We start from the raw sequence: 72089 nt of genomic DNA on the forward strand, positions 1-72089 counted from the left end.
ACTACTTTAAGCAATTTTTCTAAGATGCAAATATGTGTGACTTCCTGGCTTAAAATGCCTGTTTCTCTTTGTCCCTGGGATGAACCCTAAGAAGTTTAACATCTTTATTTTGACCTATGAGATGTACCTCTTCCCAGGTGGGATTATTCCAAACCCTCTTCAAGCAAATCTGCTCTTTTCTCCTATGTATATCACTCTATTTTCAGGCCAGACCGAGTGCCTAGCACACTGCCAAATATGTAGCAGGTTTTAATTAATATTTGCCAAAACAAAATGTCCTTAAGGTTGAAAACAGACTTGGACATGGCTTTCACATGGCAAGTAGGAAGAAAAAACAACAGAGCCAGGAAACGAGTGAAAATGGGTGATGAAGATAAAGAACGGTTACTGAATTTAGAGGAGGTAAGAATAGACCTTGGAATTAGAGAAGGTCAAGAGTAATAAAATCAGCTTGCCTTTGATTTCTAAAGAAGAAGGAGGAGGTCAAAACTGTCAAACATAGCAGGAGGGTCAAACAAGAAGAATGAGAAAAGATGTTTTAATTGGGCTATTAGGAAGTCATTGGTGACTTGGGAGATGAGTTTTAAGGAATCAGTGGGTGGAAGGTAGAAGCCACATGGTAAATACTAAGGAATGTGTGACAAGGAGGTTGAGGCAAGAAGTGCCCTTGAGAATTTTAATCATAAAATGGAGAATGTTATCATGGAGTTCACGTTATAAGCAGCCATCCCCCTTTTTCCCCAAAGAATGCATATTACAAATATCCTTCCAATTAATTTGGGAAAGTTTAAAAATGTAATGTAGTTAGGTTTTACACATTCCTCTCTCCACACCAACTACTTCTAAATCTTGGAGAGATTAGTAGGATAAACATTGTACATGTAAGGAACTGGGTTTGGTTGGAGAGAAAGAAAGAAAAATACCTTTTTATATGTTACTTACCCACTTTTTCAGTTTTTCAAGGCATTTGTGCAGATTTTAAAAGTAATGCATATTTATTACCATTGTAATATTGTCATATGAAATCATACATAATTCCTCTGCCCTGAGAATACTATTAACATATTCATATTATATGTGTGTTAAAGTATAAATATACCTATTGCATAACTTAATTTTAGCATCCTGGCTCAAAGTTTCAATGATTAGATAGCAGTGAGGTGGGTTTATTCATTGTTTGGAAATTATTGGAGCTGCATATAACTATTTTTTCCCCTCAGTGGAAGCTCCCACTGCATTTTTACACTTAACACTTGTGCTGTTTGAGTGTAGTCTAACAGCACTGAGGAATTTATGACAAAGGTTTGTGAGTAGCAGGCTAAGGGGCAGAGTTTCTAGGCTTAGCGACCCAAAGAGAGACGGTCAATCAATAGCATGTTGTAAAAATTCTACAGAATAAATAATTCAGGCTTTCCTCTTCCTCCAAAATAAACTCACCATCTCAGTGGTTCTTGACAGACTTTTCATTCCCTGACTGCTACCCTCCATGACGTCATAGTTCCTTTGTGACCAGGCCAATGATCACCCAGGGATTATAACCAGGGGTGTCCTAAGACTCTTCAAGGATAAGCAGTTCTTACAATTTTCTGAGCTGTCAAAGGACACGGAACTATGGACATGAAAGCTCTTGTCATTTCTTACCATATTTCTAGCTGGCAGCTATGGGACCTAGGATTGGACTCTCTATTGAAGCTTTGGGAGAAACTCAAGTTCTCCCCTTAAAAAGTTCCACCAGGTTTGAAGAAGAGAGCGAGCAACGCAGTTACATTGTTTTGGTCCTTTATGGACTCTGTAGCCTCCAGGCACCGCTTTTTAGTGTTATTTGAAGCCTGCCCTGTCAACTACAGAGGACATGAAACTAGCCTGACTTCTAATGCCAGCCGCACTCTAGTATTGCTGTCTTCCCTGCCTTTTACAGTATTCTTTACATGTCATGCCAGAAAATAAAATAATAATTCGTGAACCTTTTTACCCCGATAAGTGCTCACACAATGAATTTAATTAAAATCCCCTTTATCTATTATACTGAAAACAAGGGATTAACAATATCCATTAAAATGACTATTACATTCACATCAACTGGATTTCAATACCTGACTAAAATGATATGAAGGAAGCCATAATCATGTGAGGCCCAATATGGTGTATAAATTTTAAACCTTTCGAAACCCTAAATTATTCTAATCTGCAAATGTAATTATCATAAATGTCAGTCAAACTTTCTCATGGCCTCTTTCTGTTGAACAAAAAGAAACAAATGAAACTCTGAAGCTTTTAAGTTTTACAAACTCACAATTAACTCCTCTGTGACCAGTGGACTGTCAAGTTGAGAAGAAAGAAGAAATTTTTAGGTAGTTTAGGACCTGAAATATAGTTTGCGGAAGAGATAATCAGGAGATTATGGTCAATGATTTACAGTATTCCTTTGAATTCGAGTTGGTTGGATGATAATGCCAATAACTCTTTAACAGTAGCTATAGAGTCAGCTTTTTGCTATAAATTTGTAATATGACTAAGAATCTCTATATAATATTCAACTTTATATAGTAGGTAAGGTTGTTGCTTTCCTTGACACCTTTAACAAGTAGTGTTCCAGAGCCACATTTAAGGTTGAGACATGAAGTAAATAAAGGTAGCTATCATCTCTCTTATGATATCAAAGGGCATATTTATCAAAACCCAATGCTATTGCTCCAGGAAAGGGAAGAAAACATATTATTTCTTGAGAAGAGAGAACCTAGTTTTAATTGAAGCACTGTATTAAAAAATGATGACCACAGAAGAGATATACACTTATTTTAGTTCATTCTTTACCATCATTTCCAGTTATGCATTGTATCTAAGCTACGCATTCTAACTCACTACAGGGATAAAAGTTTTTTATCTATGGGATATTTCCTTCTGGAGGACAAAAACGCCAATTCTTTGCATGTTCCAGCTCCCTTCTGACATCAATCATTATACAGTCAAAATTCCAAACTTCAGTTAAAAAGAAGACAAAGAACTTCGTAAACAGCCCTCTAATTACACACAGATTGTAAAATCGCCTGAAAGTTATCTGTTAACCTGTTAGATATTTAAAATGAACTCCACAAACCAGGGAAGTAGCCTTGTTAAGACCTTCCTCACATCATTCCCACTTTAAATCACATCAACCCAGGGCTCAATCTATATTCCTTTTTCCTTTGTGATTCTGTTTTTAACCCTATTTGGTATTTGTCCCTTCTCCATTGTTGGGAAGGTCTGAAAGTCTGTCATATTGAGGCTGCTGCTTCTCCATTATTTGCTTTGAACAAATGCTATTATGTTGCCCTAATAACCACAGTCGTGTAAGCATCTATCAGTCTCTTTTATCGTGGCATTATTTCTGTATATGAAAGTGATTTGCCCTCCCTGTGTGCTGATGACTTCCATTGCTAGTATTGACACATGGCTCAACTCTCAACCCTTAACTCTTGTCTGCTCTTTCTTTCCCTCTCTCCCACTGGAGCAATTTTAGCCTTTATCCTAAAACATTACTCTAAAATTAATGAAACTAGAGTGGCCGTAGATCTTCAGCGACCAAAAAGGCAGCAGAAAGACTGAATTGCCAAATCTTGGGGAAAAAAAAAAAAATCTCAGCTCGATGCCTCATTTCTGAGGCATGATTATCATCTCTACTAATGGATTGCTATGCTGACAGCATTATTACCCTCAAGAGTGCCAAGGATTTTAATGAAACTTGAGACTGGATGCTGTCTTTGGAAGCTGTTACAGGGACAGCCAGAAGTCCTAGCGATGCCGCTCTAGACTGCAATTGTTTCAAACTAAAGGTCTTTCGGGGGTTTCCCAGGTGGAGCCGTGGTAAAGAACCCACCTGCCAGTGCAGGAGGCACAAGAGAGGTTGGGATGATCCCCTGGAGGAGGAAATGGTAACTCACTGCAGTATTCTAGCCTAGATAATTCCTTGGACAGAGGAGCCTGGTGGGCCACAGTCCATGTGGTTGCAAAGAGTTGGACATGACTGAGCGGCTGAGCACACACGTACACACAGAGGTCTTTGGAGCAGGCCAGATTCTGACCTTGTGAATTCTGACACGCCTGTAAATGTTGACTATGCCGTGGATGTTCCTGTTGGTGATTTTACCATGAGGCCATACTTATGAGGTCCAGAAGCACAGGAAGCAGGATTAGGAAGAATTTCTATTGCATCTCTTCAAATTGGTTGACTACATGTCGCAAATGAGTAAACTGAGGTTCAGAGAGATTAAATACATTGTCAAAGGTTCCTCAACAATGAAGTGGTAGAGTCAAGATTCAAACTCCAGCCCTCTCCTCATTTTATCATGCCTCTGAAGTAGAGTTTGGAGTCCCTAGTCTCTGTGGTGGACACTGACCCAGAGTTTTGTGATGATAGAACAGGTGGAAGCAATTCTTCATGGCGCCCTAACAACATTCAGACTCAGAGCAACGTGGAGCAATGAAGAGAATGCTGACAAACATTGTGAGCTCACTTGGGGCAATTATTCAGCAGTTGTGAGGTGAATCCTAAAGCACCTACCGAATGTAAAAACAGTATCTGCAGCCTCAGATCAGGCCAAATCACAGGTTTTATGTATTGGATTGACCAAAAATTTCATTCGGCTTTTCTCAACGGTTTTAAGAATTGGATTGGCCAAAAACTTCATTCAGCTTTTTTCTGCAACATGTTTCAAACTTTCGGATCTGCCCAATATTTTGTGTTATTGGCTTTAGCTGTTTGGTGTGTGCATGTTATGCATAGGCATATGTGTGTGTTGTTAGTGTTGTGACTAGTCATGAGATTAGTCTGATCCTTATTTACTTTGTAATAAACATAAAGCATACCTTTTCTGGAGGCTCAGACGGTAAACCATCTGCCTAAAATGCGGGAGACCCGGGTTCGATCCCTGGGTTGGGAAGATCCCCTGGAGAAGGAGATGGCAACCCACTCCAGTACTCTTGCCTGGGAAATCCCATGAACGGAGGATCCTGGTGGGCTACAGTCCATGGGGTTGCAAAGAGTCAGACACGACTGAGCGACTTCACTTTCACTTTCTGTAGTAATCAAATCCTATTGGCCCCGCCTTCAAAACTAATCTGAAATCTGACTATTTCCCACCACCTCCTCTATTACCATTTTAGCTTAAAGCCACCATCATCATTTGCCCGAATCACTCTAAAACCTTCCTAACAATTGTCTGTGTCCTCCTACATTCTGTTTTTACCTCGCAGTCTAGTCAGAGTGCTCCCTTTACAACTTGTATCAGTGTCCTCGGAGGCCTCCTTCACAGTTGTATTATATGCATCCCTGAAAAGTCCTTAAGAGCCTACGAGCCTCTGCATGGTCAGAATTCTGCTCATCTTTGGATCCATTTCTTACATGCTGCCCTCTCTCTGCCCTCGCCACTGCCTCCTTGCTGTTCTCGTCCATCAAACATGCTTATGTGTCAGAATCTTGGCACTTTCTGTTCCCCTAACTGGAGGCTCTGCCTTCCACGGTGCGCTCTCATTCACTCACGCATCTTACATCAAAAAAGTCTTCCTTAAGCCCTGCTCCTGCTCCCCGCCCGCTGCCCACACATATTCACTTTCTTTAAAAAAAAAATAAAAATGTGTTTTTGGTCTTTTTTTTAAATGAATATATTCACTTTTAATTGGAGAATAATTGTTTTACAGTATTGTGTTAGTTTCTGCCGTATGTCAACATGAATCAGCCATAGGTACACACATGTCCCTCCCCTCTGGAAACTCCCTCCCACTTCCCACCACATTGCACACCTCTAGGTGGTCACAGAGCACTGGGTCTGAGCTCCCTGCATCATACAGCAAATTCCCACTGGCAATCTATCTATGTTGATCATATAATATATATGTCTCAATGTTACTCTCTTAATCGGTACCTTCCTCTCCTTCACTTTCCACAAGTCTGTTTTCTATGCCTGCATCTCCATTGCAGCCCTACAGATAGATTCTTTGCTGCCATCTTTCTAGGTTCCCTATACCTGTGTTAGTATACGATATTTGTTTCTGTCTTCCTGACTGACTTACTCTGTATAATAGGTTCTAGGTTCATCCACCTCATTAGAACTGATTCAAATGTGTTCCTTTTATGGCTGAGTAATATTCCACAAACAATGGGATATTACTTTGCACAATATTCTATTGTTTACGAAATATTACTTTGTTATGGATAAAGAACACATTTTCTTTATCCATTCATCCGTTGACGGACATTTGCTTCCAGGTCCTAGCCATTGTAAATAGTGCTGCAATGAACACTGGGCTCCATGAGTCTTTTTCAATGACTATTTCCTCAGGGTATACACCCAGTAGTGGGGTTGGTGGGTCATGCGTAGTTGTATTCCTAGTTTTTAAAGGAATCTCCATACTGTTCTCCCTAGTGGCTGTATCAATTTACTTTCCTACCAACAGTGCAAGAAGATTCCCTTTTCTCCACACCCTTTCTGGCATTTATTGTTTGTAGATCTTTAAATGATGGCTACCTGCCTCTTGAGAAATCTGTATACAGGTCAAGAAGCAACATTAGAACTGGACATGGAACAACAGGCTGGTTCCAAATAGGAAAAGGAGTAGGTCAAGGCTGTATATTGTCACCCTGCTTATTTAACTTATATGTAGAGTACATCATCAGAAATGCTGGGCTGGATGAAGCACAAGCTGGAATCAAGATTGCTGGGAGAAATATCAATAACCTCAGATATGCAGATGACACCATCCTTATGGCAGAAAGCAAAGAGGAATTAAAGAGCCTTTTGATGAAAGTGAAAGAGGAGAGTGAAAAAATTGGCTTAAAACTCAGCATTCAGAAAACTATGAACATGGCATCCGGTCCCATCACTTCATGACAAATAGATGGGGAAACAGTGGAAACAATGAGAGGCTTTATTTGGTGGGGGGGGGTGGGATTCCAAAATCACTGCAGATGGTGATCGCATCCATGAAATTAAAAGACGTTTACTCCTTGGAAGAAAAGTTATGACCAACCTAGACAACATATTAAAAAGCAGAGACATTACTTTACCAACAAAGGTCTGTCTAGTTAAAGCTATGGTGTTTCCAGTAGTCGTGTATGGATGTGAGAGTTGGACTGTGAAGAAGGCTGAGCGTCGAAGAATTGATATTTTTGAACTGTGGTGTTGGAGAAGACTCTTTAGAGTCCTTTAGACTGCAAGGAGATCAAACCAGTCCATCCTAAAGGAGATCGGTCCTGAATATTCATTGGAAAGACTGATGCTGATGCTGAAACTCCAATACTTTGGCCACCTGATGCGAAGAGTTGCCTCATTGGAAAAGACTCTGATGCTGGGAGGGATTGAGGGCAGGAGGAGAAGGGGACAACAGAGGATGAGATGGTTGGATGGCATCACCGACTCAATGGACATGGGTTTGAGTGGACTCTGGGAGTTGGTAATGGATAGGGAGGCCTGGCGTGCTGCAGTCCATGGGGTCACAAAGAGTTGGACACGACTGAGCGACTGAACTGAACTGATTCTGACTGGTGTGAGGTGAGGCCTCATTGTAATTTTGATTTGCATTTTCTAATACTGAGTGCCGTTGAGCATCTTTTCATATGATTATTAGCCATCAGTTTCTCTTCTCTGGAGATATGTCTGTTTAGGTCTTCTGTCCACTTTTTGATGGGGTTGTTTGTTTTTCTGGTATTGAGCTACATTAGCTGCTTGTGTATTTTGGTGATTAGCACTTTGTCAGTTGTTTCATTTGCTATTATTTTCTCCCATTCTGAAGGTTGTCTTTTCACTGTGCTGCAACATGAGGGATCTTCATCCTGTTGTGCGGGATCTTTCCTTGTGGCGCATACACTCTCCGGTTGTGTCTTGCAGCCTCAGTTGTTGGGAGGTGAGGACTCTGTATTTGTGGGGTGTGGGCTCTGGAGCAAGTGGGCTTAGTTGCTCCATAGCATGTGGGATCTTAGTTCTCTGACCAAGGATTCAACCTATATTCCCTACATTGCAGGGTGAACTCTTGGCCACTGGACCAAGGGAATTTTCCACATTTACTTTCTATTCTTGGCTCTGAATGACTTTTCTTCATAGCATATAACACTGACTGACATCATATTGTAGATCAACTTTTTCTTTTGCTTTGGTTTGCTTTATTTTATGTCTCTCCCACTAGAATATAAGCTCCAGAGAAGTGGGACAATTTGGGGCTTATTCATCACTCTGTCTTCAGTGCCTAAAGTGTCAGACATATAAGTTTTACAATAAATATCTTCAATGGATTAATGAATGAAAGTAATTATTTAACAACTTCAAAAGAAGAGATGCACATTTGCTTTGTATCTCTGACAATGAGTGAAAAATTTGTTAATAAGTGCATAATGGAGCTCTGATAAACTAACATTTATTAAACTTAGACTAGGTTCTGGGAATACAAATAAGAAACAATTAATGCAGTCTAGATTTGAAGAACTACTGCTGGAAGAAGAGGCGTATAGATAAGAGTTATGACACACAGAAGCAAAAGTTACTGTGAAACTTAAGAAGGTTCAAACCTGGTCAAAGCAGAGGAGAAATTAGACTCAGAGAAAGACAATTAGAATTTCCAGAGGTTTCTTAAGGAGGTGATTGCTCAGTTCAGTTCAGTTCAGTCAGTCACTCAGTCATGTCCGACTCTTTGTGACCCCATGAATCGCAACACACCAGGCCTCCCTGTCCATCACCAATTCCCGGAGTTCACTCAGACTCATGTCCATGGAGTCAGTGATGCCATCCAGCCATCTCATCCTCTGTCGTCCGCTTCTCCTCCTGCCCCCAATCCCTCACAGCATCAGAGTCTTTTCCAATGAGTCAACTCTTCCCATGAGGTGGCCAAAGTACTGGAGTTTCAGCTTTAGCATCATTCCTTCCAAAGAACACCCAGAGCTAATCTCCTTCAGAATGGACTGGTTGGATCTCCTTGCAGTCCAAGGGACTCTCACGAGTCTTCTCCAACACCACAGTTCAAAAGCATCAATTCTTCGGCGCTCAGCCTTCTTCACAGTCCAACACTCACATCCATACATGACCACTGGAAAAACCATAGCCTTGACTAGACGGACCTTTGTTGGCAAAGTAACGTCTCAGCTTTTGAATATGCTATCCAGGTTGGTCATAACTTTCCTTCCAAGCTCAACTGAGGGCTAAAGGATCCTTAGGATTTATCTAACAGAGAATGTGGGAAAGGCTGATCTAAGAAGCAGGAGTAGGTACATATGAAAGTGCAGAGACAGAGACTGAGAGAGTGAGAAGGAGAGTGAGACAGACAGAACGATTGACTTTAAAGACCTTCAGTGGATCTCATTCATGCCCCATTTATTCGTGAATGAAAACGGAGAGAGAGGCAGGAGATTGTGCCTTAAGACAGACAGGTAGCAGGTTTCTTGGTAAAATGAACAACAAAAAAATCTTTTTTTCCAAGAAGCTTCAGAGAACCTTATATTGACTGAAACTTGGAAATTTTTAGAACTGCTTTATGGTTCTACTACTTGAAGTTTGAAGGTGAAAACTTTGCCAACATAGATTCTTCTAGTTCTAATGTAGGGTGACACTTTTCAAAGCACTTTATTTACTCTAGATATATAATATGTTTCGAGATTTCATATAAAAAATGTCTCTTATTATTAATCCGAAATTACATATTTGTAGCCAAGTTCTCAATGACTCAAAAATTTCAGCTGAGTCCCAGAAATTTTGGCTGCAAACACTAAGGCCAGCCTCTCCTGATATCAAAAGTAGCATGGGATCTGTAAAACCAAAGTTCTCTGTGCTGTTGTTATTGTTCCATTGCTAAGTTGTGTCCAACTCTTTGTGACCCCATGGACTGCAGCATACTAGGCTTTCCTGTCCTTCACCACCTCCCGGAGTTTGCTCAAATTCGTGTCCATTGAGTCAGTGATGCCATCCAGCCGTCTCATCCTCTGTTGCCCGCCTTGTCCTGGGTGTACTGTATTGATATAAAAGTCTTATGGCTCAAGCCTCCGACTGCAGACAGCGTTATATTCCACGAATAAACCTTGTAGTGCGAGGACTAAGTGGGCCTTATGGGGATTTGAATTTGAGATTTCAGAGCTTCTAAGTATTTTAGCTGATGCTCAGACAACCACCTGATTCCTTCAGGGCTTTTTTGTTCTACCAGTGGAGGAACTCAACATAAATAATCTATGGACAAATTCTGGCTCTTGTGGTGGATTTGTTAGAATCTTTTGGAACTTACACACTTCCAGAGTTGAACTCATGCCTCCTGAACTGGCCTAGAACACTAGTGTTGACCCTTTCACAAAGATCATATTATGTGGCAACATCTCAGACATTTTTATTATATCCAGTTGGAGAAACAAAAGACAAAACCAAACTCGCTGAAAAAATTCACTGGATTGAGTACAGTTTCTCTCTCTCTCTCTTTTTTTTACTTTGGAGAGAAAGCTCTCATAGGCTTTCCAGCTGCGTATTCCTTCAGAGTTCACTGTGACCAAATTCACAAAGCTGTTTTCTGGCATTACTGATAATTATGCAAGCAGATGTACCACTGAATGCTTTGATCTTAACGGTTGTGAATTAAATCAGCTTGAGCTTTGTCAATACTTTTAAGGGGAAGTCTACAAGAAATGGTAAAGGTCTGAAGCAGTAAACCTTGCTTTTTAACACAGTTGAGTTCGAAAGTGACCTGGAGTACAGTAGTTGTCCAAGAAGGCTTTCTGTGTTGTCCAGAAGTTTATTCATGATGTCATTATCCTTGATATTAATTTTTAAAAGATGGCAGTAATAAATTACAGCAATTTTTAATTTAAAAATTTTGGCAATAAGTGATACTTGGTATTTAAGAAACAGATAGGCTTGAGGAGGCCCAGAATCTAATCCAAAGATTCAGCTATTATTTTATATATTAATAAGTATTTCCCTTAATCATCAGCATCACCAAAAAATGTATTCATATCTGGATCTGTTTTAAGTCCTATATTTCCAGCTGTTTATGGAAATACCAGAATTACAGCATGGGGAGAAAACTCATTATTTCCTCTCCTTTTCTAGGGCAACTACTGTTTCTCAACTCTGTGGTTTCTAAGCAAAGGAATAATAAAGTTGTCAGGACACTACAGATATAAATGAGGTAGCATCTTTTCCTTTTATTTCCAAATTCATTAAGTCACTTTGGTGTGTTAATTCTTTCATACAGTGGCTCTTAAATCTGTCTTTTCCTCTTTATTCCCATGATCTTGATTCATGTTCTTACTACATTATTTGGAATTTGTGGAGGACAAAGACACTCTCAAAGAGTCTTAGACTCTTCCTAAACAGTTTAATTTCTTACTCTCTCTCTCTCAATCTCCTGTATATCCCTAAAATTTTAGGCTTCCTTAAATCCTATTTTGTCATGATGACCTTTACAAAAAGTTCAAGCTTTGTGTCTGACTTTATTTGTCCCCCAGTGATCCTTTATAGCTGTGACTGTTATTCCCCATTACTCTGTGGCACATATCATTCATTCCATTTTGACTTTCTCCTGCACTCTGTGCCATATCATGGCCATTCTACTCGGACACATAGAAAGAGTCCTGGACTGGGAGTCAGAAAGTGTAGGTCTTGGTTCTACTGCTGTGAATTATCTATGTGGACTCGGGCTTGCCATGCACCCTCCTTGGATTTCAAGTCAAATATAACTCCAAAAAAGTTGCTATATTGATATCAATAACATGCAAAGTAAAGACAAAGGAAAAAGATTACTTGTGATTTTGAGAAGCACTGAAAATGATGAAAGGCTAAGTTCGTAAAAATGAAAACATTCTCAAGTCTTGTGGCTCAGCTGGTAAAGAAACTGCCTGTAATGTGGGGACCTGGGTTTGATCCCTGGGTTGGGAAGATCCTCTGGAGAAGGGAAAGGCTACCCACTCCAGTATCCTGGCCTAGAGAATTCCATGGACTGTATAGTCCTTGAGGTCACAAAGAGTCGGGCACGACTGAGCAACTTTCACTTTCATACTTTCAAGTTGTATGTATACATCATTACCTCAAAAATTTAAATCAAAGGTTAATAAAATTGCAGGAAATATACTACAAAATACCATCAACGCTGGTGATATATCTTTTAGTCTTTGATAGCACATGTCAACTCAGATACTTTTATATCTACATGCATAGAAAATTTAAACCAGAAAATCAGAAAGCCTGTTCTAACTTACCTATATGGAACATTGTATCCATCAACTGGATAAAAAGTATTCGTTTCAAGCACATACAAAACATATGAGAACTGACCCTGTGCTGTAACATAAAATTAGTCACAACAAATTTCAAAGGATTGGCAGCATAAATGCCATGTCATCTGATCACATGCATTCTAAGTCACTTCAGTCCTGTCCCACTCTTTGTGACCCTATGGACCATAGCCTGCCAGGCTCCTCTGTCCATGAGATTCTCCAGGCAGGTAATACTGGAGTGGGTTGCCATGCCCTTCTCCACGGGATCTTCCTGACCTAGGGATCGATCCCGTGTTTCTTAGTCTTCTGCATTGGCAGGTGGGATCTTTACCACTAGTACCACCTGGGAAGCCCGAAAATGAGGAAAGATGGTAAAAATCAACAAAACCAGAAGTTCGTTTTTTTGAAAAATACTAATGAATTAGATGAAATTCTGACAATGTTAATTAAGAAAAAAATGGTGAAAATTACAAATAAACATTATTAGGAATGAAAAAGGGACAGATGTTATGCAAATTAAGAGATATTATAAATAACCTATGGCAAAATATTTGAAATCCTAGGAGAAGTAAATAAACTATAGAAAAATGCAACTTCTGAAACTGACCCCAGGAATTCAGTGTACAACTAATTATATAATCATTAAAAAAGTTTCATTAGAGTTTAAAATTTTTCTCACAAAGGAAAAATCATGATCAGATGATGTTATGGATAACTTATACTAAATTTTTAATAAAAAGATAATTCTAAACATTATAAACTCTTCAAGACAAAAAGATCATTCTCCAGCTAATCTAAAGAGACTAATATTACCTTGATACTGAATACCAGGCAAAACTATTAAAAAGTACTAGGGCAATCTCATTATTAAACACAGACATAAAATAATAGCAAATGAAATCAAGTGATGTATAAAAGATATAATCATGACCAAAATAGGTTTACCTTAATGATAGTCTAATATCAGTTAAATAAATGATCACATTAACAGAGTAGGGAAAGTCAAATGTCACATCACTAAATAGGTTTAAAACAGCATTTGGTGAAACTTAATATCCATTTTAAATAAGAACTCTTAACAAACTGGCAATAAAAGAAACTTTCCTTATTCTTATGCAAGAAGCTACAAAATCCTATAGGAAGCATCATTTTAACTGTGAAATATTTGAAAGCATTCCCTTTCATATCAAGATAAAGTCAAAAATTGTTTACACAGAAAATTCTGAAGATTCTATAGAAATTGTGTTACAGTTAACGTGAATTTAGCATCATTGCTAGGTATAAAAGCCACATACTAAAGTTCATTGTTAGATATAATAACTATGTAATAGTCTGTGAGCGCCGAAGAACTGATGCTTTTGAACTGTGGTGTTGGAGAAGACTCTTGAGAGTCCCTTGGACTGCAAGGAGATTCCACCAGTCCATGCTAAAGGAAATCAGTCCTGAGTGTTCATTGGCATGACTGATGTTGAAGGTGAAACTCCAATACTTTGGCCACCTGATGTGAAGAGCTGACTCATTTAAAAAGACCCTGATGCTGGGAAAGACTGAGGGCAGGAGGAGAAGGGGATGACAGAGGATGAGATGGTTGGATGGCATCACCCACTCAATGGACATTGGTTTGGGTAAACTCCGGGAGTTGGTGATGGACAGGGAGGCCTGGCATGCTGCAGCCATGGGGTTGCAAAGAGTCGGACATGACTGAGCGACTGAATAGTCTGTGAGGATTAAAATGAATAATGTGTATACAGCACTTATCATTTAAAACTCAAATGACAAAATTGCTATTAATATTTTAAAAGTTGTATCCCTATACATTGGTGAGAAGCAGAAAATATAATTTCAAAATACTATGTTAGTCTGGGTTTCTTCAGAATCAGAGCCTAAAACAAGGGTTTTTGTGCAGTTAGGTAAACTCCAGGAGATAGTGAAAGACAGGGAAGCCTGGCATGCTGCAGTCCATGGGGTGGCAAAGAGACAGACGTGACTTAACGACTGAACAAGGACAACAAGGTAAGTTGAGAACCTGATTCCACGTGGCAGTTGTGACACATGTGGGGATGACTAAGAAAGGAATGAAAGCCCAAGATATAAGTCGGTGTTATTGATCTGGCCATGTGGGTTCTGGAGAGCTTGTGAAATCCATCTCAGAACTGTCCTCCCAGGGTAGGACAGGGAGAAGCATTTATCCACAAACTTCTGTCTACCAGTGTTCAAGGATGGACTCAACAAGGACTAACTCTCTTGCACTTTCTGATGCCTACAGAGGAACATGATGAGTTAAGCATGTTCTTAGTAGGGTTGTGCATTAAAAAAAAGTACATCAATGGGTTAATACATTCTCATGTATCCCAAGGGCTTTCCTGGTGGCTCAGTGGTGAAGAATCTGCCTGGAGATTCCTTAGATGTGGGTCAATCTCTGGATCAGGAAGATCTACTGGAGAAGGAAACAGCAACCCACTCCAGTATTCTTGCCTGAGAAATCCCGTGGACAGAGGAACCTAGAGGGCTATAGTCCATGCGGTGGCAAAGAGTGGGACATGATTAGCGACTAAACAGTGTATCCATACAAACAGAGTGCTACTCAGTAGTGAAAATACATGACCCATCCCTATGTATATGTATAAGCATCAGCATCAGTGTGGATAAACAGCAAAACTTCATGTTAGGGAGAAAAACATGTTAAGGAGAAAAAAAAGAGTAATATACACAGCATGATTAATTCCTATAAAGTTAAACCCTAAAAATATGTTATTTAAGAAAAACCTACATAAGTGATAAAACTATAAGAAAAACAAAGATATGATATATATGAATTCAAGGTATTTCTATTCCATAAGGGCTTTTAAACTAATGTCATTTTTTCTCCCCTTACTCTTTAGTGCTAAATACATGGGATTTTATATTATCATTGTTTAAATTGTTGAGATTTGTTTAATGTACCATTTTATGAAACGTTTCAACATGATAATAAAAAAAATAAAAGTTTCAGTGACAGTGTTCTCATAAATAATTCTAGACATGTCTACTTTATAAACTATTTCTTTACATGAAGCTGAAGTATTCAGCACTTATTCTTTATTTGGTCTATAAAATTTCATTGAAAATCAAATCCTTCTTATACATGACAGCTTTTTAAGTACTCCAAGACGGTTGTCTCTCTTTAGGTTTCTTCTGTTCCAAAAATCAACCATCCTTAAATCATGTTTCTAGCACATCACCATTTTGGCTACCTTCCCCTAGACACGCAGCCAGAACTGAGTACAACATTCCAATTTGTTCTGGCCAGTGAAACGTCTGATGGGACTATTAACTTGTTTGGGACACCACGTTTATTGACGTAGCCTAAAATTGACCTAGGTTTTTGAAGCCCTGTACACCTCATTTATTTAAATTGGACTCCTCATTATTTCAAACCTTTAAGTCTTTTTCATACAAAGTATATGTAATAAGATTTTCTCATCCTATACTTGTGAGGTTAATTAAAAAAAAACAACAACTATGTTTAGGACTTCACATTTACCTCTGCTGTTACCCTGGAACTTGGTTACGTTGTTGTAACTTGTTGAGATCTTTTCAGTCCTCATTCTGACATCCATGTGCTTTTCTTTGTAGTTGTGTATCATCAGATTTGATAAGCAGTCATTTGATTAAACAAATATTATTTAAAGTTGCCGTGTATGCGGCAATGTGCTAGGTAATGGAGATTCACCCCAGAAGTTAATAAAAACATTCAAATGGAGATATCCAGAAGTAAAGACTTCTCTCTAAGTAGTCAGTCTACTCAGGATCAAAACCTCTTGATGTCTGATAAAAATTGGCATGTAGATTTACAATCCATATTTCCCTATCACTTTCCCTTAAAATTTTTCTCTGTTCTCAGAGTGAACTCTCATGTCTTTGGTGACAAGACCTAAATCTATACCTTCAGCCTTGATTGAATTTTCATCTGTGATTGACTTGTCTGTTTTGCTACTTCAACTTCCTCAAAGCAAAGCTATATGCAGGATTTTCTTTATGTGCAAACCTGTCCCTTTCCATTGGTTATTATCCATATTTATTCATGGCTTTTACATCCTCTCGATGTTCATTCCTGATCAACTTGAAGTCATTGTTTTTTAATTTTAAAAATCATGTTGATTTTTCCCCTAGTATAGATGAATGTAGGGATTTCATTATTTTTAAAAAGAGGAAATTAACAGTGTGATGGTCCAAATAAAAATTAAATAACCTATAACTTCAGCATCCAGAAATGAGCATGGTTATAATGATGTTTATTCACCTAGTCATTGTTCTGTGCATTAGAGAAACACATTATTCACTTACCCGAACAAGTTAAAGTTTTAGTATATAGCTAGAGAATAATCACAGAAGGAACTATCTATGTAACTGTCACTCACATTAAGAAGCAGGTTATTACAAACAACTAGATGACCCTCAAATGCTTTTTCTATGAATATCTTCTCCCCCTCTCCAAACATTTCTATTCTGACTTAGAGTATTATATAGTTTGTTTTGCATGTTTTTTAAACATTTATTTAAGTGAAATATGTAGTCTTCTGTGTGTGGCAAGTTATTTTGTCCCATGTTATATTTGTGAGATATATTCACATTATATGTGGGACAGTGGTTTATTCATTTTCATTATTGTGCAGCAGTCCATTGAATGAATATGCCACAATTATTTGTTCCCTCTAGTGCTGATTGGAGAAGGCAGTGGCACCCCACTCCAGTACTCTTGCCTGGAAAATCCCATGGATGGAGGAGCCTGGTGGGCTGCAGTCCATGGGGTCTCTAAGAGTCAGATACGACTGAGCGACTTCACTTTCACTTTTCCCTTTCATGCATTGGAGAAGGAAATGGCAACCCACTCCAGTGTTCTTGCCTGGAGAATCCCAGGGACGGGGAAGCCTGGTGGGCTACCGTCTATGGGGTCGCACAGAGTCGGACACGACTGAAGCAACATAGCAGCAGCAGCAGTGTTGATTAGCATTTGAGCTCTTTCAGAATGAGATAAGCGTGAATAGGGCTTCTATGAATATTTTTGTGTATGTGTACATGTATTTTCTTTGAAAAAGGCCTTAAAATGGAGTTGGTTAATAGAACATACTTATAACCAACTTTTAGAACCCACCAGAAGTCTATGAGAATTTTAGGTGTCTCACATTCTCATCAACATTTAGTTTTACCAGTCTTATTTTCCCCACCCCAACTGGTACATGTTGACATCTTCTTGTGGTTTGGATTTACATTTTCCTGAAGTGTCAGAATGTTAAGCTTCTTTTCATTCAGATGTCTTCTTTTGTGTACTAAGTCCCTATAAATATCTTTTCCCAACCAGTTATTTACCTTTTTCTCTCTTAAAGGATCCTTTAATAAATAGAAGTTCTAAATTCAGATGTCTTTCCCTTTCACATTAGTGCCTCATGTGTTCTAGTTAAGAAATTTTGCTTACCTCAAAGTATAGGAGACAGTCTCCCATAGTTTCTTCTGGAGCCTTCCTTGTTTTATCTTTCACCTTTTGGATCTATGATATACTGACTGATTTCTGCATGTAATATGAAGCGTATTTCCTTTTACAATATCTAGACCCAGAATAATTGATTGGAAAATGACCATTATTTCTCCACTGCTTTGCATTGCTACCTTTGTCATGAACAAGCTTTATATATATTTATGCAAGTGTAAGTGTGTTGATGGACTGACTATTATGTTCTGTTAGTCTAGGCATCTACTCTTGGCAATACCAAGCTCTCTTAATTACTAGAGTTTTAGAATACATCTTGGCATCTGTTAAAGTACTTTAATTCTCTTCCTCAAGATTTTCTCTGCAAACTTTTGCCATTTACATTTTTACTTTCTTTTAGAATTAGTTTGCCAATGTCTACGCAAAATCTCACAAAAAATAACAACAGCAGCAACAACAAAACCCCACTTCCTGAATTTTGACTGTGGAGAGATTTACATGGAAAGATCAATTTAAGGAGAATAGATATCTTTATTATATCTTCATTATATATTAACTAACTTTATTCCTCTGATTATTTAAATCAGGGGGCGATGAACTACAACCCATGGACTAAATACAGTCTTCTGCCTCTTTCTGCAAATAAAGTTTTATTGGCACACAGCCACACCTGCCTATTCACGTATTATCTATTTCTGAATTGGCATTACAGGGCAGAGCTGGCCAACTGTGACAGAGACTATCTAGCCTATAAAGGTTAAAATATTTATTATAGGATCCTTTACAGAAATATTTGATGCCTCCTCGTTTGGATACTGCTTACTTTTTTCCCATGATATTATTCTGTTTTTTTCTATGTGGAAATGCTTTGCATATTTCCTTAGATTGACTCCTAGAAATGTAGTGTATTTGGATGCTGTTGTAGACGATATCATTTAAAATTTCATTTTCTATTCTTGATGTTTAGAAAAATACCACTAATTTTTATATATTGACTTTGTACCCAGTCTGTAGACTCTTTTTGATATTCTATCACACAGTCCTGTGAGTTGTTTTCTCCTTTGCTAGTTCTCATATATCTTTATTAAATTGGTGACAGTGGGAATCCTTGTTTTGTTACTGATAAGAGAGGGAAAGCTTTCAACATGTCACTATTATGTAGGGGATTTGCTGTAATTTTTTCAAATAACTTTTTATCAGATTAAAGAAGTTTTCTTCTATTCCTTGTTTACAATGAGCTTTTATTATGAATTGTCGAATTTTATTAAAAAATGTCTCTGCATTTATTTTCTCATATCATATATGAGATATCCATATGATTTTATTCTTTTTTCAATTAATGTAGGAAGTTATATTGATAAGTTTTGAAATGACAAACCTCACTTTGCTGAAATAAACCCAATTGGTTGTGATATATTATTTTTGTTTTTTTTCAAATAGTTTATATAAATATATATATATATGTGGCAATTACAATTATTTCTTTTCTTATAAGATTTGATATCAAGGTTTGATACCTCAAAAAATGAGTTGCAAAGTGTTATTTTTATTGTTCTCTTGAATAATTTATTTAAGATTGGCATTATTTCTTCCTTAAATATTTATATAATTTATTTATAATATCATCTATACATGGAATTTTCTAAATGGAAGGATTTAAATGAACTAAAATATTTTATAGCTATAAGAATTTCTACTTTCTTTAAGATGCATAAGTTGGTGACAGAACATTGCTTCTTCTGCAACAATTAGGAAAACCTGAATAAATTAAAAATTACATATATATAAATTATATATGTATCAATTATGTATAAAAGCCATCAGATAATTGTGTGTAGAGGTCTAGAGGAATCAGTTTCCAGAGAATGAAGAGACCTTCTAGATGGGAAAATTTGGCAAACACCTTTCTCTCTGGGGGCTTTTATCAAGTCTGATCATGAGCTGAAGTTTTAATACAGACCAGCAGACCCTGCTGTGGTAAAGAGAAATCATGAGATCTCCATAGATGGATGGCATAGCTACTTGGAATTTGGATGAGTCCTAATGTAGAACTTTTCTCCTTTGCTTTTCGTTTCTCTTCTTTTCACAGCTATTTGTAAGGCCTCCCCAGACAGCCATTTTGCTTTTTTGCATTTCTTTTCCACGGGGATGGTCTTGATCCCTGTCTCCTGTACAATGTCATGAACCTCAGTCCATAGTTCATGGACTATCTATCATAGTTCTATCTATCAGATCTAGTCCTAGCATATTGAAAAGCAGAGACGTTACTTTGCCAACAAAGGTCCATCTAGTCAAGGCTATGGTTTTTCCAGTGGTCATGTATGGACGTGAGAGTTGGACTGTGAAGAAAGCTGAGCATCAAAGAATTGATGCTTTTGAAATGTGGTGTTGGAGAAGACTCTTGAGAGTCCCTTGGACTGCAAGGAGATCCAACCAGTCCATTCTAAAGGAGATCAGCCCTGGGTGTTCTTTGGAAGGAATGATGCTAAAGCTTAAACCCCAGTACTTTGGCCACCTCATGCGAAGAGTTGACTCATTGGAAAAGACTCTGATGCTGTGAGGGATTGGGGGCAGGAGGAGAAGGGGACGACAGAGGATGAGATGGCTGGATGGCATCACCAACTCGATGGACGTGAGTTTGAGTGAACTCCTGGAGTTGGTGATGGACAGGGAGACCTGGCGTGCTGTGATTCATGGGCTTGCAAAGAGTCGGACATGACTGAGCGACTGAGCTGAACTGAATATTTCTCTGCCATATTCCTCCACTGGACCATCTCTAGGGTTATGTAGCAGGGAGACTGGGACTGAAATACTCAATAAACACTATTTCTGTGTCTCAATTCTTTGAAGCCAAATTCTGCAAGATGGAGAGGTTTATTAGGAACACAGAAGAGCTCACACCTTTGTTTAAAGTGGCAACACAAATCTCACTCAGCTCAGTTCCTAATTATTTCAAAACGATCTGCTTCTCCTCGTGTCTGCTTGATGAGGGAAAAGGTGTGCATTATGTACATATATCTAATAGTCTGCACCTGCTCAGTTTCAGACTCTCAATCCATTGCCCCTCCAGCCTCACCCACTCTTGGCGACCATATGTCTGTTCTCTATGTGAGTCTGCTTCTGTTTCCTAGATAAGTCCGTTTGGTCAGATTTTAGATTTCACATAAGAGTGACATCATATGGCATTTGTCTTTCTTTGATTTTTCTTAAGATACTTTTAAAAGTAGAAATAATTATTCATTTTTTGACCTAGATATCTTTGGGTCCATTATTCAATCGGCCACAATATTTAATTCAATTGAGAACTTCTCTGCAATATGTTAGAGTTGCTTTCTTAACATACCCTCACCAGGATTAATTTCTATCTTAAAAAAATATTTGTAATTTTATACGTGAAAAATAATATGAAGTTATTTAATTTATATTTCTTTTAAATACATGTTTATGCATTTGTTTTGGTCACATTTTTCTTACATTGTCTATTCATGTCTCTTGCCTGTTTTTCTACTGGATTAATAGAAATTTTCTCAGTTAATTTAAATAACTCTTATAGGGAAATTATATTTAGCCTCTATTTACAATAAATTTATTGGGCTTTTTTCTCAATTAATTATTTGTCTTAATTTGGTTCATAGTAGTTTGTAAACAAAGGCATATTTAAATCTATTTTCCTTTGTGAATTCTTCTATTATTTGCTTTAATTATTCACCTCCAAAAGAGAGATTTACCTATCTTGCCTTATAGTTGTTTTCATGATTTCATGCATTTTTTAATAGGAACGTCTTTCATACATGTGAATTTGATTTCACACATATCTTTAAGATGAAAACTCCTCAGAGGGCAAGGTCCAAATTGTCATCATATTTTTATCTCTTAACATAGAGTACTTGGAGTGACAGGGACATAATAACCTGCAGTTGAACAAATGTGTACAGAATAAAGTTGTCTGTGCACTTCTTTCTTCAGCTACTTTGTGTCTGTATCTCTGCTTTTCCCTATTCTTGAGATCCTGTGTGTTTGATGAATGTGTGGCTGAATCCTCCTGGTGCCTTCCTTTTATAATTAATATAGTCATTATTACATTACAAATTTACCTGATGTAAGCTATATAACTGACTTTGCCAGTCATTTTGTGGTATAAGCGGTTGCGAAGTATGTAGGGAAAAACAAAGTAGAGATGAGAATGTGTGGAGAATGCCTTTATAGTTCTCCCCAAGGCAGATTTATGGTATGTTAATGAAGCTAAATCTCAGACCCTTTACTTGCAATGTGTTTATGTACTCATATATTTTTGTAAAATTTACACAAGGGAGGTATGTTAACCACATCTGGTTAAAACAACTGTCTCTTTACATCCCAGCTTTTATTCTTTTATACTTCTTGTATTTGGTGGTTTGGATAGTAGCAGACACTTTTAGTAGTAATGCCTTCAGTTCAGTTTAATGGAATGTGTTGTTGTTTAGCTGCTAAGTTGTGTCCAGCTCTTTGAGACCCATGGACTGCAGCCTGCCAGACTCCACGGTCCATGGAATTTTCCAGACAATACTGGAGTGGGTTGTTATTTCCTTCTCCAGGGGATCTTCTGACCCAGGGAACAAACTCGCATCTCCTGCATTGACAGGCGGATTCTTTAATGCTGAGCCACCAGGGAAGCCCTTTAATGGTGTGTGTTTATGTTATGTGCAGTCACTTGTGCGTCAGTAAATCATTACTGGTTGATCTGACGTGGGATTGCACCTTGGAATGCTTTCCTCCATGACCAGTCAGTTGATACTATGACAACAAGGTATAAGACCAGAGGACTAGGAAAAGTGGTTTTGAAGGAAAAATAGGATTGGAAATATATAAATTATAAACTCATCACTGGAAATCCTAGCCTTACAAGTCTCGTATAATAGAAAATTTGACATTACTTTTACATTGACCTTAATGACTTATAAAGCTAAAAAAACTGATCAATACTAAGAAATTTTATTCCTTTTTGCAAATTTACAAAAAAGACAACTTGTTCTATATAGAAAATTGTATGACAGTATTGTTATATTATGAAGAGATGATAAAAAGTGCAGTCACAAAATATACGAAATATATCAGGTAGTTAATTACTAAAGAATACTGCATTTTCCGATGTTTGTGGTATTTCTCAGCCTTTTAAAATTTGTTTTGATGTCTTTTCAACATTCTGACTAGCTCCCAACATTTGTACCGAAGTTTTTCATTTGTAACTATGCATTTTTTGTCTTAGAGAGGGCCTTCCCAAATCACAGAAACTTTGAACCTCATAAAACTTGTGTTTGCCCTTATGCCACGTTATTGACTAAGAAAAATTCGTGGATAATTGTCCCCATTAGTGAGCCAAAGTCCTTGGATCTGCAAAATCAATAAACTTCAAATCACTCAAATCACATGAGACTTCTGTTTCTAGTAACCATAGTGCTCCTTTCTCTTTGGGGGCGGGATAGGAGGACAGGGAGGAAGACCGAAATTTTGGCGGGTGAAACTGCTTACCTGATCCTGACAGTGACAAAGATTGCCAGCCTCTCAGGCTGGGATGGTCTCATCAATAACCCCGTGTTGAACTATTAGCACTGTCAGCTTCCTCTTAAGAGATGACAATTCAAGGGTAGCTTTCTTCACCCAGTGAAACTCCCTCAATCAAAATTTAATTGGAAGGAGGAGCAAGACTGCATATTTCTGGCAACAAGAACTGGCTGCATATTACTTTCAATCCACAGAGCTCCTTGCACTTATTTTTGCATGACTGTGAAAGAGATCCTCCGCAGAAGCCCTTGACTTGCTGGTACAAGAGCTGGGGCAGGGCTTGTACCCTTTGCCTTTGAAGGGAGTGGCTGTGATGCTGGGAACAAGAAGGTTACAACAACTGTGCCTGTACACTCTCACAAGTGATGCCTGATTAAAAATAATAACAATAATTGCATGCCCATATTTGTTTGTACATGCATTATCTTTGTAGGATGGGCAGAAAGGTATTGCTGGCTGAAGGTATTAGAAATGAAAGCCAGCTCTTAAGCTCCGCCCTCACTTGGTAACAGGAGGAAGGTTGCAATGGACTCTCTTTAGGGGTTGTGAGGATCATTCAGTCCTGAAAGCAGAGTTGAAATTTTTTGGCCCTAATGCAAATAGAATAGATGTCTAGAGAGTATCACATAACTTCTGGTATTATTATTATTATTTTTTAATTACATGAGTTGAAGAGCAATCACAATGCAAGTAGAAGCTTATTTGAGTTCTAGCTGCTCAGATGGTGTCATTTCTACAAACATTTACAAAAATCTGTTACTGAAGGATTTAAGTTTTTTGTGTTTACATATTTATGCTATTATTTTGAAAGTAAAGGGATGAAAATCTGCTTCATAAGTTTCTATTTCTCTTAAGGATCATGCTCTCTTATTGCTATTGGGCATCTTTTTGACTAACATCGATTAGTTTTATTTTTTTCTGCTGTAGAAAGAACAGAGCTCCCATTTGGGGGTGAAACAGGGAGAAAGCATCTCAGTTGGCCTTTTACTAAATCCTTTTCTCCTTACCTCCACTTCTAAATCACCTAGAGAATTAAAAAAAAAAATGCTTGTTGGCCACTTAACTTAATGAAACTGTTAATAGCTAATGCAAGAACCTTGCCTCTGTGTGCTCTAGATACATATATGAATAGAACTGCTCTGGGTTCACACCTGCCCTGAATGTCAGGGTAATCCATGTCAGTCAAGGACCGGCTTTAAAATCCTCATTCTCAGAAAACTAAATTAAGAAGTGCTGACAAGAGATGGCACAGGAGCAAGCTGTCTGGGGGTCTAGAGATCAGCCACAAAATTGGTTAAAAATAAACTCTCCATTTTTCTTTTAAAGAAGTCTGTCATTTGTGTCAAAGGGGATCCTTGTTGGCTTGATTACAATTATTATGATTTTCTTTAAAGCAACATGGATGTAAAAGAGGCAGTAGTTCTTTGTCTCTTAAGTTACCCCATTTTAGGAATTGGTTATATTAGTTATCATGTATGGTTGTTCTAAATCTGTATTTTTCAACTGGGATTGATTCTGTTGCCCAGGGAACACTTGACTGTATGTGAGACATTTTTGACTGGGAGATGAGACAGTGAAACTCAGCATCTGGTAGACGGGCGGACAGCTTCGTCTCTGTTGGCCATCCTATTAGGGGGTAGTCTAGTGGTGGTTTCACAGTAATCAGTCAGGTTGGTGTAAAACCTTTCTGAGCTCAGGACAAATAAGTGTATCTGTAATGTTTATAAGTTTCATAAATGGCCTAGAAGTCATTGTGTCCCCTGTATTTGCTATTATGCAAAAATCTTGTCTACCACCACCAAGTAAATATTTGCTGTTTCAATTTGTTATCCTACCTGATAAATTCTCAGTTTAGAAATCACAGATGCTATTATCTAACAATTTTTGACAGCCTATTTGGATAACTAGAAGCCATTTTGTGGAATTGATTGAAATGCCTAGAGAATATATAATCACTGTTAATGTTAAGAGAAATTTTGAGTAAATTAATAAAAGTATTTTCAGTTAGAGATCCATTATTAAATTTGAATCACACAGATACACTCAACCCACTCCATAGATCTCTCCATTATGCTTAGATCTTGAACAAAATCTAATTTATTTCAAATATGGAACCATTTCTGAGTTTTGCAACTATAGTGAGATTTCAGAAGAAAACTAGAAAGATAATCATGACACTAGAAATTGGTCCTGTAATAAAGAGACTAAATAAATGAGAAATATTCATTCTATAAAATTTAAAAGTGATACGAAGTCATTTAATGAGTGTGGAGGACTATCATAAAGGACAAAAATAAACTAATACCTATTGCTGTAGAAGGCAGAGCAAAAAGAAGGGGATAATTTATAAATTAGAAGGGAATATTTCCAAGAGTGAGATAGTCGAATGTTGTTGTGTGTTACTTAAGGAAAAAATTTTAAATCTAGAGTTTCTAAAAATAGGAACATTTAACTTATGTTCAACAGTTCAGCTCTTTTAATGGCAGCCTGTATTAGTTTCCTACGGCTGCTATAATTGGATAATCACAAATCAGTTGGCTTTAGCCAATAGGAATTTTCCCCTTACCATTCTGGAGGCCAGGAATCTGAACTCAGAATCACTGGGTCAAAATTAAGCTGTGGATAGTGTCACGCCTCCTCTTGAGGCTTTCAGGAAGAATCCTTTCATTTTCTCTTCTAGTCAACATCCTTTGGTTTATGACCACATCATTCTAATCTTTAAGGCTGTCATCTTCAAGTTGGTTTTGCTGTGTCTTGTCATACCTTTTCGTGTGTGTGTGTGTGTGTGTGTGTGTGTGTGTGAAATTTCCCTCTGCTTCCCTTTTATGAGGATGCATGACATGGCATTTAGAGCCAACTCGGATAATCCACAATATAGTCACATCTGCAAAGACTTTTTTTCCAAATATGGTAACATGTATGGATTCTAGGGATTAGGATTTAGACTTAGTATTTTTGGGGGTGAGGTTTTGGTTGTTTTGTTTTGTTGTTTTTTCCAGCCTACACACAAATCGAGGGAGAAACTGATAAGAGTGCTTCAAGAACACTTCCAGCGTTACGGTTTTGTAATTTAAAGACTATGACCTTTGGCAATTTACTTTCCCCTCTCTTAGCCTTGGTTTTCTTACAAAGTGAGCTTAATACTGGTATGTAGGCCAATAAGATTGTTCTGAAGATTAAATGACTTAACACAATTAGAGGAGTGACTAGTACTAAGAAGTCTCAATCAGTGTCAGCTGTCATTACTTGTTGGCACTGTCTGTGTTGATATTATCATAAAAGAAGGATTAAGTGAGATGATAATTGGGCACCTACTTGGTGGCCTATTATATAATCCATGTTTCTTTACTCGTGCACGCTTGGTCACTCAGTCGTGTCCGACTCTTTGTGACTCAGTGGACTGTAGCCCACCAGGCTTTTCTGTGTATAGGATTTTCCAGGCAAGAATACTGGAGTGGGTTGCCATTTCTTCCTGCAAGGGATCTTCCTGACTAAGGGATCGAACCTGAGTCTATTGTGTGTCCTGTATGGGAAGGTGGATTCTTTAACCCCGAGCCACCTGGGAAACCCACACATTTCTTTGCTATTACATTATTCTGTCTTGACATGTTTAATAAAGTCAAGTCTTGACTTGGTATCCAAAGAATATATTTGATCAGCTTTGTCGAATTTATCGAACATTGTCTACTATCAGGACAGACTAAGCTACACCCCAAAACTGAGACAGCAACTCAGAAATCAAGTCTTACAAATGTTTCCATTAATAATAAAAGCCTTAGGAGTAGTAGAGATGACCACATGGTCAGAGAAGGAATTATCTGATACTCTAAAAATATTGGAGTCACCTCTTCAACTTTCTATGAACGTAAGTAAGATCTCAAACTTTTAAGTTGTAGCACATATCCTTTCCTGCTAAATTGAGTACCATCCTTACAAAACGTAACTTGTTTAATATCAGTCTTCATTCAGGTTGGCCTTTGTACTTCTAAAACTTTAGACTGTCCTTTCCCCCCTCCCCATTATTACTGTAGAATAAGCACAACTGATGTGTTAGTAAGAAAGCAGCATATTGTGTACAAAACCTTTTCTAGTCAAAGGTTTGTTGCTTAGTTGCCAAGTCTGTCTATCTCCTTTGTGACTCCATGGACTGCAGCCTGTCAGGCTCCTCTGTCCATGGGATTTCCCAGCTAAGAATACTGGAGTGAGTTGCCATTTCCTACTTCAGGGGATCTTCCTGACCCAGGGATCAAACCCACATCTCCTGCATTGGCAGGCAGATTCTTTACCACTGAGCCACCAGTCAAAGGTCTTACTAGGTCTTATAAATTGTGACATTCTGTGTTCACACATACATTTTAGGTGTCATCATTTTGAAGACGAAACCACTATGCCTACTACACATACTAATTGGTAGCGCCTAATTTCTTTCAGGGGCTACATTAGGCCAATGACAGAGTCATTGATTGACTAGACTAAAAATAATATTAATTTATTTTTATTATTAATATGATTTAAAAAACAAGATTTCCAAAATGTCGTGTGCACCAATGGAAATAAGACTTTCTTTTTTTTTTTTTTTCTGTGCATTTCACCAAAGAATACCATTTGTCTCTCCAGAGAAATGGCAATCTCTAGACTTTTTGCTATTTGAAATACTATTAGGTTAAACAATATGAAATTGCTGTTTTTGCAGGTCATAAAAGGTTGAATATGGTGGTTTCATATTGTACAAGGTGAACTACCCCTGTGAAAAAGGAGCTCAATTTTCCAGAGCTATTAAATGAAAGTAGCTAGATGAAACATTCAAGTATATAGGGAAAATTTTGCATTTTCACGTTACTTGTATTTCTCCTAAAAAATATAAACTAAGTCTTCTTTCACATCCTTGACTTTAGTGTCAGTGATTATGGGAACATACATTATTAAAAGAAGGGAAATGAGCAAAAGAAATTCATAGTGGAGAAACTAGGTAAATAGAAAGCAATGAAAAATGCAGATTGTTACAAACTTTGTAATCATTTCTGTTTGACAGTTTTTATCTCTTTAAATGTTTATCTTCTTACTCATTTTTATTTCATTTTTATGTGTCTCATCAAGTTGGATATCACTCAATGTTTAGCTCTTTGGTGTCTGAACATGGAAAGCAGATTGCCCTGGCACTTTTATGTACTGTAGAAAAGGAAAGTCATTTTCATTTATTGAGATTTATTATTTGAATATGTTTTCCAATATAGCAAAGCACACCTACAAAATTTAATGTACATGCATATGCAAGTACACTATTCTAGCATCGCATCAGATAAAATTTTATACTTCCTGTAGGAGAAAATGCAGAGTCAAATAGATGCAAATACTTTTCCCTTCTCCCTGCCACCATCTTCTTAGTGATCAGTGATATGGTATTATATGGTATGAAATAGAAAGGTATTATATTTTCCACAAAACCCTCCAAAATATCCATTCATCACTTTTGGGGCTGGAGATTGTTCTGGAATGGTAAGTAGTTGAGCAGATGCCAGATTTCTCGTGGAAGAGTTTATTACATTCTGGGAATGTCTGATGACTTAAGGAAGGAGAACGACTGTGGAGTTAGGCATACAGATCTATTATTACGGATTTCACAAAGTTAAATTTTATGCTCATATGATTGTTTTTATATTAAATTTCTGATTTTCTTTTATCAATGTAGCTTCGCCATTAGAAATTTCACATCAAGAAATACATTAGCTTGCCATTGATCACCTCCCTGAATTCTTATCACAAGCTTTTTTTTCTATCAGAATTGCCAGAATTCTTATGACCTAGTTGGCAACTTCATGTCATACCTTTGTAATGCATTGCATTTTGGGGTGGATGCAAATGAGTAAGTTGAGACCACCTCTTAATTTAAAAAGCAACCTTACTCTGAGTCAGCACGTGTACTGCATACAGTAAAAAGCGAATGAAAAAAGGAAATGACTGTGGTTCAAGAATTAGTGAAAAATGTTAGTTTTATTATCTGTGTACACTTTTGTTTTATCCCACAGCCATCACTGTAGCACAAGGGTACTCAGATGAAGATGGGATTCAAGCTCAGAGATACTGGGAAGGAATGTCCATTTTTCCATTTCTTTCTTAGTGGCTTGACAGATGTGTCAGAGTGATTAAAAAGGTAGATACGAAACAATAAATCAGTTAGCTAGTTAATTTATATGATATTTTCTGTAGGCAAAGAAACATTGGAGATGTTTTTGGAGAATCAAAAATCTTGACTTCCTTGAAAATTACATGAGAAGCAGGAAAGTGGGTGGAGATGAAACAAGATTGGTCATGAGTTTATATTGTGGAAACTGGCTGATGAGTACATGAGGGTCCCTTATTCTCATTGCTCTAGTTGTGCATATCATTGAATTTTCCCTTAATAACGTGTTTTCAAATCCCAGGATTTAACTATTTCCCGGCAGGAGTTTATATTTTAAGTATGGAAGTAAGAATGTTCATTGTGCACCAATACAGCAGGTTCTGCTTTTCATGTGTGTGCATGCATGCTAAGTCGCTTCAGTCGTGTCCAACTCTGTTCGACCTTATGGACTGTAGCCCACCAGACTCCTCTGTCCATGGGATTCTCTAGGCAAGAATACCGGAGTAGGTTGCCATTCCCTCCTCCAGGGGATCTTCCCAACTTAGGGATCAAACCTTCATCTCTTACGTGTCCAGCATAGGCAGGTGGGTTCTTTACCATGAGCGCCACCTGGGAAGTCCCCTGCATTTCACAATATTTCCTATTTCCATAAAATCTTGATTTCTGCATTTTTCTTTGGCTAGGTCATAAACTTTCCCAACAGGTAAGTATCTTTAATGTTTCTAACTCTGCTTTCTCTACACTGTCAGGGTGATTTATCATAAGAGGTCAAAGGTAATAAAAATCACAAATAAAGAAGCAAGAGGGTTATGCTAAGGTATAGACTAAAGAGAACAGAAGGAATGAAAATTTGGATTAAAGTCATTCTGAGTTACTGGGCTCATTTTTTCCTGCCTGTAGCAATTTAAAGGCCCATCCTGTTTGATGGTCACTAATTTGGAATCTCAGGATGCTTTAGGAGCTTCCTGGGTGTAGTATCTGTGTGTGTTAAGTGGCTTCAGTCATGTTTGAGACCCCATGGACTGTAGCCCGCCAGGCTCCTCTGTCCATGGGATTCTCCAGGCAAGAATACTGGAGTGGGTTGCCATTTCCTTCTCCAATGCATGAAAATGAAAAGTGAAAGAAAAGTCGCCCAGTCGTGCCCGACTCTAGTGACCCCATGGACTGCAGCCCACCAGGCTCCTCTGCCCATGGGATTTTCCAGGCAAGAGTACTGCCTAAAAATAAGATGATTGCCTTGAAATCATGTAAAATGGTCATGGAGAACTGGGATTGATCTTGTCTCTGCCATCCTGTCATTGATGTATTCTTTAACTAGATGTGAATGGCACTGCCAAGTGCTTCCCAGCCTCCATGGCAAAGTCATAACACTAAGATGTTAAGATTGAACTTGTACATAGTAACTTCCTGTCAGTTGAAAAGCAGACAGGGTATACCCAGGTCCTTGTTTCTTGTTGTTACTGATAGGATCTGTCCAAAGAGTTTTGAGCAAACTTTTTCATTTTGTGTAGCTGTAACAGCTCTATTGTTTATCAAAAGAAGGTTATTTATTTCTAAATAACTTTCCCTGGTGGCTCAGATGGTAGAGACTCTGGCTACAAGGCAGGAGACCCTGGTTCAATCCCAGGGTCAGGAAGATCCCCTGAAGAAGGGAATGGCAGTCCACTCCAGTATTCTTGCCTAGAGCATTCCATGGACAGAGGAGCCTGGTGGGCCATGGTCTATGGGGTCTCAGAGAGGTAGACCCAACAGAGTGACTAACACACACACACACAACTTATGTTCCAGGGTAAAAAAATTCTATGTGAGTTCCTTTAATAGAGATTAATGATAAGATATTATAAACACAGATGTATATGAAAACACTGTTTAAAGTTTGCTCCATTAACAAGCACTATGTTTCTAAATTCAATTTTGCAGAACCATAGTTAGTGGGGCCTGTGTATCTTCTTCATTAACTCTTTCTTAACTTATCCCACACGTCTATGTGTACTCAGTTGCTCAGTTCTGTCCGACTCTTTGTGACCCCATGGACTGTAGTCTGCCAGGCTCCTCTGTCCACGGGATTCTCCAGGCAAGAATACTGTACTGGGTAGCCATTTCTTTATCCAGGGTACTTCCCAACCAGGCACTGAACCCATGTCTCCTGCAGATTCTTTACCACTGAGCCACCTGGAAAGTCCCTATCCCACATAGAATTGACTAATTCTTCCTTTAGGGTTTCCCTGGTGGCCACCAGTATGGAATCTGCCTGCCAATGCAGGAGACTCAGGTAGAATGGTGGGCTACAGTCCATGGGGTTGCGAAAGAGTCAGACAGGACTTAGCAACTGAACAACAGCAACAGTTCTTCCCTTATGCCATACTGACTGCTGCAGTTCTCTCCGTTATAGCCCCTAGAATGCTGAGTTGCCTTCTTTGGTTTACTTGTCTGTCTCCCCCTATGGGACTCTGAATTTGATTGAGACCCAGGGATCCTTTTCAATGCCAGTACGATGACGAGCTTTTTGTAGGTTTCAGTAGATATCTGTAGTCAGAGGAAGGCTATCTGAATACATGTCTTGTCGTGGCTAATCCTTTGGGTGAACTTGAGCTAATTTTGCAATGTAAGCAAATGTCTTCGGTTTTTTCCTATCCCTTTTCTCATGTTTCCCATATCCTTTCACTGGGAGCTGGATATAGAAAAGGAAAGTATTTGCTCACTGACTTCTAATTTCACACCCTTTCCTTGAACATCTACATTCTTTATATTTCTCTATTTTTCCAAATATTTAGCATCTGTTGTGATTAAGGAATTGAATGTTATCAATTATGTCCTTTTCCCCTCCAATATTTATTATCAATACATTTATCCTTCTAAATCCTTGCCTCTTGACTCCTCCCAACTCATGAAGCCTTCTGATTCTGTCTGGAAAAGCCATTCTGTCACACAAGAAAACAAATAGCTTTGATAGCTCTTTGGAGACTATTGGGATTCCCTGGTGACTCAGACAGTAAAGAGTCTGCCTGCAACGCAGGAGACCCAGTTTTGTTCCCTAGGTCAGGAAGATCCCCTGGAGAAGGGAAAGGCTACCCACTCCAGTATCCTTGCCTGGTAAATTCCATGGACAAAGGAGTGGGTGGGCTAAAGTTCATGAGTACACAAACAATTGGACACAACTGAGCAACTAACACTTTGCAATTATAGTTCTGGAGAGTAGGGGCATGTTTTCATGTAGCATGAATAAAACAAAGTACCACACATATTGATAGACACTGAATTTTGTTAAGGCTTCAGTTTGATAAGCACATTACCCACTAAAATGTCAGTGGTTTTCCTCCTTTGTCATTGAACCTTTATCTACCCAATTGTGGTCTAGGAAACTTAGGAAGTCAGTTGCTTTCTAGGATCAGGAATATTCAGGTAGTTTTTCTTTCTATTCTCCCTAGAATCATGAAAGATGCAGAAGTGTGTCATGGTGAATAATTTAGAGCTGAGTTTCATACTTCTCTAGAGGTCTCTCAAACAGATTCAGTTCAGTTTTGAGTCTGCGCAAAGATTCAGGTCAATTGTTGTTATCCTTTAGGCAAAGTTGGCTCCCATCTCTAACATCCCCAATGACAGCTAATCTTTCCTGTTTTCCACTAAGTACACAATGTTTCCTTAAAGTCAGGTAGAGCAGGTTGGTAATTAATACTAAAATCAGATCTGACCTGCCAAGAACTTTTTTTTCCCCTCAAAGAAGTCTTTATTAGAAGGAACTTACTGACTTGAGCAGGTCTGAATAAGCTTATCAGCCAAAATTGCTTTTTATTTTGAGTATTTTTTTTTAAAAAGACTAAGTCTTTTCAAAAAGCATGGATGTGTTAGCCACCAACATGAGAAAAACGTGGGATGACAGCTTTAGCTCCATTTTACAGGTAGAGAAATCAATTCAGAGGTTTGCTTTTGGTCATATGGGCCTGTGTGGCCCGAGAAATGGATGGAGTCTGGTGATGGTTAGAACAAGATATCTCTTGATAAGAGGTGAATGCCAATTTTCTGAGTAAGCTGTTATAATTTAACATTTAGCAAGAAGCACTAGAGATATTTGCTCTGAAGACTTTGAAGTCTTGATATTTATTTTTATTTATTTTTTGGCTATGCTGAGTCTTCATTGCTGTGAGGGCTTTTCTCTAGTTTCAGCAAGTGGAGGCTACTCTAGGTGCAGTGCACAAACTTCTCGTTGCAGAATTTGAGGACTTAGATTTGTGTATCATTTAGATCATTACTGATACCAAAAAATTATAAAGAGTATGGATTCTATTTTGGGAAGGCAGATTTTGAGTTCTGAAAACATGATAGAAAATTCCCTGGGAAAACAAAATAAAACAATTCAAGAATTTGTAGCTATCTATTTAAAAAATTTTTTGTACAAGCTGGGTTTAGAAAAGACAGAGGAATCAGAGATTAAATTGCCAACAGTTGTTGGATCATGAAGAAAGCAAGGAAATTCCAGAAAAACATCTACTTCTGCTTCAGTGACAATGCCAAAGCCTTTGACTGTGTGGGTCACGACAAACTGTGAAAAATTCTTAGAGAGATGGGAATAATTACCTTACCTGTCTCCTGAAAAATCTGTATGCAGGTCAGTAAGCAACAGTCAGAACTGGACATGGAACAACGGACTGGTTCCAAATTGGGAAAGGAGTATGACAAAGCTGTATATTGTCACTCTACTTACTTAATTTCTATGCAGAGTACATCATGCAGAATGCTGGGCTGGATGAATAACTAGCTGGAATCAAGACTGCTAGGAGAAATACCAACAACTTCAGATATGCAGATGATGCTATTCTAATGGTGGAGAGTGGAGAGGAACTAAAGAGTCTCTTGATGAAGGTGAAAGAGGAGAGTGAAAAGCTGGCTTAAAACTCATCTTCAAAAAACAAAGATCATGGCATCTGGCCCCATCACTTCATAACAAATAGATGGGGAAAAAGTGGAAACAGTGGCAGATTTTATTTTCCTGGGCTCCAAAATCACTCTGGATGGTGACTGCAGTCATGAAATTAAAAGACATTTGCTCCTTGGAAGGAAAGCTATGACAAACCTAGATAGCATATTGAAAAGCAGAGACATCAGTTTGCTGACAAAGGTCCATCTAGTCAAAGCTGTGGTTTTTCCAGTAGTCATGTACAGATATGAGAGTTAGACCATAAAGAAGGCTGAGCACCAGAGGATTGATGCTTTAAAACTGCGGTGCTGGAGAAGAATCTTAAGAGTCCCTGGGACAGCAAAGAGGTCAAACCAGTCAATCCTAAAATAAATCAACCCTCAATATTCACTGGAAGGACTGATGCTGAAACTCCAATACTTTGGCCACCTGATGTGAAAAGCCAACTCATTGGAAAGACTCTGATGCTGACATCAAAGATTGAAGGCAAAAGGAGAATGGGGCAGCAGAGGATGAGATGGTTAGATTAGCATCACTGAATCAACCAACATGAATTTGAGCAAACTCTGGGAGATAGTAGAGGACAGAGGAGACGGGTCTGCTGTAGTTCATGGGGTCACAAAGAGTTAGACATGGCTTAGTGACTGAACAACAACAATTTTTAAATAATCATTTACCTAAGAGGTTGTGTCTTGATAAAAGATACCAGTGTCCATTTAATAAATGAGGCTGAATTTTAAAAATTGATTTGAATTTCATGCCTTGTATTTTCTCCTTAGAAGACATGCTAATTCATTCACATCTACTGACTCTTAGAAAGGCATAACTATTTACTTAATCATACAAAAAATAAGTCTTCAGAATTGAAATGGACAAAGAGATAATTTATGATTATGGTATTCTGCCATTAGCCCAGCTGGATTATTTTATGTATGTGTTATACATTAACTTATTCTTAACTATTATCTTAATAGCACCAGAGGCTTAAAAGGGTTTTGAGAGGTTATCTCATTGGCCTCCCTCTCTACCTCGAGAAGAGGTCCACTGATAATATTTTCATAACCTCCCTTGGGGACGTATCTTATTGTACAATCAATCTCATTGCAGGTATTTTATCCCCATATCAAACATGGATTTTTCATGCTACAGTTAATTCTATTAGCTTCACCACTTTCACTGAGCTTGAAATAGAATATCTATCTTATTTTCTCTGTGCATTTGTACCTACTGAATCTTGAGAGAGGAGGTGTGGCATCCTTTGCTCTCAGTGGGAACAAGCTACAGTATTACCTCTGGAATGGCATGAAGCAGCATGTGTCTTAATATTTTTTGCCAAGCTCTGTGTTCATGTACTCAGCATATGAATGAGGTGATGTATATGTGATTTTTTTTTAAAAGAGCTACTATAAAACCATTTATAGAGAATGACTTATTTTATTTTAAAACCTAATTATCATCTGGTGGTTTCCTATGAGCTGTAGAATGAAACAAAGGAGAAGAAAAGCTGTTCCAAAAATGATGACTGCTTCTGGCTGTTTCGCTGTTTCTTTTGGTCTATTGCTTTGGGTCAAGGATTTGGGGAGAATGAAGACACTGAATCAAATTTTGGGAAAAGATGAGTTCAATTTGTTCCTTCTGAGGGCTTTTTGTCCTGAAGGAGTTCGCTGCATGTAACTTCACAGAGTGTTCTTCTTCTCATCTATTCCACTAACCCTCCATCCAACCCTGGTGTCTCCAGAGGTTAATAAACGAGTCTCAAAATTCACACTCAGAGAGTCTCAGAGCACCTAAAGAGGTCTGAGCACCAGGGGTGCAGACTGGCCATCGGTTTGGGTCTAGACCAGGTCAACGGCCAAGGAAAGCCGTCGTCTCCTCACAGCTGTGGCCTCTGTGAATTGAGTCGCTGGCATCCGTCTAGTTTCTGGTCGTCTGTCTTCCTGCATCACCGCAACAGGCATTAATGGGCTCTCTTGTGGCAGCCTCCGTGGGCAATTCATTGAGTCTTCTCCTTTCTACATTCCTTTCTCCTCTCCACCAGCATCATCTTCCTTCTCTCCATTTCTGCTTTCCCCTCCTCCTGTGTTTTCCCTTTTCCTTTCCTTCTTGGTTTTGCCAGTAGGTGGCCTGGAAGAAAAAAAAGAGCAGCAGCTGTTCCTGAGGGGAGAATGTCTTAACACCTCAGACAGTGCCCTCTGCCAGGGTTTGCCAAGGGACCTAAGACACGGCTGGGCTGCTGGGATAGACCGCTCACCCTCCCACAGTGTCTGCCCCTTCTTGGCCCCAGCATTCAGTTGCTTGGTTCAAGTGCGTCAGAATTGACTCTGGGGTGTCTGTTTATCCACTGAGCTTCCCCTTTCATCACAAGGCAGGGAACACAACTGTTTGTAGAATGGATGGGCCCACGGGGAATTCTGACTGATTCAGTCACTGTGGTATAAACCCTTCATTATAACTCCCTCTCAGCACAACCAGGAGTCACCAGGGATGGAAAGTTGTGGTGGCTGGGTTTCCCAAGTGGCTTAGCAGTTAAAAAAAAAATCCACCTGCCAATGCAGGAGACACAGGTTTGATCCCTGGGTCAGGAAGATCCCCTGGAGGAGGAAAAGGCACCTTACTCCAGTATTCTTGCCTGGGAAATCTAGATCTTATAGACAGAGGACCCTGGCAGGCTGCAATCCATGGCGTCTCAAAGAGTCGTACATGACTTAGCAACTAAATAACAACAATGTTTGTGATTTCCTTCTCTGAAATGCACTCTTGGCAGGCGGGTGTATGTATGGCGATCATATTCCCAGACCAAAATCAGTGCAACCTGTCCTGACCAGACATTGTTGGATTTATAATATATTGATTAGACAAGTTTTTTTTTTTTTATGAAAGTAAAATTTAATCTCCATTTAAAATTTACTTCAGCAAATCACTTGAGTTAGAAGGAATAAAATTTTATGAAGCTGAGACTGCTTGAAAATCCACAGCATGAATTCCATAGATTCTTGAATGCCCTTTGGCATCTTCAGACAACAAAGAGTAGTGGTAGCTTCCATCCTTGAAATCTCTGGGTTTGCTTTTAGGTTATCCAACTTCATTCTCTTAATTTCAACTTAAGAGTCAAAAAGTAGACCAAAGGAAGCCTTATAACTCAGATGCTTGCTTTTCCAACCAGAGGGAGGCAATGAATGGTAGTACATGCTGCTCTCAAGCTATCAAAAGGAAAAAAAAAAAACAATTTTATAGTGATTCTCTTATTAAAAAGCCTAAATCACCTTTCTCTAGCTACCTCTCTTTTGGAATTTAAAACCTGTATACAACATTGTATGGGGAAATTCAACCAGCATACCACATATTACCTTGTATTGTATGCTCAGTCACTCAGTCGTGTGGCTCTCTGTGACCCCGTGGACTGTAGCCTGGCAGGCTCCTCTGTTTATGGAATTTTCCAGGCAAGAATACTGGAGTGGGTTGCCATTTCCTTCTCCAGGGGATTTTCCTGACCCAAGATCAAATCCACACCTCCTGCCTTGGCAGGTGGATTCCTTACCACTGAACCGCTAAGGCTAAGAATACTTATGTGATCAAGAAGATATCCAAGCTTTTCGAATGGAACCAAGAGCTTGAGTTGGGCAATATTAAGCAGATATGGAATCCCAGATATCCTTTGTAATTCAGAAGGTAAAATTACCTAGTACAACCACTTTGGGCAAGGGTTTTCATTTTCAGAGTAATGACCAGGATCAATAAAATAGTCACACAGGAAAAGAATTGAGGTTTAGAGTTGGGGGAAATACCCAATACCAGCTGGGGCTCTACAACCTTGATGATCTACTTTCTCTCATTTACACATTGGGACAAATCATCCTCTGTCATTTTATGGGTTGTTTTTGTCGCTTAAAGGATATAAAATTACTTGAAGATCAAAGTGCTAAATATTAATAACTAGAATAAGCCATTATGAATCATGATAAAAAGAGAAATAGCTTTGGAGAAATATAATTTCTAGATTAGACAGACCATCTAAAAAGAACAGTGCTTGGTTTTGTGATTTATTCATTCATTCATTTAGAGAAAGTGATAGAAAAAATCTGAGAAATGTCATGATCAGATTGACTCTCTGCCAATTTGTTCTTCTAATTTTTTAAGGAAAAAACCCTCTCAAACACTTCTGATTTTATAGGAAAGAGCATAAATAACGTAAAAAAGAAAAAAAAAATCTGATTTTCACCATTTGTAGTCTGCATGTGCCTTGAACTTTGCATTTTAAAAGAAGGCATTTTTTTTTTTTTCTACCAAACCTCCTCCTTGTCTTGCCATTTCCAAACATACAACTCGCATTGAAAGCAAATGACAAGTGCAGGAGAATTGGCTCGTAGCTACCAAGATATCTCTACATTAAAGTAGCACTGGTTTAATTCACACAGAGCAAAAGGAACGTCTGAGAAGGGGTGAACTTTTCAGGCTTGGGCACTGTGTGGCAGTGTGTGTTCCCGAGTCCACACCTTCAGTCACTGTTAGCTGGCACTTTGGGCACCATAGTTTTCCCATCTACACCAGTTAAAACACCATGTTGTCACCTCCCTTTCTTTGTCCCTTCTTTTCTTCCATAGTGCGTCGAGAAAACTGAGGGAATGGAGTGAATGTATATTATGTATACAAATAATATCCTTTGCTAACACTGTATGCTAGTCATAGGAAAAATATTTTTCTATGTGACTTCTGTTCATTTTTCTAAGCTTTGACGTCTTCTCTAAAAATTTAGTCCATGTGACGCAAATCCAAAACTTGCCATGGGCTAAAGTGATGATAAAAATGAAGGAATCAGGTTTTTAGGACAATAGGGAGTGGTGAGGGTTGTGCCAGTGGGGAGGACCACCCCCAAGTCCACCAGGTTGTACAAAGTTTTGGAGCACCCCAGTGAGCGTCAGCATATTGTATGTGGATGGTGCCCCCTAGTGTGGAGCAATGTATGCCCAGCCCATCTGTCCATTCAAGACTCCTTCCTTGAACTTACTGTGTGCCAGGCATGGTTCCAACTGCTAGGAGATACCAATGAGCAAAACAGACAGAAAACTCTGGTCTCTCAGAACCTACAGGCACTCTCATTCAATTATTTTCTTAAAGCCAAAAAGCACTATGCCAACCAGATAAAGTGCATATGCATGCTGAATTTGGCCCACGGGTCCACTAATTAATGACCCCTGCCCTAGGCTTTTAAATGAGTTCCGTAATCTTGCAGATTTTACCGACAGGGACAATACAGAGAAATGGACCTCGTATTTGCACCCACTGCTTAACTCATGTGTAAGGAGAGCTCCTTGAACATGGAGAAGTCAGAAAATTAATTTTCAACTACCATTCTATATCCCCACCCCAATGTCTGTACTTGCCATTCCTTTTTCCAAGAAAATATAATTCCTAGAGGTGATCTGTTAGGTAAGTGAGGAAAGAAAATTAGAATGAGATGGAGGTCATGGCATTCTGCCAAAGCATTGTCTGACTAAGTACCTGTCTGTTCAGAAAGCAATGGGCAAAGCAAGCACTGAGTGTGGTCAGTGTGACTTGAGACAATTCAAAGTCTGCTCTTAACAACCTACAAATTTTATTAAAATTTTTTCAAGCAAAAAGGAAGATTCCCCAAAGTATCATGTTTCTTAGGGGCTATGCTAACAGAAACAGGGCAATTTCAGAATTTAAAGAGCTCTCTTATAAAGAATGTATTTCTTACTCTGATGGCATCTTAATGCCATTAGATAAAAGTTTTATTTAATCTGCATCTAGGCAAAATGGAATGGAAAGGAAGTCTGGTCACCTAGCTACTTTCATGGGTGGAAGATTTTCTTGTTTCTTTCTTTCTTTTTTTTTTTTTGCATTGGAAACTTCAGTAAAACTGAAAAGAAAATTTTCACTAATTTTCTACAAGAAGCTTTAAAGAAGTGCTGTGATGGTATTCAAAGAGTTTAAAAGTTTTCCACCTCACAGTTTGGATTTTCTTAAATAAGATCATGACTCAAAAATATTTAAAGAACCTAGGTCACAAATCTGACGGGAGATAGTTGTAGGATGTAGACATAAAGACGGAAGGTAAGCATTCACATCTTCCAAGAAAGAGAACAGAGATCATGTCTGATCACTCTTCCTCTTTCCTACCTGCCTTCCAGGAACCTTTCTTTCCCAAACTCCTTATAAATAAACAAGAACAATAATAATAATCAGAGGAGAGTTTCCCCATCAACCCACATGCTATATTAAATAACTTTTCCCAAAGTTTGGGAGCATTTCCTGAAAACCCTCAAAGGTATTAATTTTTTCCTCTCTCTTTAAATCACAAAGCAAAATTCCACTGTCCCTCTGCCACCCCCCCTCTTCTAAAAAAAAAAAAAAAAAAACTTGTCGAGTTTTGCTTTTCTATTCACTGCAGTCCTGGCCAAAGTAAAGCCCTCTTTCTCAATGACGTCAAGATCTTTACCAAGATTAGGCTTTCATTTCTCTATTGCAGCAATTAGCCAGGGAATGTATAAAAGGCTTCAGGGAGACTCACTGGGCTGCAGAGAGAGGCACTTTGCACCACAGACAGAGCAGGAAGGAGAAGCCAGAGGCAGTCAGGGAAAGAGGAGTCAGACGCTCCTGGGGAAAGGAGAGAGTGAGACAGGCTGGAGAAGAACAGAAAGTGTGTGTAAACGGAGTAAAGAGGGGAAAAAACTACCCTACAAGCACATTTTCAAAACTCTGGCAATTCTAGAAAGAAACGGGCTACATTTCTGAACACAGAGACAATGAAAAGCTACAGAAAATTTTGCAATCTCTGCCACAGTCTCATAGGTGCTTAGAAATGAAAGTAGAACTGCCTGTCTTTAACCGACTCTGAGAGGGGTAACTGGATTAGGGACGGGTACGCCAGTTTTTTTGTTTTTGTTTTTGTTTTAACATCTTAAATCCTGAAAAAAAAAAAAAAAGCAGCAGCTCCGAATTGAATGAATTGATGGGCACACTCCAACTGCTGGGCTGGAGAGACTGGAACTTGGTCTTGCCATTTCTGCTTCTTTGAAAAAGGAGACAACTTGGGCTTCTTTTTTAATTTAGTTTTTCTCCTTCTCTCCCCCTATCCCCCACCCCCGACCTCCCCCTTCACCTCCCCCCACCTCTCTCCATCACTACCCCCACCCCCTTTTAAATAAGAGGGTGAAGGGGAACCAGAGCGCACAAGGGAACTGACCCGGGAGGCAGAGAAGATGGGCATCCTCAGCGTAGACTTGCTGATCACACTGCAGATTCTGCCAGTTTTTTTCTCCAACTGCCTCTTCCTGGCGCTCTATGACTCGGTCATTCTCCTCAAGCACGTGGTGCTGCTGCTGAGCCGCTCCAAGTCCACTCGCGGGCAGTGGAGGCGCATGCTGACCTCAGAAGGAATGCGCTGCATCTGGAAAAGCTTCCTCCTCGACGCCTACAAACAGGTGAGCTGTGCTCCAGGGGCTTCTCCGCAGGGCTGTCGGGGGCGGGAGGCGGAGATGCTGGAGGGGACCGGATGCCTGCAGCAGCTGAGGGGTGAGCGCTCTGGAGCCCTGTCTGGAGGCCGTAAGGTGATGCTCGGGTGTTTACTCTCTACACCTGTCCCACGATGACGCACCTGAGATTTGGGGATGACAGGTATTACTGAGTCCCAGTGACTCTATGTGACTTCAGAAGGAGCCTTTCTAAGAAGAGTCAGGAGTGGCTTGCTGTGACTTGGGAGCAGAGGGTATTCGTGTCTGTAGAATAATGTTGGGAAACGTCAGAAAGGTGTCCGGGGAGGGCAGACCCTGCCTTTATTCTGCTCTCATCATGAACTGGCGGTTTTGATGTTTTGCTTGATGAGAGGCTGCATGAGACTTTAGGAAAGACTGTTTAATGGGTGGGCACTAAAAAGCAGGGGGGAAGAAAGTCAACACCACACAGGACTCTCAGAGAGCTAAAAAGATTTAAGGAAATAACAGAGTGGATGTGATTCAGCTGGTCGTGGCTTCATTCCTGGTAGAAATAAGAGTTAATGGGAGCAAGTCTGTGTGCCCCGTCAACTCCTGCCTTGATCTGGATTTCAGCCTTTTGAAGCAGTTATCCGGCACCGAGTCTGGAGTTACTCGGTATCTGTTTGAAAAGGAAAGGTCTGAGAACAAGCTGTCAACGATCCAGACTTTGTTTGAGAAACCACATTTGCTTTGTTTCTCAAAACTTATGCAGGTTGCCTTTAGACCGAGCAGATAAGTCTAGGGTTCACGACAGTCTCAAAGCTGTTATAACTTGTGCCTAGAACCCTGAAGCAGTGGCTTCACTTACCTGCTGAAGCCATGTCCCCGGGGCTGCCCTCTCAAACCCAGAAAGGTTTTGTTTCGAAGTGAAGAATGCTGCTTCGAGGTGGTGGGGCATCCTTGGGTCAGATCTTAAGGGGCAGAGAAGAAAGGGCACCGGGTCCTTTGTCAGTTTGCTCCCTCCCCTACGCCCGTGTGACTCCTGAAGGTCCCTGAGCTTAGGAAGAATTGACTCATCCCATAAAAGCTACTGTCAAAGCAGACATCCTTGATTTCCCTCAACAGTATTGAGGCACCTTGCCCGAGATGCTGGGGAAGGGGGTTTAAGAGAACGGTGGGAGCTAGTGAGTGATGTATTATAGGCAGGCAGAGCCTCAGAAACAGCTGGAAAACTAGAATAAGAGGAAGAAGAGAACGAGTCCTCTATAAATAAACACTAGAAAAATAAATCTAGAGAATGAACTTATGGTAACCAGGGGGGAATGGTTGGGGGGAAAGATAGATTGAGAGTTTGGGATTCACATGTTCACACTGCTCTATATAAAACAGATCATCAAAAAGGACCTATAATATAGAACAGGGAACTCTGCTCAATACTCTGTAATAACCTAAGTGGGAGAATAATTGGAAAAAGAATAGGTATGTCTATATGTATAACTGAATCACTTTGCTGTATACCTGAAACTAGCAGAACATTGTTAACTATACTCCAATATAAAATAAACATTAAAAAATATCTATGCACCAGCAAAGGATAAGAAATCATTTCTAGTAACAAGGAATCCAGAGTGGGATCCTTCCACTGAAAATTAAACAAATGTTTAAGAAGAAAATATTCCTGGTGAACTAGGGAAGTTTTAGTATGATACTTGTCTTTGTTATTGGCACTAACCTGCAGAAGGTTTGTATTCGTTGTCCTGAAGATCGGAAAATAGTTAAGAGCTCTTGTTAGTAAGTGAAATTTTCTTTATAATAATATTAAGTGCTACTCAAAGTTCTAACACCAAAAACTCATTTTATATTATGTACATGGGCTGAATGGGTGATGTGGGAAGGAGATATTGAGACGATCGCTTCATTTGCATGCATGTATATACTGAATGTTTATGTTTCATTTTGAGGGGTAGAGAATTTAGAGGAGAGTGGGGCTTACACAAGTATGTTAGGTGTATTATGACTTAGGAAGTTCTTTCACCTGTATCTGTTTTTCCTAGGTGTTAGGAGATATCATAGCAATGTCAGTTATTTGATCTCTATTAAACTCTTCCTGTTTTGAAAGTCATTGACTTTTGCCATACAGGAAAAACCACTGCTTTGGAGAATTTTACCTGTATTCATAGATACCCTCACACAAAATATGGAGGGGGTAATGGTACCCACCCATGTTAAGTGAGGCTGTTTCTCCTATCAAGCAGCTTACTGAAGTAAAAAGAGAAAAGGAAACACATGCCTCTTTAATAACCTTGATCACTTATTTATTTTTTCACCAATGTATAGGGTTTCATTGTGTTGCAATGTTTTGTTGTCCCTCCTCCAAGGGATTGAGAAGCTTGAGTGATCTGTTTTCTTCTTTGCACATGGTTTGTGTGTTCTTCTTCTGTACTCTTTCTGCCTACTGATTAGTGACCAAATTCATGACTGATGTCATGCTGTTCGTTTTTCATGACTTATGTAAATGCTGCCGTGAGAAGAAGCAACCCAAGAACTCATATATCCAGAGATAAGACTGGACTGGGTGTGTGATGACTGGAAACATGGTAAACGCAGCTTGCGCTGAATTTAGGTCTTCTTCCATCTCCAAGTGTAGAAAGGGTGGTGGTGGCGATTCGGGGTCACTCAGAACCTCGAAAACGGGTTGAATCACTTCCCTGAATGCTGCTGTCATCTGTGCCACTGCCGTTGGGTGTAGCCATGTCTAGAGACTCACTGGAGGAGTCTCTGTTTGGTGTCGCCCTGTTTCACAATCCTGACTTGAGGCCGCCACCCCCAGAAGCAGAGTGCTCCAGGATGTCGAGTGTGCACATACCATCCAAGGAGGCAGGCCGTTTCTAACTCTCCTGGTTGTCGAATGGCAGATACTTGAGAAGCTATTTAGAGAAAGTGTGGTAAAAATGTTATCCCTGTGTTTGGCTTCTGCAGGAGGCAACAAAGAAATGAAAAAAAAACCAAAAAACTTGGGACAAAATAAAACAGAAAACCCTTCTTCGTTAAAATGTTGCATGGGACTTAAAATGAACTTTCTAGGGAAGCCTGTAAAGATAATTTGGGTTTGATTAGAGGGAGTCCCAAGCATGATTTTGATGAAAAAAGGAAGTCTAATGGATTTTGTTGAGAGATTGAGGTGTATAATAGATGTTTGTTATTTAAGTTTTCCCTAGTCAGTGTCACTGCGTCTAACACTGCATCTTTGTACTGGTACTCAAAGACTCAAAAATACAACCAGTAAGCAGACTGCTCTGTCTGGGAGGCTGGCTCCTACCTAAATGAAGTGTAAAATAAACACGCAGTATAGATGCTGACAAGCACTTTAGCTCCTACATGGGCAATACTGCTGTGGCACAGAAAACATATTCATTTGAACATATAATTTTGGTTTTGAAAGGGTCTCTTTAACATTCTCCTCCTCCTCTTCACTCCCCTCAGCCTTTTGACACTCGTTTCTATGATGGAAAATGGCTCTTCTAAGAAAGAAACACTCCCCAAAGAACACAAGGCAGGCTCCCGCCAGAGTTTGTTCATCACTTGGATAAAACACTGGGAAATGATAGAGCTTCGAGCTGTGTTTTCAAGTTACAAATCAAAAAGAGAATGGCCAAACAGGGAATTGAACTCAGAGGAAAGAGTAGGTAGCTGATCCTCTGATTTGTTTGGCTGATTTGAATATAAATGGTTAAAATGCTGCTTAATAATTGTTTGGCCACGTCTGTAAGGACATTGATGTAGCCTGGTCATTGTGTCAAAGAATTTGAAATTTCCAGGGCTTTGGAGAACAAGAAGGAGGTGTAAAAAGAATTCTGCCACATACCTACCCCGATTTTTATCACTTGCTTTGCTTTCTATCATGAGATTAGGTGATATTTTGTCCAGAGGCCTTTCTCAGGCTGTGGAAAAGGAAGAAAAACAAGGTTAGTAGTATATGCTCTATTTCCAGCTTCTCCTTGATGAATGGTTCTTTCTTTTTTTTTTCCCTTGCCCTGCATTTCACAGTCCACATGCTAAAGCAGCATTATCCTTTTCCTCATGCACTGAAAACTGTCCGCAAAAGGGATCCTATCATCAAGGGAATCAAATATACACCATATTGTTCATATTTATAAATATGGCTATGACAACATTTGAGCTTGGCCCAGAGATGTCTTCTGTTATAAAAATGCAAACCCTTTATTTCCCTCCCTTGTTGGTGTTGTGTTGATGTTGATTTTAAAAAACAGAAGAAAGGACAGATGTAATAGAGCAGATGAGAGAGGTAAAAGTCAGTGATGACGATATTACATTTTACGTATGTCCTTTCTGATCCTTGCAAAATAAAGGGACCCTTTGGGAACATCGGAACTTCAAGACCAATTAGTGGAAATGATGCTTCTTGTGTTTGGGCATTAAATACTGGGCAGGGTTCTCTTTAGAGCGGCTAATGCTGGCAGGGAAAGAGGTACCGACCTAATTACTCTTCCGCAAGAGTAAAAAATGCCTTTTGAATGCCTCTTTGGCAAATATGTCTCATTAAGGACAAAAACCAAACACAAACCCTCTAAGAAGGAGAAATGAAGATGATAGGTAACTTGTGGCCAGGAGACTTTCTGTGCCACTGTGGGAAATTCAAACAGGGCTTGGGAGTACCAGGGGATAACTGGTTTTTGTCAAGCTTCTTTCCTGCAGCCTAAATGTTACTATGGACCAACTTTATTTTCTTCATCATTTTGGCTTTCTGTCAAGGAATGCTTTGCTCCTGGGGAAAGACTCTTCCATCGTGGAAGACAGCGATGATTCTCCCATTCTACCTCAGCAAGGTGTGAAGCAGAGTAAACTAAGAAATTCACCCTTTGAAACTTTGGTCATAATACAAACTTAATTTTCTTGATGACCAAATAGGAAGGTGAGAAATGAACAATAATATCCTTCTAAAAGATGTTTTTTTTTTTCAGTTTAAAGCAGACTTTCATTTTATAAAAAGCTTTTCCCTTTATTGTTGCTAAATTATCCCATATCAGCAGTTTTTAGCAAAAAATAGATAAATTGAATGATTAGAATATGACATTTATAAAAGCAGACTACTGGTCTACTCATGTCTGGACCTTCAAATCATGGGTGTGTGTTTTTCCCTCCTATTTGTAGTAATAGCATTGTGCATACCTATGCATTTTCTCTTACCTAATCACCCTCATGAACAAAAGTATAATTTTTTTTATGGCATTCTAATCTGCAGTCAAGTCCTATGGCTCCTTTACAAAGTAAAGAGGATTGGCTACTCTCATTTTATGCACTGAACAGCAGAGATGATCAAGAACAGAACAACAGGACTGGGTGTGGACTGTGGCGGTGCTCTACAGGGGCTTCCAGGGGCTTCACCCTTTGAAGTCATCTGCCTTGGTGAGGTCTTCCATCACTCCAGTGTGCTGATGTTCACTGTAGGTCAAGGTTATTATTAATGTAAAATGCTTTGCTGATCTCCAGCTAAGATGATAACAGCTACCATCCATTCAAAACTTTATTCAACCAAAAATTCCAAGCATACATATCCATTGTTCTCCAGCTTAACAAAATGCCAACCTCTGCCCACTCCCCCACCAAACACACATACTAAAGAACATGATATATTTGGTAGCTTATCCTAATATTTTAAAGTAGAGGTGTTGTACTTGTTCTAAGTTTTCTAAGTTGAACTAACATGTTTGTATTTTGAGAAAATTATGTGGCTGAACTATACATTGTCACTAAAGAAGGAGAAGGTGCTTTAACATTCCAAGAAAACTAATTACAGGTAACAAGAGAGTCACCTACGACTGAAGGCAGATTAGATTACTCAGTTGAAGAATCAGGCATAATGCAAGGATCAACAGTTCGGCTTGGGCGAGAGTCAGGGGCATCAGAGGCCCATGTCACAAGGCCAACACAACTGTTCCATTCTTAGAAATGACTCCAAAATGCAGGTGGGTGTTTTCAGCCTACCAGGAACCTACAAGTCTGCAGGCCAGAGACGATTCTTCTCCTGTGTATGGGTTCCTCAGACTGGTCTGAATGCATTCAGATCTTCGTATCACAGCATGTTGAAAAACACAGCACGACAATAGTGTTAGAAGCAGCCATCCTAGAATCATTATTGTTTTTTTTTAAATGGGGAAGATATAATGAGAAGGTGATGGTAATGCTACCTTTTATCTAAATCTACAAAGAAGTACAAAAATAACCCATAGATTAAAAAGCTTATAATACCTTTAGGATGTATATCTTTGCATTTTAAGTACATTTTAAAATTTCAAGAGATGAATGTAGCTCATATAAAACAGTCCAGCTCAAAGTGGTTTACTAGGTTTCTTCACCTAGTTCCACTTACAAATTAACCAAGAAAATTAATATAAAGAAAATAACTTTTTTCCTGACAGTGATTGAAAACAAATGTACTTATTTAAATCACAACACCACCTTCCTTTTCTAAGAAAGAAGATTATTGTTTTAACATTTATTTTAGAAAGCTTATAGTCCTTGTTTTAAACCTGCCCTGCTAGGATTTTTCACAAGGGAGATAAAGGATTTCTTGACTACTACTTCTGCAGTTAAAACAAGTTATGTATTAACATGAGGTAGAAGCTTCTCCATGAAACCCCTTGAGTGTTTTATATCGGTTTAAATTGTTGAGTTTTTAACAATTCGCTTGTAAGTGACTTCAATTAACATCAATGTTACATGCGGTGGTATTTATATGAGGGGGAAAATGAATCCAGTTGGAAGTGTTTTGTAATATTAAGGACAGTGTATAAAAATCACTTATACTGCTGTAAGTTGTCCCCAGTGTTATTGGCTTTGATTAAACCATTCTAGGGGAAGATCCAATTCTGTTAATTCAAACTGAAGTAATTGGCTCTTTTATGTTGCCTGCTTTTTATTATCAATTTACAGATTCAAAGGCCAGCAAACTTTCTTTCAGTCTGTGTTCAGCGATTTAAACCACATGCAAAGGGAGCACCTAGAACAGTTTCGCGCTACACCTCTTCTGCCTGAGCATTCTAAATCCAGTGGGATTTGTTAATAAAATGTGTGGTAGGAAAGTAAATGGCTTGTGACTTCTGAGATAAAAAGGTGAAACAAACTAAAACACGCATGAAATATGAGAAATTAAAAGTCCGATTCTACAAAAGATAAAAGTATGTTTCCATTCATTTGTTTGTTTAATGGAAATGGCGAGGTTCTAGTCAAAAGAACCCTAAAGTATGCAGTAGCTATAGAAACCTCCAGAAAGGATGTCATACCAAAGAAAGCTCGAATCACTTCTAAGAATAATTATATTACAACATAGAATTACTCAGAAAAATGGTATTCAGTTTCACATGTTTGCATGGCATCTATAATGGCAACTTACGCTCCCACAATGATTTATAGTGTACAGAGCTCTTTTCCCTGTGTCATCCTTCCATAAACATACGAGGAAGATGGACATTATAAATGACCATTTTACAGATGGGATAGTTGCAGCTCTTGAGAGATTAAGTGGGAGTAGCTCTTCTTATAAATGGCAGACCCCAGGTTTTTGCATTCTGGGTAGAAATAGAGACCATAGGCATCCTTGTCCATTGGTTCAGATTAAATGACTTTTAGGCTATATGACTATAAAGGACTTTCCTGAGTACTTTAGAATTCAGAAGTGGGAATTCAGAAAGAGGTGCCATGTCCCACAACTCTGATCATTTATTTTAAAGTAGACCATTCACTTTTCACTTCTAAAATGAAACCCATTAATCATTTGTTATATATTGTGAGCTAAGCACTGACACAGAGTAAGCACAGTAAAGAACATTAGCCTCAACTTAATTATGAAGACAGTTAACTGCAGTACCTTCAGTGATGAGAAGAATTGCCTTTAGTGACTAGACAGAATGAAAAAGACTTTTATTCTCTTTGGGGCCATTCATTACCTTACCTGCCATGATGGGTCTTTACTCAAGTCAATATGTGTTTACCATATCCTCCGAAGGAAATGCCGCATTTTATTAGAGCCAATCGTTTCTGTACAGAGTGAACTGAAGTGAGTGCGTGCTTCATGTGGTCTTGCCTCTCTCTTTCGTTTTCCATCACCAGGTGAAACTGGGTGAAGATGCCCCCAATTCCAGCGTGGTGCATGTCTCCAGTCCGGAAGGAGGTGACACCAGTGGAAATGGTGCCCAGGAGAAAACAGTGGATGGAACTGAATGCCACCTTCTGGACTTTGCCAGCCCTGAGCGCCCACTGGTGGTCAACTTCGGCTCGGCCACTTGACCTCCTTTCACTAACCAGCTGCCAGCCTTCAGCAAGCTGGTGGAAGAGTTCTCATCCGTGGCTGACTTCCTGTTGGTCTACATTGATGAGGCTCATCCTTCAGATGGTTGGGCAGTGCCTGGGGATTCTTCTTTGGTTTTCGAGGTGAAGAAGCACCGGAACCAGGAAGACCGATGCGCAGCAGCCCACCAGCTCCTGGAGCGTTTCTCCTTGCCGCCCCAGTGCCGAGTTGTGGCTGACCGCATGGACAATAATGCCAACGTTGCTTATGGGGTAGCCTTTGAACGTGTGTGCATCGTGCAGAGACAGAAAATTGCTTATCTGGGAGGAAAGGGCCCCTTCTTTTACAACCTGCAAGAAGTCCGGCGTTGGCTGGAGAAGAATTTCAGCAAGAGATGAAAGCTAGATTAGCTGGTTAAAAGTATGATTGTAACAGAGCTTTTTTTTTTTTTTTTTTAATTTATGTAAAGACAAGGAAACTAAGAATTCAATCCACTATTTCAACTGAGTCCCATTTTCTCACTGAAAGACGGGAATTTACGTGTCAGAAGAACATAAACCTCTAACATCTGGATACTACTTTGACCACTTAAATGGCTTTTGGCTAAATAGTAGCCCTATCTCTTCTCTTCCTGGTGAAAAGCCCAGAATGAAAAGATCCCAAGATGGAAAAGAAGAAAACTTGTTTCAGCATGTGTTCATTTCTGCCCTCATAAAAGAAGTGATACAGCTGATGCCTGCCCTGGGACCTGAAGAAAAGACTACGGGAATGACTGCTATGTTAGGGAAGCCACCATCCTTGTTAGTGTAAAGGGTATTACCTGGGCTTTATTCAGTATGGATAGAGCCCAGCTGGATATTTGCCAAATCTTTACTGAGAATGAGTCTTCAAGTCCAGGCCATGTGGTTAGGACCTTATTGTTTAACATGTTAGAGAAGTTTCTGACCTTCTAGTTTCTAGCCATGTACTGCTCTGTGCCTGTCTGAATGTCCCAGAACTCGCAGGTATATTTGCAGGTATCAAGAATGATACCTACTGGAGGGTTAGAATGGTCATCTGATATCTGATGGTTACTTTCTACACAGGTGGAGAAAGTACTAGAAGAAAATCAAATCGACAAGCTAGGAAAATGAGGCAGAAAGATTAGGAGGTTTCAGAGAGCTTCACCTTGAAACTGTAGAGAGTGGTACTAATTTGTCAGTCACAGAAACATGGAAACATATGCAAAGCTAGAAAAAGAAGCTCCACTAAGATAGCATAGAGAATATACATATGAGATCTATGTATTTGTCATATATTCCTGGATTGAAGAGAAAGGGGGATTGAGAGGGAAAAAAATGCATTTTAATATTTGTATTACTTTTTGAAACATGTTTGTGGTGTTTACGTGTTCAGTAGGTGATTATACCTCGCGATGCTGATGAAAGGTAACACCAGTGGGCCCAGTGGGGCCAGGGTCCCCCTCTGCATCCCTACAGTTGTACTGTGGTCCCATTGCTTCTTGGTCTGGGCCTCTATGGCAGTGTTCTCTGAATGATGAGCTCAGCAATATAGAGCCAAATAGAGGACAAGAAAGTGTGAGACAATTCCCATCAGCGATTTTGGAGGCTTTGCTACTGATGAAATCCTCAGGATCATGGAGTTTGGTAGGATGGAATTCCCATTCATATTTAATTTGGACTTGGGTTTTCCTTTGTTCCTCTTAGATGAGGTAGAGTCATCTAAGACTTCTGTAGTACATTTTTATAATGCTATTTAAATATATATTCCATATTTCTCTTTAAAATGAAGATATAGTTCTACTTATAAGTAATATAAGTATTAACTAATGTCCTAACTTCCAAAAAAGATCAACCAATTTTGTATATTAAATTTTTATTGTAAATTTGAGGATGTTATCAGATCATAGTATATGGTTATATTTATATGTACAATCAAAGGTTCCTATGGCCATTCCATTAATAATTGAATCATAAAAGTAATATAAAAGATATCTAAAATCGAAAATATCTTCCTGAACTAACTGCCTGAAATCAGAAAAAAAAATGGGAACTGAGTGTGCAAGAACCAAAAACCATTTTATTTTTTAAATGGAGCAACATAATAGTCATATCACTGTATCGTTTATTGTTTAGATATTAAAGCTCCATTTTAAAAACTGATTATTTTTCACTGCAACATTTAACCTTCTTACTGTTCTAAATTCTACAAAATGTACCAACAAAGAAAAAAATTTTGAAAATGTGACATTAATGAATTTCTGGAAAATCACATTGAGAATAGAGTATTTCTGAGTCCTTAGTTGTTAAACCCCTTGATTTATTGGCATAGCCCCTTGATTTTTACCTTCAAAATAGTGTCGTGATTTGTGTGGTATCCTAGGGAAGAAAAAGAAAAGTTGGTGGCAGCACACTCACGCTGTTGTCTGTAAACCTCCCCTTTGTTCTACACGTACAATAAGGGAACAGGATGTTGGCGAAGCTGGTGGGGGGATGAGACGTGGCTAAGGCAGGCAGTGCCAGTTGTCTGGGGGAAAGGGTGATGAGAAAACTACCCTGCTGTGATACATTTTTAAAGAAAGAGAAGGTTGTGTGCATGCAGTTCTTCTCCCTGAGGATAGGCTGGTGGAGACGGGAAGCAGTGGGAAGTAAACACACAAAGGTATAGGCTGAGTATCAGGGACAAAGACATGTTCAGTGGAACACAGGAGAGTTACCGGAAGAAAGGCTGTTGAGGGCCAATGGAGAAAGTGAATTGACAAAGCTCAGGAATCCTACAGTATGTAAAATGGCTTGGTGTTATCAGAGTTAGGAGAAGCCTATAACTACGTAACTTATTTATCTCAACATGAACTTTTGTGATTTCCTGTGGTGTATCTTATAAGGAACTTAATAAGAACTCATTATTTGAGATAGAGGAGAATCAGTGTTTAGCTGGTATGCTCAGAGAAATTCTTAGATTGTCAATATCCTGAAACTGACAGGTATTGTCAATACCCTGAAATCAATACCCCACCTATCTTATCTTTTATAAAGTATGTTCCTTTGAAGGATTTTTGTTCCTGTTCTCACAAGGCAAAATTTATAAATTTATATATATATATATATATGGTATAAGATATAAGTTTATATATACATATATAAACTTATATATATATATATGATGTCTTTTTTTAGAACCTAAATATTTCCCTCCCACCCAACCCCATAGGCTATGTTTATATGGAGCTATCAGTTTAGCCTTTTAAACTGAATTAGCTTGTCTATTATAGAAATAGTTTCCAAGCAATTTTGGGTGTTATTTATAGCATCTGGATTTACTCCAACATGTACTGTTTGAAAGACTTATGTCTTGGAACTATTCAAAACTTACTTTATTGCTTAGAGAAATAATAGTGAAATCAATAATGACTTTCTTGAATGGGCATACATGAAATGCTTGCACAATAGGATAAGTGTTTCACAGAGATTGGGCTTCCCTGATGACTCAGATGGTAAAGAATCTGCCTCCAGTGCAAGTAGACCCAGGTTCAATCCCTGGGTCCGGAAGATCCCCTGGAGAAGGAAATGGCAACCCACTCCAGTATTCTTGCCTGGAGAACTCCATGAACAGAGGAGCTTGGTGGGCCACAGTTCATGGGGTTACACAGAGTCTGACACGGCTGAGCGACAAACACTTTCACTTTCATACAGATATTAAAGTGTACCTGACCTCCTTAGAAGCAGGTTAGTGCTGTACTTGCTATGTATAGCTAAAGTTATGATCATTTAACTCATATGACTTTTCATATTCATATTTTTGATCTCTGGTCTTTTGTCTTCACCTTGTTTGTAGAATGTACCCCTGATTTTTAGTAATATCAACTTTGAAATGGTCTATTGATTTAGTTAAGTGGTGGCTCAGATGATAAAGAATCTGCCCACAATGCAGGAGACCTGGATTCGATCCCTGGGTCAGGAAGATCCCCTGGAGAAGGGAATAGCAACCCACTCCAGTATTCATGGCTGGAGAATCCCATGGACAGAGGAGCCTGGTGGGCTACAGTCCATGGGGTCACAGAAAGTCAGACACAACTGAGTGACTAACACTTTCACTTTCCTACCATTAACCAGGAAATGCCAATTCTGTGATCAAGAAGAGCAGAAAGGCCTGCTCTCTTTCATTTTGTCTGAGTGTATTTCACATTTTGGGCTCTTGAATAAAACTTATGAAATATGGGGAGATCATACATGGATGCTGCCTTGCTGCATAAAATACCATAGATGCAGGTTAAAGACAATGTCTGTGCCTTTGGGGAAATTCCCAGCTGGATATAGGATATCAGTTGCCCTCAGCATGCCCTATGGGCTGTGTCCACAGCAAGCAGAACGCATTAATGTACATGCAGGACTTCCCATTCTGTGGATGATAAGAGGATAAACATGGACATTTATTCTACCTAATTTCTGACTTACAGTTGGAAGATAAACTTAATTACAATCAGATGGCCATTGCAAAGGGGAAAAAATAGACACTAACTTCTGTCCCATTGAAGAATTAATAAAACCTTTGCCAGCATTTAAAGCTTTTCAGAACATAACTCAGTGCTATTCTCTGAGCAGTGGAGATTAACAGTGAGATTCTTAATTTCTCAGTGAGGTTTTAATTTTAAAATTTAAAAATTAATTTTTTTAAAGAAAAACCAGAGTTTTTCTTTAAAAAATGATATTGCCAAAAATCAGAACTAAAATATTTTTAGTTATATTCCAACCTCCTCTCTTCTTCCTCCTTTACCTTAAAAATAGAAGCTAAGCCCAGCCTTCCTATGTAAGTCCAGACGGGGTGTAAGTACCAACCTCGGCTTGGTGATCCACCCTCTCTTGGTAGTGTCCTGTATGAAAGAAGGGGACCAGGACCTGGGCGATTCAGGAAGTTGCAAACTGGGAAGAACTAGGCCCTGGGGGCTTGGTCTATTGATCTGGGAAGACCTGGAAAAAAACTTCTCACTTTTGGAGGAGGACTGATGAGTGCCATTAGAGTGGCTTTAGCAAAATATTGGGCCACTTCCTAATGCCTTGCCTTCTGGATAGCTCCAGAAGCAAGGTCTCAGACTTAAGATCCAGTGCTGTTCCAAGGTGAGTCAATCAGTTGGCAAATACGTAGTGATCTCTGAACAATACTGCTCATGCAAGTTGGGGCTCTCTGCCAACTTGGACAGCCGCACTGGAGCTCCATGGAGTTTATTTTCTTTTAATTTGCTGCAGAGACTTCCACGACCCAGGAGATGGTTAATGAAGTCACTACTTTGGCTCAAAACTCCCATTCCCTGCCCCTCCCCCCAAAGCAAATAGGTAAACACATAAATGAAAGAAACCCACAAAATAGAGTGGGAAAGAAAGAAAATCCTCTCAAGGCTTCTCCAGTCCATGTCACTGGTCGGTGCGGTTTTTATGGGTGTTAAGATTGGAAGATGTCGTGACATAAGACTCCAGTACTTTATAACCAAAGCAATTAAAAGATATTGGGTAGGGAATGTTGGCCAGTTTTGTTTAAATTTGCATCACATCGTCACCAGACTCCATCTCTCGCCCAGATAATCGGGCACCCGGATGGGGAGATTAGAATGTGCAGAAGTTACTAGTGTGCAAATGATAACTGCTAACGAAAGAGTCCTTGACTCAGTTAGTGGTTGGATGTAGTCACACTCGTTTGCCTCTGCCCATCCTCGCCTCCCTAGCAAGGAGAATATTCGGGGCATGATGCTATGAGTACTGGGTAAATGTGGTGAGAATGTGTGTGTGTGTATCTCTGCTTCTCAACTGCAGAAACGGAAATGCTTTGGAGATTATCAGTAGAAAGAGTGTTATTACATTGGTGCTGAGTGGTATGTGTGCTTGTAAATTTGTTCTTTATTTTAATAAACTTTGAATAAAAGAATAAAGTTACTCTCTGGTTCTACTTGTTTATTTTTAACTTACTCTCTAGACCTTGCCCCTGGCAGGAATACATTCATGGTTGACAAGGGAAAGAGAATCCATCATTCTAATATTTATTCCTTGGTATTTGTGGGCAAAATCGCCAGCAACGCCAGGTTATTTTAATCTCATGCTGTGTGCCAGAGTCTTCAAGGAAATCAAGACAAGTTAAAAGAAAATCTTCAGATACTTTCCATATTCATGAACAAGTTGCACTCAGAATTCATGGAAAGGGGCCTGTTAAAGGGACTGTGGAGCAAACTGTTACTTTGTTATATTTACACCCCAGGTTTTCTAAGTGCAAAAAATAAACTTTCCAAGAAGTTGGTTTAAGCAATACATATAACACACAGCACGTATGCCTGTATGTGTGTGTGTATATATATGCATATATATGTAGTTGTGTATATATTAATATGTATGTCAGTTCAGTTCAGTCACTCAGTCATGTCCGACTCTTTGCGACCCCATAAATCGCAGCGCACCAGGCCTCCCTGTCCATCACCAACTCCCGGAGTTCACTCAAACTCACGTCCATCGAGTCAGTGATGCCATCCAGCCATCTCATTCTCTGTCGTCCCCTTCTCCTCCTGCCCCCAATCCCTCCCAGCATCAGTCTTTTCCAATGAGTCAACTCTTCACATCATGTGGCCAAAGTATTGGAGTTTCAGCTTCAGCATCATTCCTTCCAAAGAACACCTAGGGCTGATCTCCTTCAGAATGGACTGGTTGGATCTCCTTGCAGTCCAAGGGACTCTCAAGAGTCTTCTCCAACACCACAGTTCAAAAGCATCAGTTCTTCAGCACCCAGCTTTCTTCACAGTCCAACACTCACATCCATACATAACTCCTGGAAAAACCATAGCCTTGACCAGACAAACCTTTGTTGGCAAAGTAATGTCTCTGCTTTTGAATATGCTATCTAGGTTGGTCATAACTTTCCTTCCAAGGAGTAAGTGTCTTTTAATTTCATGGCTGCAGTCACCATCTGCAGTGATTTTGGAGCCCCCCCAAAATAAAGTCTGACACTTTCCACTGTTTCCCCATCTATTTGCCATGAAGTGATGGGACCAGATGCCATGATCTTCGTTTTCTGAATGTTGAGCTTTAAGCCAACTTTCACTCTCCTCTTTTGCTTTCATCAAGAGGCTTTTTAGTTTCTCTTCACTTTCTGCCATAAGGGTGGTGTCATCTGCATATCTGTGTGTGTATGTGTATAATTATTTACATGATTGTTCACTAGTGTGTGATGAAAAAATCAACATCTAAAAACATTTATATTAAGCACTTTCCATTATGAGACAATATAAAGGATAAGAATGGTTTACGAAGGCAGTGTCCTGTTAATGACAAGGAATATATTTGCAACATGGTTAAATACGGGCTTCTTTAGTGGTTCTAACAGAAAAGAATCTGCCTGCAATCCAAGAGATGGGGGTTTGATCCCTGGGTCAGGAAGACCCCCTAGAGAAGGGAACAGCTACCCACTCCAGTATTCTTCCTGGAGAATCCCACAGATGGAGGAGACTGGCGGGTTACAGTCCATGGGGTTACAATGAGTCTCATGACTGAGTGACCAACATTTTCATTACTCTTTTAAAATATGTGCATTTTGTTCCTGAAAGAAAGGTAACTTAACCAAAGTATTAGTATCTTTTGAGACTCTTGCTCATCATTCCCTATACATAGTAATTTAACTAATATTTGTAGTATCTTATATAATATTCCAGAATTTTAATGGAAATGTAAACAATCATTACTCAATGAGACAACTATTGATGGAATTTCTATTCCTCGTGAGGTGTATCCTGTGCTGGGCTCAATGGGATGTGAAAAAGCAGTAAAACTATACAAAGACATGACTACCTCAAGGAATCTGTCACAGATTCATCAAAACTAAAAGTGGCAAGATGATGTTAATCTACAAAAAAAGTGAGTATGTTGGCTGATATAACTAAACCCTGGAAATACTTGGTGTGAAACTTACCCCAGGGACAGCGAAAACCAGCAACTTAGAAACGTTCAGTGCTCGCTGGGTCTTTCGTCCCTTCTTGGGGGTACCAGCTTTTTCTTTCAGAGCAGCTTCTCTTTATGCTTGGTAGCCTGGCTGGGGGAGGCTCCTCACTCCCGAACCATGAGATTGCTCCGATAGAGTTTGAACCTATCCTAAGGGAAGTACTGGAACTGGAGCAGCTCGCGTTGCATGCCCAGTGTGTGGTCATAGGAGGAGGTTGTTACCAGAAGGACAGCAAGGGCTGCTGGGAATATGCCGAGGTGCGTGCATGCCAAGTTGCCTTTGTGACGCTATGGACAGTAGCCACACAGGCTCCTCTGTCCATGGGATTCTCCAGGCAGGAATACTGGTGTGGGTTGCCATTTCCTCCTCCAGACAGACAAAGGCATCAGAAGTTCACTCAATGGCTATTATTTTTAACTTGCCTAAAAATGAGGTGCATCTCAAGAAGTGACTGCATATGTACAATAATTAAAAATAAGTTCAGAGAAAGAACAGAGCCCTCAGAGGAGACTTTGTGGAGTTTAAAAAGACTTGAATTGACCTAGGAGGATGGGCAAGATTTAGATCTAAAAGATGAATGTCTCCCATGTAGTAAGTCAATGCATATTTACAGAGTGTTCATTAGTTGTAACTAAACAGGACAATTTAGTAAAAAACAAAGCAAAAAACAAAACAAAAAAACCCCACTAAAATATGTTGATCACTTTTAGAAGGGAGAATTCAATCCAATTCATAAAAAATTGAGAGAACTGAGGATAGGAGATATGTCTTGTATTTCTTAGGTGAAATACAAGTTATTCTGCTCACCTCTCTTAGGTGAGCAGAATAACTTCACTAATAAATAACAAACATTAAATATCCAATGAATGTATGAGGACCTATTGTCATAAATAAAGCACTAGTCATCAAAACAGCAAAACCTACCTCCAGTGGTTATCTATACAAATGGTATAAAATATGATTTCCAGTACTGTAAGTGTTTATACTCTGGCTGGTAAATGAAAAATCTTAACATTGTAGTGCCTAATGTACCAGATATAATCTTCAATTATACTGAACCATAAAACCTTGAAGTTTTGCCATTTAACCCCATCTAGAAGGACTTCTAGAAGAAACAAGAACAAACATAGAAAAGGGCATTTTAAAAACAAGGGAGTCTTCCAGTCAGCATTGAGCCCTGAAATATAGTTCAGGAAAATTTGTAATAAAATTCCTTAGTAGAATAATGTGTTGTACTGGGGCATTTTGCAAAGGTATTCACAAACCTTTCCCAGATTCCACATGGGTAAGGGTTTGCTGAGGCTTCATCTTGGTCAACTGCCTAGATTTGTGCAATAGACAAAAGGAAGCTATTCTATAGTAAGAGGTATAGAGTAAATCCCCACCATATACTAATAAGAAAAATGGAAAGCTTAACCAGGAAAATGCAACATATGTTGCTGTGAAATTAGTGAGCCATCCTGGGTGAGCCTGCACTTGAGGAATGCATGGGTCTACCTGAGAAGTCAAGACTGGCTAGACCCCTGATGCCCTTGAAGCCCAAGCTGGCACTTTTACCATGTGGCTTAAACAACAGGGGGAAAATTCTGGGTCTTGCAGTTGCCTAGGTCTTCTAGAGTAGTGGCAGAGATTCCAAGTACCTCTTGATAAATGATAGCCATTTTAACCAGCCCAAACCAGGGAGACTGGACTGAGAGAATGCCTGGGAATCCAGAACCCACCCATTCCCACTCCTGCTTCAGAAAGTGGAGTTTGACTTTTGTTTCATCTCCTGGCTTTGCTGTTCCCTCCTTATTTTCCCTCTTCTTCCAAAAAATATAAGAAATTTAGCCTGGATGCCATGAGCATGGATATGGGGTGGGGTGGAGGGCATTGTATTGTTGACTTAATCCATGTAATACAGGCAAAAATCTTGATTCATATATTTTAGAAAACATGTGTGAAGCAATTTAGGCAATTTATCAACATGTGTCTAGACCACAGACCTAGGTGTCCTCATAGGTCACTCCCATAGGAGGTGCCATCCCCACTTAACACTGCAGGATGGTTGTTCCTCAGGTGTTCCTGCCTCAGCCACCAAGGCTTCATTGCTTTTTGCGTTTCTATGTATCTGTACTTTATCGGTTACCCTTGCTACCTTAATTGTTTGGGTTTAGGTGCTCTACCAATTCTCCTGGGAGGAATGCACTGTAACTAGTTGGCATAGGTAAGTTTCTTTACAATGAAGAAAATCCTAAGGGAAATTTTAGGAATTTCCCCCCCTTGATGGTACTAAGAAAATCTAATTCCCCGTTCCAGCAGTCATCATCCTATGGAGACAAACCTCCTCTGCTTTTGTAATGGCTGCACTTTCCTTCATCAAACACAACAGTAATTTATTTTATTGGTCAATTCTACTGATTACTCTACCCATGTAAGTGTTCTCCCTATTACTCTTTTAGGATGTACACGTATAGGCTATATTGTAATGACTGAATTCCCCTAAATGTATTCTTTACCACTATTTTTATGGGACAATTTCTTTTGGCCTATGCGTTCTGAGCTTGTGCATATAAGCATCACCCTTGGGTATAACTGAGGAATGCCTGCGCATATTTTGCTAAGTTCTAGGTTCTGACCTGCATCCACTTCTCCTGTTCTAGTGCTCAGGGCTTCCATATAGATGGTAAGTTATATAAGGCCCACCTTTTAGTTGTATCTTTAGAAGGTTCATCATCGTCTACTACAAGTGGACACTACTTTGCTCTTCTATAATACATTATTGGCTGTAATCTATGTAGTTCACTCCATGGCATCACATGGTTACCTTCTAAACAATTAGAGAGAAAAAAAAAGGAATCCCCTCATTTAGTGACGAAGAGAGATAGGTTGGATCCCAACTGAATTGTCAATTGAATTGTGACCAAATAGAGTCGATCAGGCATGTTCCTACTGGGTGTGTCACGATTACGGAAAAGACACCAGGAAATTATCCAGAGTAAGGGCTATTCAGGTACACCTAGTTACACCCATAGCCCAGAAACACCAAACATGTTTATATGCCGATTTTGTGTGGAGCTGGAGGGCCTCCAAGTAACCTGCAAGTGGCGATAATCCCTTGAGTGTTGTGTTGCTTCACTGACTTCTTAGTAATTCTTTGGAAACAGTCCTCTAAAGGCACCAGTGGCTTCCTTCTCATCTAGGCAAGTCCGGGGGTACAATTTGTTTTCAGTCCTCACTCGTGTTTCATAGCATGTGAGCCTTCTCGCACGTATAGCTTCTTTTCTTCTCTCTTCCTATTTATTCTATTAAAAGTGGATGCTCCCCTAGTATTATTCCTATGTATTCTGCTTTTCTCTTGTAAACTTTGTGAAATAAAGAGAGAAGATGTGTCATTGCAAATGGCACTAGCTAGCATTAGGTTTGCCTGTGAGGAGCAGAGACCCAAAATAGCAATGACTTAAACAAGACAGATCCTATTTTTCTCTTCCGTAAGCGTGCCGAGGTAGGCAATCTGCAGTAAGTAAAGAAGCTCTGTTCCATGAAGTCCTGAGAGATCTAGACTCCTTCTAGCTTTCTACTCCACCCTCACAATACTTTACGGTTCTTATATCCCAGATAGAAAGGTAAAAAGGAAGAGAAAAGGGGGAGATTCTCAGAAACTGTTTTATGGATGTTTCCGCTTACATCTCATTGGCCAAAACTTTCATCACAAGATGACTCTGCCTGCAAAGAAGGGAAGAGAATGTCTATTTCGGGCAGCCATGTGCCCATCTGAAAATTCTATTACTATAGAAGAAGAGGAAAACATATTTGTAAAGACATTCTGTATTTTCTTCCAGCAGTTTTAATATTTGCTTTTCCTAAGTATGTATTTTATCCATCTGGAGCTAATTTTGTCTGGACATTAGGTAAGCAACCTAATTTGACTTTACTTTCCTGCCTGAGTGGTAACTCACTTCATCATGTCTGATTCTGCGATTCTATGGACTATAGTCCCCCAGGTTCCTCTGTCCATGGGAATTCTCCAGGCAAGAATCCGGGAGTGGCTTGCCATGCCCTCCTCCAGGGGATCTTCCCAATCTATGGTTCGAACTCACATCTCATATCTCCTGCATTGGCAGGAGAGTTCTTTACCACGAGTGCCACCTGGAAGGCCCTTACTTTCCTGACAGAGAATTATTACAGTAGCTTTATTTTTTTTCCCTCCCACTGGTCTATAATGCCAGTTCTGACAAGTTTTCATATATGCATGGGTCTGTCCCAACGTTCTCTGTTCTGAATTTTCCTTGTCTATTTGTTTTTCTCTAAACCAATCCTATGCCATATGCTTTTTAAAAGACATTGTCTTTTCTTTCTTAAAAATATTTTTTTTCTTTGGCGGCGTCTCGTCTTAGTTGCAGCATGTGGAGTCTCCTTCCGCCATGTGGGGTCTCCTTCTGCCATGTGGGGTCTCCTTCCGCCATGTGGGGTCTCCTTCCGCCATGTGGGGTCTCCTTCCGCCATGTGGGGTCTCCTTCCGCCATGTGGGGTCTCCTTCCGCCATGTGGGGTCTCCTTCCGCCATGTGGGATCTTCCGTTGCAGCACACAGCCCTTCTAGTTGCGGCACAGGCTCAGTACTTGTGACACCTGGGCTTAGCTGCTCCATAGCATGTAGTATCTTAGTTCCCAAACCAGGGATTGTGTCCCTTGCATTGTAAGGCATATTCTTAACCGCTAGATCATCAGGGAAGTCCTCTACATCTTTTTGTTATTATATTGAACTCTAAGAAGTTATCAATTTTAGCTTTTGACCTTTAAATATATCAGTTTCATATGATTCGAATGTAATACTCTAGTTCCATAAAAGCTTTGCGATTACAAATTCCTTTCCCTACTTTTCTCATACATACTTTTTCTTTCTGAGGAGCTTCATGGTTATTTTTGGCATTTTGTTCTTTTGTATAAATTGTAGAATCAATATTCCAAGTTCCAAGAAAATATTTTTTAGTGCTTTAATTAAAATTTTGTTGCATTTATAATTATTTTGTGGGATACTCAACATTTCTGTGGTATTGCAGCTTTCTATTCATGAACATGATACATCTTTCCATTTGTTTAGGTATTCTTTACCGTTTTTCAATGAAGTTTTGTACTTTTCTCAATGTCGGTCTCACACATATTCTGAAATGTCATTATGGTGCAGTACTTTAATTCTATTTTTTCAAATTACTATCATTTCATACACAGATGTTCATTTATATTTACTTGAATATATACCAATTTATTTGCTTACCAATTCTTCTTGGCTATCAGGTCTGCTTCATGAAATGTGTTTATTTCTCCTAAAGTTCATTCTTCAGATCTTCTTTTAGTGAAATTGTGCTTGTACTAGACTTTCTGTCTTTCTCTTCTTTTTAAGAAGAAAGGATTTCTTTAAAAAATCCTTTTTTACTCTTGTTCTTTAGGCAGGTATATAATTATATTATAAATAACCTTTCAGAGATACTATTCTACTGATATTTCCTATACTGCTGTTGAAATCTGATGACAATCTGTTACCAATTTGTATGCATTTTCCCCTTCTTCTGGCTATATTTTAGATTTTCTCTTTGATAACAGAGTTTTGAAATTTCACTATCATGTACTAAAATAAACATTTCTTTTTATTTACTCTTATTGATGTTGCCACGCTTTCTGAATTGAAGATACATGTCTTTCAGGGAGTCTAAATAATTCAAAGACATCAGTTCTTTGAATACCAATTATCCTTCATTTCTTTACTTTTTCCTCTGTTAACTCCCAATAGATGTATGTATGTTTTAATTCTATTTTCCAAGAATAGAATAAATTTTAAACTTTCAAAGGTGCTGCATTTAAACATTTTTTTGGATTTTTCAGATATGTCTTATGAGTTCTCCAATTCTTTCTTTAGTTTTGCCTAAAAGATTGCCGGGAGAAATATCAATAACCTCAGATTATTATGCAGATGACACCACCCTTATGGCAGAAAGTTAAGAGGAACTAAAAAGCCTCTTGATGAAAGTGAAAGAGGAGAGTGAAAAAGTTGGCTTAAAGCTCAACATTCAGAAAACTAAGATCAAGGCATCTGGTCCCATCACTTCAGGGAAAATAGATGGGGAAACAGTGGAAACAGTGTCAGACTTTATTTTTTTGGGCTCCAAAATCACTGAAGATGGTGGCTGCAGCCATGAAATTAAAAGACACTTACTCCTTGGAAGGAAAATTATGACCAACCTAGATAGCATATTGAAAAGCAGAGACATTACTTTGCCAACAAAGGTCCATCTAGTCAAGGCTATGGTTTTTCCTGTGGTCATGTATGGATGTGAGAGTTGGACTGTGAAGAAAGCTGAGCACTGAAGAATTAATACTTTTGAACTGTGGTGTTGGAGAAGACTCTGCAAGGAGATCCAACCAGTCCATTCTAAAGGAGATCAGTCCTGGGTGTTCTTTGGAAGGACTGATGCTAAAGCTGGAACTCCAGTACTTTGGCCACCTGATGCGAAGAGTTGACTCATTGGAAAAGACCCTGATGCTGGGAGGGATTGGGTGCAGGAGGAGGAGATGACAGAGGATGAGATGGCTGGATGGCATCACCGACTCGATGGACATGAGTTTGGGTGGACTCTGGGAGTTGGTGATGGACAGGGAGGCCTGGCATGCTGAGATTCATGGGGTCGCAAAGAGTCGGACACAGTTGAGTGACTGAACTGAACTGAACTGAATCTGTTGTTTAACCAATCTACTGAGTTTTGAAACCCTAAATTTATATTAATAATGTATGAAAGTTCTTTTGAGTTCTTTTTCAAATGTTCCTGGTTATTTCTTTAAAGTACCATGTTCTATGTTCTTATTTTTAATTCTCTCTTCCCTGACCCCACCGCCACATGCCAAATTTTTATAAAGTTTATTTTAAGATAATTTGTATCTGATGATGCCCACGTTTGAAGACCTTGGGCTGTTTTTCTCTGATTCTTGCTATTAGTGCATTGTTTACTTGTGTTTTTGATTTTAGCTGATATTAATTTATGGAGTTTCTGAGGAATCTGAGTTAAGGCAATTGTTTCTCTAGACTGGACTTGTGTTCCCTTCTGTCAGGTATCCTGGGCCACTAATAACCTAAAAGTCCTTAAAGATTAATTTTCCTTGCAGTTTGCTAGAATGCAAAGGTAGCAAGGGTTCAAGTCACTGTGAGGACAGGCTTGTCATTATAAACTTCCAGTGGAGACTCATTTTCCCTTTGTACTGAGACCTAAGGAAAGCTTGCTTCCCTGTTGCTGTCTTTCCCAGTTGATAAATTTTTTCTGGCTTACATTTTTATTGAGGGAATGACTCTTCAAGTAACTTTCTGTAGGAGCCTCAGATTTGACTTATTACTGTGACCCAGACAGAGGTCTTTCTCACCTCTCCTGGTCTTGGCCATTAGAACCCGAGCATCTAGATTTCTGCTGTCAAGAGATGCCCATGGCAATTTGTGATTTTAAAATTGGCTTGCACTCAGTTTCAGGCTCTTTAAGGCTTATTTTTTAACCTGAGGATTTCTTTTACTTTTTTGTTGCTCAATTATGTTTTAAAGTCTATTTGCTTTACTTTATCCAGAATTTCTCAGGGTTTGTAGTAGAAGTTTTTTTCTGGAATTTGTAGCTCAACCTGTTGCTGAAAGCAGAACTTTATGCTATTCCTTTCTATGGAGTGTTATCCATTCTAATTATTATTTTTATCATCAATTCTAATGACGTGAATTCCAAATCTATATCTTCAGGCCTAAACCCTCATCTGCTTTCTATTTCCCTTAGGCATTTATTAATATGACACAACAGCCTGAATATTTTGTTAGCTGTTAAAACTCAAGGTAACTGAGGTGAAATTTATCTTCTTTGACAAATTGCTTCTCCCATCAAACATTGCACCTTTGTTATTTTAATGTCAACATTATTCCTAGTTTTTAGCCTGTAGACCTTGAGAATACTAGAAATGAATTAGTGTACCTTCATGCCCTTTATGTAATCTAACACTGTCTCCTCTCTTTGACCCAATATCTATATCATAAATTATCATTTTAAATCCCTACTCAGAATACAACCACCTCATTTAAGATTAATTTGATGTAATTTTAATGTAGCAGATATATATTGATTATCTGTTTTGTCAAAGGTAGTATGCAAGTTGCTACAGATAATACAAAAGACATGATATTTAGCCCTTTCCTCAAGATTCTTGTTTTCAATGACTGAAGAAAAGGCAGTTATCTACTAAATTTGTATATATTATTATTCAATTAAGTAGTGACTCAACACGGGCAATTGCCTAAATGTCAAGATCAGGTAATACATGTATGGGCAGGGACAGGAAGTAAGAGATTTTGAATGCTTGCTGGAGTTAGGAAATGACACTAAAGGAAAGCAGAGATGAGATGGTTTACTGATGACATCATTTCAGTACCTACATCTAACCATTCTTAAATATAGTCTAGCTAAGTAAGTCCATCTTTTTTTTTTTTGCCTTTTCATACAGTTCATGGGATTCTCAAGGCAAGAATACTGAAGTGGTTTGCCATTCCCTTCTCCAGTGGACCACATTTTGTCAGAACTCTCCACCACAACCTGTCCGTCTTGGGTGGCCCTACACAGCATGGCTCAGAGTTCCATTGAGTTAAACAAGGCTGTGGTCCATGTGATCAGATAGGTTAGTTTCCTGTGATTGTGGTTTTCAGTCTGTCTGCCCTCTGATAGACAAGGATACGAGGCTTATGGAAGCTTCTTGATGGGAGAGACTGACTGAGGGGCAAAGTGGGTCTTGTTCTGATGGGCGGGGCCGTGCTCAGTAAATCTTTAACCCAGTTTTCTGTTGAAAAGCAAGAAAGTGCCAGAAAAACATCTACTTCTGCTTCACTGACTATGCCAAAGCCTTTGACTGTGTGGATCACAACAAACTGTGGAAAATTCTTAAAGAGATGGGAATACCAGATCACCTGACCTGCCTCCTGAGAAATCTGTATGCAGGTCAGGAAGTCCTAGTTAGAACTGGGCATGGAACAACAGACTGGTTCCAAATCGGCAAAGGAGTACATCAAGGCTGTATATTGTCACCCTGCTTATTTAACTTATATGCAGAATACATCATGAGAAACACTGGGCTGGAAGAAGCACAAGCTGGAATCAAGATTGCTGGGAAAAATATCAATAACCTCAGATATGCAGATGACACCACCCTTATGCCAGAAAGGAAAAAAGAACTAAATAGCCTCTTGATGAAAGTGAAAGAGGAGAGTGAAAAAAATGACTTAAATTTCAACGTTCAGAAAACTAAGATCATGGCATCTGGTCCCATCACTTCATAGCAAATAGATGGGGAAGCAACAGAAACAGTGACAGACTTTAGTTTTTTGGGTTTCGAAATCACTGCAGAAGGTGACTGCAGCAATGAAATTAAAAGACACTCACTCCTCGAAAGAAAAGTTATGACCAATCTAGACAGCATATTAAAAAGCAAAGACATTACCTTGCCAACAAAGGTCTGTCTAGTCAAAGCTATGGTTTTTCCAGTAGTCATGTATGGATGTGAGAGTTGGACTATAAAGAAAGCTGAGCACTGAAGAATTGATGCTTTTGAACTGTGGTGTTGGAGAAGACTCTTGAGAGTCCCTTGGACTGCAAGGAGATCCAACCGGTCCATCCTAAAGAAAATCAGTCCTGAATATTGAAGGACTGATGCTAAAGCTGAAACTCCAATACTTTGGCCACCTGATACAAAGAATTGACTCATTTTAAAACACCCTGATGCTAGGAAAGATTGAAGGCAGGAGGAGAAGGAGATGACAGAGGATGATGATAGAGAGACGACAGGATGAAATGGTTGGATGGCATCACCGACTCAATGGACGTGAGTTTGGGTGAACTCTGGGAGTTAGTGATGGACAGGGAGGACTGGTGTGCTGCAGTCCATGGGATTGCAAAGAGTTGGACACAACTGAGTGACTGAATTAAACTGAGCTGAAATAAGTCCATCAATTTCCTTCTTCCCCTTATATTTCTTTAGCTTTTCTTTGCTATCCTCTTGTCCCCCTTTAAAAACAAATTTACTATTTTATTTTAGTCATCCTGCCTTCCCCTGTAGGTGTCCGGTTGGGCTTTCAGTTCAGTTCATTTCAGTCGCTCAGTCATGTCCGACTCTTTGCGACCCAATGAATCGCATCATGCCAGGCCTCCCTGTCCAACACCAACTCCCAGAGTCCACACAAACTCATGTCCATCGAGTTGGTGATGCCATCCAGCCATCTCATCCTCTGTCATCCCTTTCTCCTCCTGCCCCCAATCCCTCCCAGCATCAGAGTCTTTTCCAATGAGTCAACTCTTCGCATGAGGTGGCCAAAGTCCTGGAGTTCCAGCTTTAGCATCAGTCCTTCCAATGAACACCCAGGACTGATCTCCTTTAGAATGGACTGGTTGGGTCTCCTTGCAGTCCAAGGGACTCTCAAGAGTCTTCTCCAAGACTCAACCACAGTTCAAAAGCATCAATTCTTCAGCACTCAGCTTTCTTCACAGTCCAACTCTCACATCCATACATGACCCCTGGAAAAACCATAGCCTTGACTAGACAGATCTTTGTTGGCAAATTAATGTCTCTGCTTTTGAATATGCAATCTAGGTTGGTCATAACTTTCCTTCCAAGGAGTAAGCATCTTTTAATTTCATGGCTGCAATCACCATCTTCAGTGATTTTGGAGCCCAAAAAAATAAAGTCTGACACTTTCCACTGTTTCCCCATCTATTTCCCATGAAGTGATGGGACCAGATGCCATGATCTTAGTTTTCTGAATGTTGAGCTTTAAGTCAACTTTTTCACTCTCCTCTTTCACTTTCATCAAGAGGCTTTTTAGTTCCTCTTCACTTTCTGCCATAAGGGTTGTGTCATCTGCATATCTTAGGTTATTGATATTTCTCCCGGCAATCTTGATTCCAGCTTGTGCTTCTTCCAGCCCAGCATTTCTCATGATGTACTCTGCATATAAATTCAATAAGCAGGGTGACAATATACAGCCTTGACATACTCCTTTTCCTATTTTGAACCAGTCTGTTTTTCCATGTCCAGTTCTAACTCTTGCTTCCTGACCTGCATATAAGTTTCTCAAGAGGCATGTCAGGTGGTCTGGTATTCCCAACTCTTTCAGAATTTTCCACAATTTATTGTGATCCACACAGTCAAAGGCTTTGGCATAGTCAATAAAGCAGAAATAGATGTTTTTATGGAACTCTCTTGCTTTGTCCATGATCCAGCGGATGTTGGCAATTTGATCTCTGGTTCCTCTGCCTTTTCTAAAACCAGCTTGAACATCTGGAAGTTCACAGTTCACGTATTGCTGAAGCCTGGCTTGGATAATTTTGAGCATTACTTTACTAATGTGTGAGATGGGTGCAATTGTGCTATAGTTTGAACATTCTTTGGCATTACCTTTCTTTGGTTGGGGTTTAGTTTCCAACAATAACAAGAATCCAAATTATCCACCTCCAGTGAGGTTTCAATCTTGCATTGCCCTGAGGTTTCCCCTTCTTTTTGCCTCTAGAGTTATCTACTCCTCAAGACTCATTGCCCCTTGAAGTGTGCCTTGGAGTCTCTATTGTTTTCTTGCTATTTTTGGATGCCTATTACGTTCGTTTTCTTTTTTTTTTTTTAATCAAAACAACATATGGCTAAGCGTTAACTATTTTATATCTCCCTTAATCTGTGTCTTTAACCAGTACTAAATATAGGAAAGATAGTAATATAATAAATATCTTAAAGTCATCTTTCTATCCTTGCAGTGGTAAGCATAAAGCCTGATTTGTAATTAGTGCTCAGTACATGCTTGTTGGACTGAATCTTGTGCCAAGAAGACTATTCCCTGAGAAATAAGAAAAAGAAAAAAATTTTTCCTCCTACGTCTGCCACCTACTACAGTGAGATCTCTGATTCAACATGTATATTAGAAGACAATTATTCTGTAACTTGATGGGTGGTCAGGAACTTTTTCTTCCAATATAAATATTCTTGCATCATAGTCACTCCTTAAAATTCAGCTTCAATAAAAAACCAAATTATTGTCTGGAAATGTGGATTGTTAAAAGCTAATGTTTTTATCTAGTTCCAAAAATCTTGTTTTAACTTTTGACTCATTAATTTACTGCCTTTGTTTGAGCCTCTGATTCCAATTTGCCACCAATAACAATAAGTTCAAAACACAAACCCCCATCATAGATTGTATATGTTATATTTGCTATACTCTATGAACTATGAAGAACTCTGATTTTTGATCTGGAGAAACATATATTTAGATGATTCACTGTTTGAGATTCTGTTACAGATGGGTACTGCTAATTTATGACTATAAAGACAGAGATCTCATTGTATTGTTTGTTCTTTTTCTCTCTGAAGAGTGTTCAATATAGTTTCTTGAATATGGTAGATGTTTGATAAATATATGTTGGATAAATGAGCAATATTATGTATTTTTATAATAAGGTTAATAAAGAATCAAGACTTTTATTTACACAAGTTGGACCTTGTATAGTACAGAACTATGTTGATATTTATGGGGTTTTTTTGTTCAAACACTGAGTCATGTCTGACTCAGCAGCCCCACAGACTGCAGCATGCCAGGCTTTCCTGTCCATTACTATTTCCTAGAATTTGCTCAAACTCATGTCCATTGAGTTGGTGATGCCATTCAACCATCTCATCCTCTGTCACCCCCTTCTCTTCCTGCCTTCAGTCTTTCCCAGCATCAGGGCCTTTTCCAATGAATCGGCTCTTTGCATTGGGTGATCAAAGTATTGGAGCTTTAGCATCAGTCCTTCCAATGAATATTCAGGGTTGATTTTCTTTAGAAGTGACTGGTTTGGTCTCCTTGCTGTCCAAGGGAGTCTTGAGTCTTTTCCAGCACCACATCCAAAAGTGTAAATTCTTCAGTGCTCAGCCTTCTTTCTCAAATCTTTTAGTGTCTCTATTTCAAAGCATTTACTTGTCATGCAGCAGGGTAATGTGCTAACACAAGTAGAGGAGAGAGGAGGGGTCCAGGGAAGATAGGAACGACAGAGAGATATTTTAGAAATACATCTCATTCTTTAAATAGCAAAAAATTTAATTTCAGGAGAGGTCCTATTCATTATGAAGTACATCAATAAGGAGATTGATGAGTCAAGTGAGGAAAGCCTAGTTTATTGTAGCTCTGTTGCCAACCAGCTATGTGTCCTAGGGGGATATCACCTTCCTGGTCCTTTCTCCTCGTTTAAAATGGAGAGACTGGCTTGATTTTGTTAAGGTTCTTTCCACCCCTGACTTTCTATATTTTATACCCATTCCACAGTGTGGTGTGTTTCAGACTCAGGGGATGACAGTTGAAGGCACAAGCCATGCCTGCTGCTACTCAACCTGAGTAGGTTTCAGGCAGGAATATAATTCTGGTGTGAGCAGGTCTTCATATTCTTAAAAACAAACAAACAAAAAAAACCAGATATCTGGATTTTATGTGAAATTTCAAAATTTTCAATATTGGCCCCAAAGTCAAACAGTTTTAAAACATTATTTAATCCAAACAAAATACAACAGCAGGCTGGGTTTGGCCTATGGGCTGCCAGTTGTGCTTTAAGGGACTTTTTGTTCTGCCTTTATTACTGATATCCTGGTCAGCTGTGCATATTATTTTTCTGCTGCTTTCACAAAGGATAGATCCAGCCCAGGCTAGTAGGAGACATACTGTAGCCTGCTAAATCTCCGGTATCTGTAGGTTTAGCATTCTAGGGTGTCATTATAGTTACAGCATAAGGAAAGACTATGTGAATGAAAGCTGCTCAGTCATGTCTGACTCTTTGCAACCCCATGGACTGTAGCCTGCCAGGCTCCTCTGTCCATGGAATTCTCTAGGCAAGAATACTGGTGTGGATAGCCATCGCCTTCTCCAGGGGATCTTCCTGACCCAGGGATCAAATTCAAGTCTCCTGCATTGCAGGCAGATTCTTTACCGTCTGAGCTACAGGGGAAGCCCTTATTCTTGGTTAAATTTCCAAGGTATGTTATTTCCAAAGTATGTTATAACTAGTTATTTCATATAGGCCCCAGTCAGGATTGCCATATTATTTGGGGAAAGGAAAGAGA

The 72089-nt window shown here is 39.2% G+C and overlaps 1 protein-coding gene and 2 long non-coding RNA genes across 4 annotated transcripts; 2 read left to right on the top strand and 1 right to left on the bottom strand.

Moving 5' to 3' along the window:
* Nucleotides 1-37121: 37121 nt before the first annotated feature.
* LOC147363919 (uncharacterized) lies at nt 37122-42696 on the bottom strand. The gene is made up of 3 exons (XR_015133914.1): nt 42566-42696; nt 41469-41879; nt 37122-37461 (listed from the first exon to the last, which is right to left on the bottom strand). It is a non-coding gene; the product is annotated as an uncharacterized LOC147363919 (long non-coding RNA).
* DIO2 (iodothyronine deiodinase 2) lies at nt 41485-55929 on the top strand. 2 transcript variants are annotated; one of them, XM_086319410.1, is made up of 2 exons: nt 41485-41832; nt 49828-55929. In XM_086319410.1, exons 1-2 carry the CDS (start codon nt 41485-41487, stop codon nt 50413-50415), a joined length of 936 nt encoding a protein of 311 aa, XP_086175536.1. In that variant the 3' UTR covers nt 50416-55929. The 2 variants fall into 2 exon arrangements, with proteins under 2 accessions (XP_086175536.1, XP_086175537.1); XM_086319411.1 differs by having other exon boundaries at nt 41485-41706.
* On the top strand, nt 42721-48896 carry LOC147363921 (uncharacterized). The gene is made up of 2 exons (XR_015133921.1): nt 42721-46630; nt 46961-48896. It is a non-coding gene; the product is annotated as an uncharacterized LOC147363921 (long non-coding RNA).
* Nucleotides 55930-72089: the final 16160 nt, after the last annotated feature.

This window comes from Bos grunniens, chromosome 10, assembly GCF_055505025.1.
Source record: "Bos grunniens cultivar Pamir isolate PY7600 chromosome 10, Bosgru_T2T1.0, whole genome shotgun sequence".
Taxonomy (NCBI): domain Eukaryota; kingdom Metazoa; phylum Chordata; class Mammalia; order Artiodactyla; family Bovidae; genus Bos; species Bos grunniens.